We start from the raw sequence: 71597 nt of genomic DNA on the forward strand, positions 1-71597 counted from the left end.
AACCCGATTGTTTTCACTTTCGATTAAAAAAAAAAATTATGACCTCCTTTGTTTCTATTTTAACCTTTAACATATTCTAAAAGATGTTCAAGATTTAAATAACCTTATCACTAGATCTTGAATGTATAACATGTCATATCACCGCCATTAATGAATTTTCTGATCAATCACTTTAATTTCTTTGAAAACAACGTCGCCCTTTTTGACCTTATTACCTTGGTTTATTTCTTCGAAAACATCACTCTTTTTTTAACTATATTACTCTTGGTTTATGAAGTAAACCCACAAATATATAAGAGTATTTTTGTCATTCAAAACTGGGACGTCATCGATCGAACTGATTGACCGATAAACTTGGGACCTGATCAGCTAACCAAGTCATCTCTCGAGTCTAGTTTTAAAACAGTACAACAATGGTGAGACTTGACTGGGTTTTCGACACTTCCATCACATCTTAAATAGATTTTCTAGGAAATGACTTAAAAGGTAATTAGAATTGCATTTGATATGCCGCCGACAACAACCAATCACCAATTTATATTTTAAATATATTTATTAAATTTCAAACCTATAAAGATTTAATCGTAATTTTTAAAGATATATTTGTTAAATTTTAAACTTTTAAACATCCAATTTGATTGGGTGTTCAAACTAGTGAAACTGAAGACTTGACAACTTTATCAAGCTTCACCCTAAGTTGATTATGTTTTACCAATCGATTCCAAAAGCCAAGGCTTCAGCATGAACCTATTTTGCGCATACAGTAGAAATTTTAAAAGAGACGAGGGAATGTGATAAAATTATAAGCCTTTATTTTTAAAGATTGGGCAACCAATTAAAATCCAAAGATCAAAGTTGGTCATCCAAGTTTCTCCCAATATGACTAAAAACCTCGCTTGTGTTTGCGAAAATGTATTTCTACAAGGCAGCTGCCCCCCTAGCCAGCAATTTAAACAATTATAACCATTTTCATCCATCCAGGTCATAACCTCTGTAAATTAACATCACAACAAACAAGAATTTGCACCATGTGTACAGAAAGAATGGTGTCCTAAAGAAATTTTGGATCAGTCCACAAGAATGTTACATTGCCGTCTTCCAACCCTCCTTCGCTTCATGTCATCATCAGATGGTTGCTGCCAACAAAATAACGTAACATAAGATGCTATTGACAATCAACCAAATTACTTTTTATTATGGAATTAGGACTATTTCCCGAAATTCGTATAATTTATATCTTATAATATAGATACTCAAGGAGAAGCTCTTGATGCTGATAAATAAATCATAATATAGATGGTTATTGTCGTTTACAACTTAGAATTTATCTTGTACTACAAGTATTATCTTTCCTACATCCAAATACAGGTTTTGCATTGAGACAATTTTTTTTATTTTACCTGACTAAAAGAATGTGGCAACCGAACTCTCTTTGAACCATCGGCTGAACGTTTGAATGCATATTGATTCTCCAAAGCAGCAGAATCACCATTGACCTGGCTCTGAATGGTCCCAATCATTAACTCTTGACACCCTGAGGCATGCACACTTTCTAACTTGGGGCACTGAAGTAGCAGCGTCTCTGAATATGTTGACACAAGTTAGATTAACTCAATCTACGCCATTGTTCAAATTGATCATCAAATTCAAGAGAAAGAGAGAGCAACTTCAAGTACCATACCTGGACGTAAGTTTCTACAGGAATTCAAATTCAGATCATTGAGTTCCGGACAGTTTAAAAATAGAGCCTGCATTTAAATACACAAGTTAAGAACCACCAGAGCAAAAATATGTAGGTATACACAAATTGAATTTTATATAGATCTTACATCTAATCCAGAGCAACCCCACAAGCTTAGTTTTTTTAAGCGGCAATGTTTAATAATCAGCTTCTGGTACATAATATGTAGTTTGTTATTGAAGGCACTCTGTAACTCAAATTCACTGGCCTCATCAGAGTTTCTGTTTTCAGAATTGGGATCACATATGGACATTCCACAGTCCATGAGTTCGAGAAGAGGTAGTTGTGCTGTAGCAAACTGAATGCCACCTGAGAGGTCCAAGCAGCACGATAGTTAGCATAAGTTAAAATGAAAAAGAATACACACGATACATTATAGAATTCAATTATGCCATCGATTAGAGCGAGGAAATGGAGATTACTTGAAGTAATGTTAGGACAAAGAGCGAGGAGGAGTCTTGACAGAGTATTGGGAAACACATTGCAGATCATTCCAATGCCACTGTCACTGATACTAGACCTGCAATTGAAGTGGTGATATTAAACATACAACAGTAAAGCTTACCTTATGGACACAACTATTATTCTAAAGAAGACGGAATAAACAAAATTACCCGCTCAGATCAAGTAATTCCAACTTTGAATAGGTTGAAGCAATGGCAGCAACAGATGCATCAGTAATTTCAGATCCAAGTACAAGTGAAAGCATTCGCAACCCCCTGAATGACAGAACTCTTTAATCAATAATTATTCTTTCTTCAAATAGCTATATAAGTGTATACATAAAACCACTAGTTAACTGAAAAGGTAAATGAGGTAAGACTGATTGTAATTTCCATATTTTGTCATCGAGTGAATGTGCAACATGACTGACAACAACAATTAACAGATAATTGACAAACCTTAAGCTTGCAGCTGTGATGGCAAGCACAACAGCATGAGAAAGTCGAGTTGATGCAATGTGTATGTTTTGCAACCTTGGACAATTCCTCACCAATCCATCAGCCATGGCAGTAAGATCAGTACTATCATTCTCTTGGCGAGAAAATTCCATAGATATCTCCTTTAGATTGGGACAGTTGAAGACCTGCATAAAGACAGATTGATATGGTAAATAAGAATTTGCCTAATTTGCCATTCGAGAGAGAATAAAAAGACTAGTTACCATCTTAGAGAGGGAGTTAAGATCTGAAAGCCAAAGCGTAGAAAGACTTGAGGAGCAGAGGCCAAACCCTCCTAAATTAGAACACCCTTCCATCTTAAGATTTGTAAGACATCGTTTATCAGCAACAAAACGACCCAATTCATCTCTACATATGAAAAACAATTACCAAACAGATTTAATCAAGTACACACCTTTCAAATAGTATCAGACCAGCGATTTCTTACACAAAGCAAAGGTAAAGCAAGTATTATAAAAAACCTAATGGTCAATACATTATTTGATGTTTTAGAAGAGAACCCAAAATTTAAAAGGTTCCAAATTGTAAGTACTAAACTATTTCAGAGGCTTAACAACTTGAAATGTGTAAGGAATCATCACAGAAGGCATTGTGTGATACTGTCAAATCTGAAATCACATAATGCATTACAACCAAAAATATATATATATATATTGTGTAGGCAATTGTACAAAATCGAAGATCAGGAAGAAAAACATCTTATATCGTTTTGACGTGTTGACATTAAATCTCACCTACTTCATACACACTTCTAATAAAAGATGGATAGTTAAAAGCCTATTAATTCCAAATACCAAGTGATCCCTCATTTTGAAATCTCTTACACCCAAGCCTTATCTTAATAATTTCACTCTTAAACATGCAGATCATTTTCAGCCAAACACTACAATTGGAAGTTGGAACCCATTTGACTATTTCTAAGATCTAGGAACCCAACCTAAACACACTCCATAAGCTTAACATCAAAAGAGAAAATTCAATATACCAAGTTCAAACAACAAATTTAAACATAAAAAAACCTTTATAAAAAAAGATTATAAATTATACCCAGTGATCCGGTTGACTGCAGTATCAGATGTGGAGATCTCCATACACTCCAGATTAGGGCAAGAAAACGCAATGCACGCTAACATTGTTGCATCTACATCACTGCAACACCCAATAAAGAATTAAACTTCAAAAAAAGAAAATATCAGATCAACACTCAATCCTTACACTCTTTTCGATAATATTTATCAACGATCTTTGATTGCTCTGATCTTTTAGGTAATTCTCTAATTTTTCAATAATTAATAAAGATCTTCAAATTTTAAACCAAGTTGTGTTAGGATTGATTTTTAACATAATCCACGGCATTTGATTTTAAATTTCAATCATAAGCCAAACAGTACCCGTACTGTTCCTGTACTAATATCCATAGATCAAACAGTACCATGCACTTTCTCTTCCAATTGTTTCCAGATCATCATCATTTTTATTCATTTTCATCGTCTAATTTAGCAGATCTGGTAATTTGAAACTGTAATGGCCCGGAACCCTAACCTTTCCATTCTAAGTGAGAGTCTAACAAGGGTGGGACACTTCTGCAAAACGGATCCAACAAATCCGACCTGAGCTCTCGCCGGCACCCTAAGCCGGAGCTCCTCCGCCGCCCTCCACAGCCTCCTCGACGTTTCTCTCCATCCTTTACACACCTTAGCCGCCGCCAACAGCCCCACCGGAGGCAACCTACGCAGCACCTCCCACAAACACGCCGCCGGCAAACCGCCGGACACAATCGGATCCGGATCCACCGGCTCCTCGTTCACTAACTCCAGTTCTTCCGGTGAATCACAACTAAGATCGATATTATCAAACGAAAGAGCTCGACGGAGGTGTGAGAAGTGCTGGTGACGCGGCGGGCGGTTGGCGGAGAGTGAAGTGGGAGCGGATACACCGGCGGAAGAATCGGAAGGTGTGGGCGTAGTGGTAACGGAAGGAGTGGACGATGATGTCGGAGTGCCATCAACGTTGCAGTTATGGCCTTTCTTGGGGAGTCCGCAGCGGCCGCAGTTGTAACTGCCGCGTCGCTTGGAGGGACGGAGGTTGAAGTCGAAGGCGGAGAAGTCGGTGGAGGACGGCGAAATGTGAGGCTGGTGACGGTGCATTGTTGAGCTAAAGCTGAGAGAGATTGATTGAGCGAAAGAGGGGGACTAATATAAGTGAGAGAGGCGTGAAAATAAAGGAAGAGGAGTTGGTGACGGAGGCGCGGGAGATTCGACAAGTTTTCGCGCGCTCATTTTCAAGTAAAAAAAATAAAAATAAAAATGGAAAAAGAGAGAGCCAGAGAGGAGCGTCATTTGTTGACGTTAAATTACTGTTTTGGCCTCGGTTTGGCGGGTGCAACACGTGATTGCTTTTTCGTTTTCAAAATTTTTCTTATGACCTGAGAGCACGACTGCCTATCCGGAACCGTGTTTTGCCCGCCAAGTATTTGGTTAATAACTTGAAAGAAATGTGATTTCCTAATGAGAAAAAAAAAAAAAAAGGGTAAAGAATTATCATTTTTGACAATATAAGTAAAAGGATGGCTAAATTGTCAAACGTCACAGGTAAAAACAAAATCAGAACTTAGAAATAAATTTTTATTTTTATTTTTTACCAAAAAAATGGATGGCTATCCACCAAAAATAAAACAATGCCAACAACTCTCTCCCACAACGCTGACGTGACACTCACGACAGCTCCACCATACCCACGATAGGAAATGATTTTAATTAGACCTATGGAATGGTTGATTTTTATAAAGGTATGACCGTTTCTCATGGAAGGAACAGTCGTTTCTTCATTTCTCAAAGAAAGAAGAAGAAGAAGAAGAGGAGAAGAGAGAAGAAGAAGAATTAAGAAGAAGAAAGAAGCAGAGAAGAAAGAAAGGAGAAGAGAAGAGAAGAAACGGTTGTTCCTTAAAGGAACAACCATGTTCCCTCAAGGAACAGTCGTTCCTTCGTAGGAGATGACCGTTCCTTCGTAGGAGATGACCGTTCCTTCTCCAGGAATGACCGTGTGTTTATCGTAGTGTTTGGATGTCTTGGATAGAATGGAAGATAACATAATAACACTAATATATTAACACATTAGGTTTGTAAGAGAGGTTTGTAAGAGGTAATTGTTAACGTAGCATTGCTCATCCACCATCACCAATGGGTACATAATCAAAACGTAAAGACTTAAGTTGTACACACCATCACCAATGGGTACATATTCAAAACGTAAAGACTTAAGTTGTACACACTTTTAATTGATTGGTGCATTCATTTAGCTGAGTTGTTCAATTTAATTCATTGTTGTGTTGTACATCTCATTATTGACCCATAACTACCTCCTTTTATTTTCTATATCATTATTGAGTTATTTTTAAGGTTTCAGAAATTATCAAACAAATACCAATGGAATTCTTTAATTTATTTTTGGTAAAATATGAAATGTATATTATACCTTTATTATAATTTATAATAATCTATTTTTTTCCTTTCCTTTTTCTTTTATTTTTATTTTCTTCCTTTCCCCACTCATTTCTTTCCATTGAACTCTAAATCTGAAAAATATGGTGGCGACCGATACTCGGTTGCTAATGGCAAGGCCATTGCCACAATTATCGATAGCCTTAGCAACAACGCATTCATCACATTTCTTTTTCTTCTTTCATTTTGAAGCTCGACGCTTAAGCCAACCTCAAATCACTATTGTTGATTTTTCACCGTGTTATTTAAGCTTACTTGACTTCGATTTTTTAGACTTTAGAGATTTCGGTTTGGGAATTCATTTTTTATTTTTGATCTGTATTAAAAGAAGATTAATTGATTTTGAATGTGAAATGGATCGTTTAATTTGAATTTTTGGGTTGTTTGTAGAGAAGTGGAATTAATGTTAATTCCAATTTTACCTTTACTTATAATGTGAAATTCCCATTTGAACATTCTTTTAATAATGTTTTTGAACCTTTCGGGATAATTTTAACCTAACCCATATTTATTGAAGTTGACTTTTCATATAAATGCTTTCACTGGCTCACTGCAAAGGTTAAAGCCACCATAAATTCCAAAATCAAATAAACGCGGCTGCCTTGATAACAAATATAATTAACAATAAGAATTTAGTCTCCATATCCATTTCATTATATTTTTACTCTTAGCTCTATCAAGTTGTTTGCATCTATTTAATTTCATGTGTGAAGGCAAAGGAGGAAGTGCCAAGTGGTAAGCAATGGTCCTTTACTTAGATGAATTAAAAAAAAAAAAAAAAAAAAATCATCCTAGATCTTATTTATAAATTATGCATTTATTACTTTAATTTTACATATTTTATGATGTTTTTTATGGCAAGGAATCTTAATACAGTTCTAACTTTGATAAACTAATATTCCTGGTATCATGAAAATTTATAATTAATTGATATATTATCCAATCTTATAAATTACTAAATTTTTAATTTTTAAGCATTCTTTATTTTCTTTTTCCAAAACACCTGAACTTAATGTATGTACATATTATATAAAGTCAATATAGTATAAGGAATGACGGTTGGAAATAACATCATGAATCTAGCTTATAGCCGAAAGTTAATGTGGTATAGAGAATAAGTCATAATTAATGTGGCATATAAATTAGTCTATACTCCATAGGAAATTGTTAGAGATAAGGTTCAAAGAAGACATCGATTTCAAGAAGAAACAAGTAATATTAGAGTCATATTTTACAAAGGTCTCCTAATTGAGTCATACATATATAATTTTGATGTATAAGAAGACAATTAATTTACATATTAAGTGGAACCATTTGTTTTTTTTTTAATATTATTTTATAAATTTAGCGAATTATTAAATTGTCACGTTGATCCCAAGTTGAGACGGGCTAAAAACATTATTTAATCGGGATTATTAATTTATTGAATTTATTAAGGTATAACTGTACTTATATTCTGCTAATAAAAGAGTTCAATAAGAAACCAAACAAATTTAGGATCATTTCATTTATTTATTTTTTAAATGTTGGGATAAAATTTAAGGTTCAATACCCATATAAAGATAGCCTAAAATGAAAAGGAATGTCCAATATTGGTCAAACATATGCTTAGAAACAGTTAGACAACCACCCATTAGGTAAACAAGCTGAAGTTAAGTGATGATTATTGTCCATTTCCGCCACCACATGAGCGATATAAAGCTCTATAAATTTAAAAAGGGAGAGGCGAAAGGCTAGGATAAAGAGATATGTTGAATAATGAACACATTTTACACCAAACTACTACTCTAATTAATAATTTATACACTTTGATTTATTAATCATTTTACACTTTTTTAAATACATACAGGTGACTTAAATATCAAAAAGGTTATAATGGTGTATTTATACTTTATAGTTTCAGATAAGAGACGTGTTTTTATATACAAAACTTCAGTATATATTATATATGACAAATATATCTACAAATTTGTCGGATTAGAGGAGAAGGACTCTAGTTCGAGATAACCATAATAAAATTATCTTAAAACAAGTAAAAATCAAATAATGATAATAATAATTATTATTATCAATAAGACAAGCAAACGGGAATATCGTATCTCGAGAACACAAAAACGTCTTTGGTTTTGGTTAATACAAGTAATTAATGGAGGTGAAGTAAATTAGTAGGCAGCTGTACTTTGTGTTTAAACACAATCAAGCTTTCGTGATTCTCGGGGTGACGTGGCAGTGGTTGACCTGCCTGACCATGAGTTGCACTTTAGCATGCAAACTGGTCTGTTTTCAGCCCCAAATATTTTTCCAACTAGAGAAAAAAAATGAAGCGAACTTGTATCCCTTAACCAGTTCATTAATAGACTTTGGTAGTCCAGTAAACCAAATTTAGACCAAATACTTTGCGAGAAAAACTTATAATTATGTGATGCAATGTGGTAATTATAATGGCAGAAGATGGTGATTTCTATATTTTCACTAACATCATAATAAATATTGAATCGTTTATATTACAAGTCAATATCAATGCTATTTAATTGACGGGAAAAAAAGTGAACGTTATCTTAAAAAATGTTTATTTTTAAGGGTGAAATTACAAAAAGGCTCACGTATAATTTGAATCGTAAACAAAACCTCTTATTTATTTTGGACATCTTATTTATCTTGTGGTCTGTGGAAATTGTGGCCAACTTGGACAAAACACAAAAGGATGCAAACAACCTCCATCTTCTCTAAATAAGAGAAAGAGAAACCAGGTAATTAAATATTCAATACCCTTATATAGTTTGAATAATGGTTCCTTACTTATGCTTGTTTCATATTAAACTTTCTTAATTATTTTTGGTAAGAATTTTGCATGAACAAAATCAGCATACCAGCACAAGCCAGCCATCCAATCAGCATCTACCAGAGCATTACATGAGCCAGCCATCCAATCATATTAAACTTTCTTTTGTGTTGACAATCTGTCTCATAGGATTTGTCATATGACAATAGGTTGTAATTTTATGTTCAGTATTTGATTACACAACAATATTACAATCTCGTCAAAGCTATGAATTCAAATACCGTAGTTTAATAGTTTTTATGTGCAATGACATTTTATAACTACTTTACTAAATGGAATAGTATTGAACTTTATAATGAGTTTGTCTAATCTACTATGAAGTATATAATCTGCTTTATTTCTTTTCGAAGTTCACTAGAACTCATATTTTCTTAACGTACATTGCCGCCAAGAAATCTATCACAAATATAATTGGACTTGCTTTGGAATACATGGGTTTAGCTCAGGCAACATCAATTTTTTTTTCCCCTTATTTTCCAACTTATGCATTGTTTCATTTAGCTTCTTTTCTCTGTCATCAAGCTCAGCCATCCTTTTTTTTTTTTTTTTTTTGTTTCATTTAGCTTCTTTTCTCTGTCATCAAGCTTAGCCATCTTTTTTTTTTATTGCATCAAATTTCTGTAAAACTACTTCTTGCATATCCTTCATTACATTATGTTGATGCCCTCTCTCTCAACCTCCACTTCCTTGTGGCACGCCATTTCATCATCATTTAGGTTCCAAAAATTGAAAAAATCGCAGTGGTTATTTGTGTTCGCACACTAAAATACAGTTTACCTGGATGGCTGGATTCTTGGCTGATTTTGAAATTTTCACATTGCACTTCCAACTACATTTGCATTGCAATATTTGTTCTTCAACTTTAGTGAACCCTCATTAACGTTTCTGTTGCTTGAAGTATTCATTCTATTGTGTTCCGGAGTGCTAGCTGAATATCTGTTGTGTTACTTGTGTACGTGCCCACTAATTTTTTTGTTATGATGTGTGTTATTAGTTGGTTATGGTTTCAAATTGGGCAGCTCCAATGCTGTATGCTGGTGGATGATATAAACTTGTGGTATTTGTGGCTGAATGAATGTCATTTCAAATTGGGCAACACAATGAATGTGGCTTGTGTATTTGTAAAGAATTTTTGCTGGTTTTGTTGTGTATTTTGGTTTATGAATATCGGGTATTTCTTTGGTGTGGATGAAGATAATGATGTTATTGGAAAATTGTCAGTTTCTTCAATGGTTTGGATTTGTTTTTTGTGATGAAAATGCATTAGTTTTTGTACTGTGTTTGTGGAAGAGTTAGTTCTGTAATGGCGTAATAGCTAAGTTTAAAAGGAGAAGCAATAGAGCTATTACGTACGGGAATAGCAACAAGTTATTTCCTAAATCCTTGAATTTTTTTTTTCATAGGTACAGGGCCATTTTTGTCCTTTTACTCGTATTCTGATGTCAACTAACATATTCCTCTAACGTCTGTTAGCTGTAGGGATTAATTTGTTAGTAAAATATAAAGGTTTCTATACTTGGGCTAACGACAAAACGTAAGGAATACACCCAAATTTTTCCTCACCTTTAAATGCAAGTTCCGTTGATAGAACCAAAATGTTACTCTACTGCACCAAAGTTACTCAAAACTTTAGGGACTTTCACTAATGTGGAAGTGTTTTTCTATAAAATAATTTTATTCTAAGCAAAATTTTGGGAAAATTAATTAAAATACTATTTTAAGTTTGGAATGAATTAAATAACTATGAAGTTTAAAACTCTTTACTAAATGATCATTTGCTTAAACGATATAAGCTAATCACTTAAGAGATATACACTTATGTATAAACTTATCTCTTAAACGATATATGTTAAATCGCTTAAGCGATAAAGTTTCTGACTATTTAACTTATAATGTTTTAATAGTCAACCCCCAAAATTTACCAAAGCGTGGTGGGTGATCTGAGTGTTTCACGAAATATTGTCGATGCAGGCATGCAGCTAAGGTTATTCACAAAGTAAAGCATCGTTTCTTGGATTATTCGCAAATACGGTAGGTGACCACTTTGTGAGACTTGAACACAAAATCTCTGAGTAATCCACTCACATAGTTAAAGTCTTACCATCCGGCTACAAGATTAGTGGTTCATATATAGGTTTATATTTAATTTAACTCTATTTCAAGAGGATTGTTTTTTATTATTTTTTTTTTCTCATGATGTAATAACGAAATAGATGAATGTGTCTATTAGAATGAATTTTATTCTTATTTTTTTTTCAACAAAGCTACACCTGGCAGATCGAGGTGAATGTCCAAAACATCATCAAATTAAATTCAATCTGTATTGACAAATATAAAGTACTATTTAAGTACTATTTTAAGAGATATCATAAGTTTACCAACAGACAATAAAGGCTGTATTTCTGAGAAAGATAGGAAAATAAAGTAATTAATTTTGGATTGACTCAAATGTGATATGATAATATTCATACTAATCTAAAGAAATAAAATATTTTGTTTCAATTAAGAAAGACTGCAAGTGCTAACTAGTCAATAATCCAAAGATTTTAATATTATTTATAGGGTGGAAGAATATATTTTATTTTTGCTTTTTTTTTTTTTTTTTTTTTATACATTTGTGCTACTTAAAAAAAAAAAAAAAATTAAAATTGTATCTTAATATACACGTAAGAACTCATTGCTCAAGCGCTTATGGCCCATAGCTAGCGCTACTCATCAACCATAGCCCATAGGTGATAAGAGGGGGAAAACGAGTGCACATCAGTTGTGAAATCTGATTTCGTACTGGTTGTACTCCAATAAGTCGATCACATGTGGTTCTACCTCAATGATTATCACCTTGGAATCACTAATCCTCCACCTTCATAAATAACTAACCTCCATTTTTCAATATTTATTTTCTCGATTAAATATTTTTTAGAACTCTGTAGATTTTTTTTTGGTACAATAGAATCTTGAGCGTCGGAGGGTCTATATCGACAAACCCCCTTGTCAACTCCTCCTGTTCATGACTTGTTTTGTAGAAGAAGAAGAAGAAGACTACTCATAAATTTTATCTTAACTTTGACGGACATAAGACTTGATTGAACTTAAAACCTTTAATTAGAAACCCGAATTCGAACAAAAAAATTGACCAAGGGAATGTCATGACTGATTTGGATCGATCGAACAAATGAAGTCGTCATAAAATAAGATTGATGCCTTAAATTCAGATTCAAATGTCCTAACACCTGAATCTACATCATTAGTCGAAGTTCACCCAAGAACAACCGTCAATAATATATAGAGTTCTTACATATCATACTATTGCTTATAAGAATTGAAAGTATGGGAAGGAATGATTCTGTGGTGTCTCAAACTTGAGCGTACAACCAAAGCGTGGTGGGTATGAGTGTTTCACGAAACATTGTCGATGCAGGCATGCAACTAAGGTTATTCATAAAGTAAAGCATCATTTCCGGGATCATTAAAAAATGTAGTAGACGATCACTTTGTGAGACTTAAACACAAAATCTCTAGGTAATCTACTCACATAGTTAAAGTATTATTGTCTGGCCACAAGCCTAATAGTGTATGCAATAGTTGGAGAAATTGTCCAATTTCTAATTATATTTAATTTAACTCTATTTCAAGAGGATTGTTTTTTATTATTTTTTTTTTCTCATGATGTAATAACAAAATAGATGAATGTGTCTATTAGAATGAATTTTATTCTTATTTTTTTTTCAACAAAGCTACACCTGGCAGATCGAGGTGAATGTCCAAAACATCATCAAATTAAATTCAATCTGTATTGACAAATATAAAGTACTATTTAAGTACTATTTTAAGAGATATAATAAGTTTACCAACAGACAGTAAAGGCTGGATTTCTGAGAAAGATTAATAGGAAATAAAGTAATAATTTTGGATTGACCACATGTGATATGATAATATTCATACTAATCTAAAGAAATAAATATTTTGTTTCAATTAAGAAAGACTGCAAGTGCTAACTAGTCAATATCCAAAGATTTTAATATTATTTATAGGGTGGAAGAAGTCTCCTTTAAGATTATGCACCTACCCTCACCAGGTGTCTTGATATTTATTATTAATATTAGTAATGTTGATCCTATATAAATATAGTATTATTAATATGATTCAATATTTAAGTCAAGAGCTTGGAGTTAGTTTGGTTTTCTTTTCCAACGTTGTTATATAATATTTTGATAAGTTAGGAAATGATATACATAGAGATTACTGAGAAATTGTTGCTTATCTACAATATTCTAACATATGCCATGCATGATTTATAATGAAAATATTTGACAAGACAAAATATATGTGTTTATTCAATTAAGATATGTACAAAATTACTTATTAAATTCCTCAATTATTTTTATCGTCTAAGTCTATTATTTGAATTAAGAATGTTCTTCTGATATATGTCTTTTATAACCAAGATTTAGTTGATTGAGTTTTTCCGAATTAAAAATAAAAAAGTTATAGGTTGTAGTTAGAGGAATCCATATATCTATATTATATATAAACCTTAATTGAAAACAAGAAAGAAGAGATATAAATTACTAGATTAAGGATTTGATTTGTGCAGAAGTCTTATTCTATATGTCAAACAAAATGTGAAAAGTATGTTAATTAATTTCAAAACCACTCATAATTGTTAATGTAAATATTAGATGAATCTAAAACAAAAAGAGAGATAGAACCCAACTAGTCAAATACTTAATTTGACTACAAATAAAATAATTACATCGTGATTCATATGAACCTATTAATATGCATAAAAATATTAATCTGAATGCTTTAACTCCATTAAATTCTAATATTAATATTGGTCTTGATTGTTACACACAAAACAAACACAAAAACATAAAATAACGATCTAGACACATTGATATATATTATAATCTTAAATATATATATATATATATATATAATAATATATATAATATAATATATATATAATATATTATAATATAAAGAAGAAGACATCAAATTAAATTTGACTACTATTACAACAAAAATTAATCACAATTAGTTTTTAATTAGTCAAACTTAAAGAATTAGTTGTCTTTGCTACCCACGAAAAACGAATTAATTATTTTCATGATGATACTCCGAATTTAGCAAACGTAATCATTTATTTTGAAGTTTTTGACATGGTATGGTCTATGGTCAAATTATTTTTATTTCTAGTTCTAATTAAGCCCATGTGATTTAACAGCTAGCGAACTACTTCTCTATTATAAAAAAATACATAAATGAAGCATAAATATTACAAGTCGAAGAAGGTAGAGCTATAATCTTTAATTCTGAGATATGTATACAGTAAACATGACATTATCTATTTAATAATTGTACAGATATTTCAAAGCTGTATAAGATTCCAAACCCTTCAAAATTTTATAGATTAAAATAAAGATTGTATGTTATAATTAATAATTATAACTGACGATATATCTAGAGATAGTTAGATAGCCAAAGGAGCCCTACAAATAATGCCTTTTAGAAGTTATTAATAAAGTTGGGGCTTCTTCTATAGTCTTTTAATACCTCTGAATTAGGTGGAATTCCGTAAGGTATTGGACCCATTCCTTCCTACCAATAAATATTGGCTCAAATTCATGTATAATATAGTAATTCTTTTTTTTTTTTTTTTTTTTTAAGGAGGGATTTGAGTACAATTTGAGAAAAAATCAACTTTGTGAATAGGTTTAGCTTAACCTCACTGTAAAATTGTATGTGAGAGTTTAGTATATTATAGCTGTTATTTAATACAATTTTGAGATCAATTTTGATTGACTAGAAAATTACGAATAATTTTTCTTAGGGATTTGAATAATCAAATTGTGGCAGATGTACAAGTATTCAGGACTTAGGTTAGGGTTACATTTGAGTAATTATTCTTGTATTATACATGGTTTTAATATTTCTACTGGATTAGTTACGTCTTATGGATGTAAATAAATTTAATCGAACCGTGTAAATTATGGTATTTGTGTGCGATAGTTTTCTTTTATTATTATTATTATTTTTGTTAATTTTATCATGTCTGATCAATCCAATAGTTTTACTTCTAACTCTACCAAAATCTTGAAAGAGCAGGAGAAAGTATTGACCATAGAAAAAGCTGATTAAAGAAGGTGGTCAAGTGGGAAATTATAAACGAGTAATAGGTAAATATGTGTTGGCAATATCCTACGTTATACTAGTTTAATTTTGACAAAATGGGAGGAATAGGAAATGTGGTGAAGCCTGTATGGGAAGAGAAACAAATGCTTTTTGTTATTCAAAGAAGCATTTAAACGTGCTTAGGTATCAGATCATGTAATCTTTCATCCATGGAAAAAGACTTTTGAAGTGAAATTTTAAATTCTAAAAAATTTGTATTTTAGGTTGGGGTTTTTGGCATTATGTATATTTGGTAGCTAGCAGACAACACAGAGCGAACTTTCGTGAAGTTAAAACTTAAAAGCGAAAACCTAGAATAATAGTAGGATATCTCGATTGACCAAGGGGAACGAAACCACATGATCCACATGCATTTTAAATATTCATACTCATGTTTTATATATTTACAAGATAACGTTGAGAACATCAATTCATCCTCCATTTTTATTAATTTATTTATCATTTCTCCCTCTTTCTGCTCTCACTACCACTTCAATGGCCGCCTTTTCTCCCTCCAACATTCCTCTTCAACACCAGTCACACCACATTCTCCGCCCGGAAAAATGCTTTCTTTCACCACTTTCATCTCAGTCCAGTCCCTCCAATTCCATAAACTTTGCAAAAAAAAACCCTTTCGTGTCTCGAGTCATGTCAGAGACTAACGAGTCTTTGATCGCCGCCATCACCGAACTGGGAAAGAGAAGACAAACGAAAGACGAACAAACAGTTGAAGAAAACTCTGGAAACGACAGTGAAGAGAGAAAACTAGCTGAAGTATGGCGAGAAATCCACGGTCAAGACGACTGGGTGGGCATGCTCGATCCGATGGACCCGCTTCTGAGATCCGAACTCATCCGGTACGGTGAGATGGCGCAAGCTTGCTACGACGGTTTCGACTTCGACCCGTTTTCGAAGTACTGTGGAAGCTGTCGATTCATGCATCGTAATTTCTTCTCCTCTCTGGGCATGGAACATCACGGCTACGATGTGTTTCGTTATCTCTACGCGACCTCCAACATAAACCTCCCGAATTTCTTCAAAAAATCTCGGTGGCCGAAAGTCTGGAGCAAGAACGCCAACTGGATTGGATACGTCGCCGTTTCGAACGACGAAACCACCAAGAGGTTAGGCCGCCGTGACATAACCATTGCATGGAGGGGCACCGTGACTCGCCTCGAGTGGATTGCCGATTTAATGGACTTCCTCAAGCCCATTTCCAACAACAAAATCCCGTGTCCGGATCACACCGTGAAAGTCGAATCCGGGTTCTTGGATCTATATACTGATAAAGATGTCAACTGCCGGTTCTGTAAATTCTCCGCCCGGGAACAAATTCTAACCACAGTTAAGAAATTATTAGAAATGTACTGCGACGAAGAAATTAGTATTACGATTACAGGCCACAGTCTTGGGAGCGCTTTGGCGATATTAAGTGCTTATGATATAGCTGAAGCTGGTTTGAATGTGATGGAAGACAGTCGGGCGGTGCCGGTTTCGGTGTTTTCGTTCTCAGGGCCGCGGGTGGGGAATGTGAGGTTCAAGGAGAGGATGGAGACGCTGGGGGTGAAGGTGTTGAGGGTGGTGAATGTGAATGATATCGTGCCAAAATCTCCGGGGTTTTTCTTGAACGAGAATGTGTGGCCGGTGTTGATGAAGGTGGCGGGGGGATCGCCATGGAGTTACTCGCATGTGGGAGTTGAGTTGGCGTTGGATCATAAGAACTCTCCGTTCTTGAAACAGACTAATGATCCCGTTTGTGCTCATGATTTGGAGGCTCTCCTGCATTTGCTTGACGGGTTAGTATTCACCATTTGCACCGCTCCATTGTTCAGTTCATATGTTTTACTGATTTTGGCTATAAGGCACCTTACATTCACACTTTGATAATTGAATTTCATTTTTTATTTTCACCAATCCAAATGCATCAGTTTATATTGAAACGCAGATCAGCATGTGGGATGCATAGGGAACTATACAGATGGGTTCTGATAAAAAAAATCAAACTAATTACTAGTACCCTCATGCCATTGAAAGATTGGTTGATGATACTATGGCATTATTAGTTTGTATAGGATGTTGGGATGGCTAGCTGGAAAATCATTTAATAATATGAAACTCTATCGTGTCCCCATGCCATGATCACCAATTGCTTATAGCCAGACCAAACATTCACTGTTAATAATACTAAATAATTGCACCAGTTTCCATTTCACTTCAGGTTACAGCTTATGTCCCCACTCCCCAGCAATTAGCAACTGTTTGATTTTCAGTTTTCTTAATCCAAACAGTTAATAAACTAGTTTTAAAACCAACAAACCAACCAATAGCTGAATCAATACAGCTACTAAATTGGTCTGATTCATTATATGTAGGTGAGCTATCACTATAAGTTAACAGAAACAAGTGAATAAAGAAAAACTTTCTTGGTTGTTTTGAAGTGCTGAAACTGTGGGTGCTGAGTATTAACTGTTTGCTAATGCAATGCAGATACCATGGAAAAGGGCATAGATTTGTGCTGGCAACTGGGAGAGATCCGGCGCTGGTGAACAAGGCGACTGATTTTTTGAAAGATCATTACTTGGTTCCACCGTGTTGGAGGCAAGATGCGAACAAGGGAATGGTGAGGAACTACGAAGGGCGTTGGGTGCAGCCAGAAAGGCCTAAATTAATAGACGATCACCTTCCGGATATTCACACACACCTTAGCAAATTAGGCCTTGGCGCTTCTGATGAGACTCGTGATGACCATGTTTAATTCAAACTTAGTACATTTTGAGTTCTAATTACCTAAATCATTAGTGTAAAATCATCGGATATGTAAATTAATTGCAGTGTTGGCTAGGCCCTCTCCTCTTGGTGAACTTACAAAATCGCTACAACTTATATATTTGACGAAAAAAATATTTAGAATACCGCCGTGATATCACATCATCTATACCATTGTCCAATGAATTTTTGTCATTCAACTCTAAGTTTTTTTTTTTTTTTTTTCCTCATCTATGTTTAAATCTATAATGACATGATAATTATTAAATTCAATAATTATTTGACATGCATTGTTAGGAGATTGGACAACAGATAACATACATTCTAAATTAATAATATATGAATAAAATCACACCTTACAAAATGACACGATATTTATGTGGTTCGACATAATTCGTCTATATCCACAGATGAGAAAAATTTGTTATAACTTCATAAACACGATATATAAGAGTACAAAACACTATAAACTTGGTACATAATTAACAGAGCGAAAACAATCATAGTTTCCAAGACACTCCACTCATGGTATTTAATAACCCTTACACTAAATACTTTGTATTCTTATATTCTTTTATAACTTTGAATTGGTTATCACCCATATATTTATAGGTAGGATATGAGATGTTTTATCTTTAATAGGATTCATATTTCAATTCTTAATAGGACTCCCACAATTCTATTCCTAATTATAATTGTAGGCTCTGTTTGGTTCACAATTTTGTGTTTTTGAGAAAAGTTTTTTGAAAAAAGTTGAATTTGACGGGTATTACGATGTAGGATTTACAAATTAATAAAATACATTCTATGTTTTTTTTTTACAAACCACCCCCTATAATAAAACATTAAAAATTAACAAAAACACTCTCAATCCACCCTCAAATACGGACAGTCGGCCACCACCGTCAGAGGGTGATCGGAGTCGCCGTAACAAAAACATTAAAAATATTTAGGGGTATTTAATTAAATTAACAAATTTAGAGGATTTAAAAAAAATTGAATAAAGTTAAATAATATTGTGAGTTTTTTGGTATTTTACTGTTTAACTTTTTTGGGAATACTAAAAGTAGTATTCCCAAAATCCAACCAAACGAAGCCGTACTTTTTATTAAATAATTTTTCTAAAGACATACAATTTTATATGGGAACAAATAGGAAAACAAGTCACTATATCCCAACATGCATATATTAACTTGTGGTATAATATAAATAAATACCAGAGTAGTATTATAAACTTCCTCTATTTTTACATGAAATATTAAATTTTTTTAATTTTTGTTTACTTTTATTATTAAAATGATTGATAATTATTGAATTAAATATTTAATTATAGTAACATTAATATCATATCATGATACTACCATTATTTAAAACCCAAAATGGAATACATACAACTTTCAATATATAGCTAGCTATGCACAACAAGATGATTTCTCATGGAATTATTAAAGAAAAAAATGTATTGATTAGAGTTAGCTAAACATATTTAACTAATAAAAATTAAAAGTATTTTTATTGGAGATAGCTCCGTAAAATTACACCATTGTTTTACATCAACTGTTGCTTTTTACATATTATAAGAATGAATGGTGTAGATCAGTAGCAGAGATTAATGGGTTTTAAAAAATAGGTATAAGTAGTGCATATAGATGAAAAAAAAAAAAAAAACCAATGATACATATATATTTTTTTCATATCTCTTTCCTCTGTCTTCCCTCTTAATTCAATTCAAAATATTAAATTAAAAAAAATAATTTTGAGATTACATTATTAGATATTCATTTGTATTCTTTTTTCAATTTAGTAACTTATGGTAACGCATACTCAATAATTATTAATTTTTACACATTAAAATAATATGCTAATTGTTGATGCAAGATTTTACAGAAACCAGAGTGATTCGATTGACCTTGATGGAATCAGAACCGTTGTATGCGTGATTAATTAAAACTAGCAAAGATAATGAATATAAATGCTTAAGAGTAAGAGCAACAAACAATTTTTAAAGTGATTCAGTAAGTTAGAACTTAAGCCTACATCTACTGTTTTTATTATTGCTTCGAGAGCTTACAAGAAATATTATAATATGTCTAGAACAAATTGCTAACCCCTCTCTTATTGTTGGAGGGGTTTATATGCAAGTTTTTTTACAAATAAAAGAGAGAAATTATCAAGATTACAATCAAACTCAAAGTGTAACTCCAATATTCTCGTGATTAAGCGCTAAGATCATGCTATCATTGTTGTTAATCTCATCCATTTCAAAATATCCGGGATATGAGCTTATCTGTGATTTGTTCGAACAATTGTAAGGGTTGGTCGCGATTAGTTTATGTTGCGTCGAGCTATATCTCAACGAATTTATACTGGGTCGGACAAGTGTTGAGTTAAACTGATTCTGGGGCGAACTATATTGTCGTGGGCTTCTAACATTTCTGAACTTAATGGAAAAATCATACACAACACTAGTTTTATTATTCTTATTTCCAAAACATTTGTATTTATAATGCTTAAAAAAATGTACTATTATTATTTTGTAACTTTGTTAAGTTGAGTGATGTAAATTTTGGAATTAAAAGGGAAGAGAGAGGAGAAAGAAATGAAAAAAAAAATATATTAAATATATATCATCGTTTTTAGTCCCTTCATTGGTTATACATACTTTTTAAAACCCGTTAATCTCTACTACTAAATCTATACCATTCATTCTTATAATATCTAAAGACTAATATTCAGTGTAAAAAATTGTTTAATTTTAAGGAGTCATTGATCTGTTATCTGTCCCATTTTTATATCGTCTTTCTATGGACCATTTTTACATATTAGAATTTCAATTAAAATATTTGAAAGGATATAATTTTCTTTTTATTAAATATAAATTTAAAGTTACAATTTATCAACAATCAATGGTAATAATGATAAAAATTAATACATTGCATAAATGTATTATCTCATCTTGTAATATTATATCAGGTCCGAAAACCCGGTTGAATTTCAAACGGGTGAAGGCCGCGGGAGGATCGGGTCTCTTAAAAATAAAGAACTAATTTACTACTTTACCCCTAATAGTTGTCAAAAATAACTTTCGTTGGTTCTTTCTATAAACCCTCCAAGTTTAGTTAGGGTTTTACTGAGTGAAGCCCTCTTTTAGTTTGCCGTCGGACAACATCAGGTATTGACATTTCCTCTTCTCTATTTGCAAAGATTTTTTAACAGTATGTGTTGATTTAATTTTTTTAATTCATAAACATTTGCATATTGAAACGTAATTTTACGAATTGCGCTCTGTCATCTTCTTACTCTTCATCTCGATGGAATTTTTTTTTATCTTTTTTGTTCTAAAGGATTACAAGCAGTCTAATTCTCTAACAGTTGATATGGTGTTTTTATTGTTACTCTGTGTTCTGTCTGTGTCATATTTTTATTTATGTAGATTTGATTTTCTTTTGTTGAGAATGTATTGTTGTGTGTAAAAATCGTTTTCTTTTTTGGGAAAGGTGTTTCAATGTCCTTGGTAACCCCAGTTTATTTTGCAGTGTATTTTTGGATATTATGGATTTTCTTAATTGGTAATATTGTGCATACTTATTTACGTGTTTTTGTTAATTTGGCAGAAAACGTGGTCTTATTTCACGGAAAATGAGTTTGATATCTCAGAATGTTGTCTCTAGAAAGAAAGTCAATTCAAAATCGGAAGATGGTGATGAGCCTCTGCTCCTGGAAGAGTCAAAAGGTGTTGAGGTTGGAGGAGAATCTGGTTTGGAGATATCACGGGTGAAGAAGAGAAAGATAGAGAAGGAAAAGCAAGTGGGAATGGAGCAAGAAAAGGAAATGAAAAAGCTAGAAAACTTTTTGTTTGGATCCCTTTATGCCCCTGTTGAATTTGGGAAGGAAGATGAGGAAGAATTCCAAGGGGAAGGTCAAAATGGTTCTGCTGCATACTTTGTGGATTGCTCTGCAGATAGAATGCTGTCTGTTTATGAAGAGGAGTCACAATTGTCAGAGGAAAGTGATGATGAAGAGGGAACACAGCAAAAGAAACCTGTCTGGGTGGATGAGGAGGAGCTGCAGACCAAGATAGATATTGCTAAAGTTAATAGGTTGAGGAAGCTAAGGAAGGAAGAGGATGAAAAATTGATTTCTGGTTCAGATTATGTTTCAAGACTGAGGGCTCAGCATGTTAAGCTGAACCCAGGTACAGAATGGGCCCAACTTGATTCACGGTCAAAGATGGGTGGCTCTTATGATGATGAATCATCAGATGAAGAAAATCAGGCAATGGTGGCTCGAGGTTATGAGGATGTTGAAGCTGTTGATGATATTCTTAGGACAAATGAAGATCTTGTTGTTAAGAGCCGTGAAAAGCTGCTGCCTGGACTTCTAGAATACTCGAGACTTGTAGATGCTAATGCTGAGGAACCCTCTAATGGTCCAATAAATTCAGTTCAGTTCCATCGCAATGCTCAGTTGCTTCTTGTTGCTGGATTGGATCGAAGGTTGAGATTTTTTCAGATTGATGGTAAACGGAATACTAAAATTCAAAGCATTTTCCTTGAGGACTGCCCGGTTCGAAAGGCATCTTTCTTACCTGATGGGTCTCAGGTTATAATAGCTGGAAGAAGAAAGTTCTTTTACAGCCTCGATTTAGTGAAAGCGAAAGTTGATAAAATAGGCCCCCTGGTTGGTAGGGAGGAGAAAAGCTTGGAAGTTTTTGAAGTTTCCCCTGATTCTAGTACGATTGCATTTGTGGGCAATGAAGGTTACATCTTGTTAGTTTCATCTAAGACAAAGGAATTGATTGGAACTCTGAAGATGAATGGAAGTGTTCGTTCCTTAGCTTTTGCCAATGACGGGCAGCAATTGTTGAGCACTGGGGGTGATGGACAGGTCTACCATTGGGATTTGAGAACAAGAACTTGCATCCATAAGGCAGTTGACGAAGGTTGCATAAATGGTACAGCTCTTTGCACTTCATCTAATGGAACTTTCTTTGCAGCGGGTTCTGACAGTGGGATAGTAAATATATACAACAGAGAGGAGTTCTTAGGGGGTAAGAGAAAACCAATCAAGACCATCGAGAATCTAACCACCAAGGTGGATTTTATGAAATTTAATAACAATGCTCAAATATTGGCAATTTGTTCAACCATGAAGAAGAACAGTTTGAAGTTGGTACACATTCCTTCATTTACCGTTTTCTCAAACTGGCCTCCAGCAAATAGGACTCTACAATATCCTCGGTGTTTGGATTTCAGTCCTGGTGGTGGTTTTGTGGCTATGGGAAATGCTGCTGGAAAAGTGTTGTTATACAAGTTGCATAATTACCCCTATGCATAGAGTGAATGTAGAATTCCAGATTTCCAATCACTGCTGACGGAGTTCTTATTTGCATATCTAAAGATTGAAGCATTTTACTTATTTCCAAATATACAAGTGTATCAATTCCCTTGCTTGCCGATTGTCATGCTGGTGAACTTCCATGACAGTCTCCTAAGAGAACAGTGCAATAAATTTTGACTTATTTTTCAGTTTCGGTCAATTCACTGAGAGGTGCATCACATTATATATTCTAGTCAATTTAGAGTTTGTCCTTGTGAGTCACCCCATAGCTATAGGGTTTTCAATGTTCTGTACCTTTGTTGCAGATTGAATTTTCTGCAATGGTTTTGGTTATTGGTTTTTCTTCTTGATCATGTTGAGGCATTAAATTTTTGGATAAAAAAATTTTGTTAAGTACTTGCTTCTATGGTTACAACTTACAGTTCCAGCTTGATAGTAGTCTCGGTTTTTGCTTATGTATTTTGCGAAGAGTGCCTTGTTGCAAATACCCAATTGAATTTCATTTTGATATTTTCAATTAAGCATTTTCTTTGATTTGGATTTTGGCCGTTCGTCTTGAACTGAGCCAAACCAAACGTAGAATTAAGAAGGTTCAGATTTATCCATATTAGAAATGTTATGGTTCTGTTAAATTGATTTGACCATAGTTTATAATTTGCTATTTACTTTCTCTACCATGTTACGGCTTTGTTGTTGTAACCATTCTGATTAACTTCGAAAATCTGTTCACGCAATTAAGAAGCAACTAACAGTTCAATACAGGCATATTATACACTTGAAAATTGATCGCACAACTAGAAGCAAGGAAAACTTACATTCTGTACTTATTTAAATTAACATTACATTTCTGTGAAAACGAACAAGTATGAAGGTATAAAAAAAAGAAAATAAATACTAACAAATTTATTAAAACAATCCCATTTTAAAACGCTATTCTGCTCATTCCCATGTTGGACAGTGCAAAATCACGCTACAAAATTATAGAACCACAGGTTCTTTTGCCTGCGCTTCTCAACGGCCAAAACAAGAAATCTGTGTTAATGAATCCAACTGAAGTTCGATCAGGTGTACGGTCCCAGTTCTTTATCAATCCTTCACAAACTGTTCACTGGCAACCCAACCTGCCCAATCAGATACAATGACAAACAATATCATACTATTAATGTGTATAAGATAGTTTTACGGGATCTAGAATATTATAATGGCCCATAAAACAATTAGATTATACCTAGGTCAGAAAAAAACCTCATGAAACCACTCAAATTTCAGAAGACAGCAAGTTTTGAAGAAAATAGAAATGTCATTTGAAGGTTTCACATGTCGGCAAGTTACTATACTAAACCCCCAGAAATATGCTTTATTGAACAAAAGGAGTAGTATGGTGGGCAATGAGGGCTTTCCTATTTAATCACAATGATTTAAAGCTTCTCCCTTTGTTAATAGATTTATATCATGTAATGATCTTCAGTGTCATTCTCAAAATATTAGTTTTTATCTAAATCTTTGGAATGATAGAAATAATAAATCAAACAAACATGTTTTTGGAAGGAAATCACAACTCTGAACAGTTCACACCTTAAACGGGCCCATGCACTGTGCAGTCGATTAATCAAACTCGATTCTTGCTAAACCCCTGCGGCAGCTTTCACCTCAGGACCAGTCATTCCCTAAAACAAATATAAGGATGGCATTTGGTACATTCAATCATGAGAGAAGTTTATAAGACTGCAGATTAGAAACTCTGTAAATTTTTTTCTCTTTCTAGGAGCAAAACATACAAATTAGTACATATACACAAAAAAAGGTCATCTCTGACTTAAGTAATAAAACAAACTAGGCTTGCCAATTATATAAATCCAGAATACAAATTCCTCCAATGAACACTTGGTAATAAATTATATTAATTCTATAGGACAATTTGCCAGGCCAGCAGCAGCAAAAGAAGAAAGGATATAATTTTCTTTTTATTAAATATAAATTTAAAGTTACAATTTATCAACAATCAATGGTAATAATGATAAAAATTAATACATTGCATAAATGTATTATCTCATCTTGTAATATTATATCAGGTCCGAAAACCCGGTTGAATTTCAAACGGGTGAAGGCCGCGGGAGGATCGGGTCTCTTAAAAATAAAGAACTAATTTACTACTTTACCCCTAATAGTTGTCAAAAATAACTTTCGTTGGTTCTTTCTATAAACCCTCCAAGTTTAGTTAGGGTTTTACTGAGTGAAGCCCTCTTTTAGTTTGCCGTCGGACAACATCAGGTATTGACATTTCCTCTTCTCTATTTGCAAAGATTTTTTAACAGTATGTGTTGATTTAATTTTTTTAATTCATAAACATTTGCATATTGAAACGTAATTTTACGAATTGCGCTCTGTCATCTTCTTACTCTTCATCTCGATGGAATTTTTTTTTATCTTTTTTGTTCTAAAGGATTACAAGCAGTCTAATTCTCTAACAGTTGATATGGTGTTTTTATTGTTACTCTGTGTTCTGTCTGTGTCATATTTTTATTTATGTAGATTTGATTTTCTTTTGTTGAGAATGTATTGTTGTGTGTAAAAATCGTTTTCTTTTTTGGGAAAGGTGTTTCAATGTCCTTGGTAACCCCAGTTTATTTTGCAGTGTATTTTTGGATATTATGGATTTTCTTAATTGGTAATATTGTGCATACTTATTTACGTGTTTTTGTTAATTTGGCAGAAAACGTGGTCTTATTTCACGGAAAATGAGTTTGATATCTCAGAATGTTGTCTCTAGAAAGAAAGTCAATTCAAAATCGGAAGATGGTGATGAGCCTCTGCTCCTGGAAGAGTCAAAAGGTGTTGAGGTTGGAGGAGAATCTGGTTTGGAGATATCACGGGTGAAGAAGAGAAAGATAGAGAAGGAAAAGCAAGTGGGAATGGAGCAAGAAAAGGAAATGAAAAAGCTAGAAAACTTTTTGTTTGGATCCCTTTATGCCCCTGTTGAATTTGGGAAGGAAGATGAGGAAGAATTCCAAGGGGAAGGTCAAAATGGTTCTGCTGCATACTTTGTGGATTGCTCTGCAGATAGAATGCTGTCTGTTTATGAAGAGGAGTCACAATTGTCAGAGGAAAGTGATGATGAAGAGGGAACACAGCAAAAGAAACCTGTCTGGGTGGATGAGGAGGAGCTGCAGACCAAGATAGATATTGCTAAAGTTAATAGGTTGAGGAAGCTAAGGAAGGAAGAGGATGAAAAATTGATTTCTGGTTCAGATTATGTTTCAAGACTGAGGGCTCAGCATGTTAAGCTGAACCCAGGTACAGAATGGGCCCAACTTGATTCACGGTCAAAGATGGGTGGCTCTTATGATGATGAATCATCAGATGAAGAAAATCAGGCAATGGTGGCTCGAGGTTATGAGGATGTTGAAGCTGTTGATGATATTCTTAGGACAAATGAAGATCTTGTTGTTAAGAGCCGTGAAAAGCTGCTGCCTGGACTTCTAGAATACTCGAGACTTGTAGATGCTAATGCTGAGGAACCCTCTAATGGTCCAATAAATTCAGTTCAGTTCCATCGCAATGCTCAGTTGCTTCTTGTTGCTGGATTGGATCGAAGGTTGAGATTTTTTCAGATTGATGGTAAACGGAATACTAAAATTCAAAGCATTTTCCTTGAGGACTGCCCGGTTCGAAAGGCATCTTTCTTACCTGATGGGTCTCAGGTTATAATAGCTGGAAGAAGAAAGTTCTTTTACAGCCTCGATTTAGTGAAAGCGAAGGTTGATAAAATAGGCCCCCTGGTTGGGAGGGAGGAGAAAAGCTTGGAAGTTTTTGAAGTTTCCCCTGATTCTAGTACGATTGCATTTGTGGGCAATGAAGGTTACATCTTGTTAGTTTCATCTAAGACAAAGGAATTGATTGGAACTCTGAAGATGAATGGAAGTGTTCGTTCCTTAGCTTTTGCCAATGACGGGCAGCAATTGTTGAGCACTGGGGGTGATGGACAGGTCTACCATTGGGATTTGAGAACAAGAACTTGCATCCATAAGGCAGTTGACGAAGGTTGCATAAATGGTACAGCTCTTTGCACTTCATCTAATGGAACTTTCTTTGCAGCGGGTTCTGACAGTGGGATAGTAAATATATACAACAGAGAGGAGTTCTTAGGGGGTAAGAGAAAACCAATCAAGACCATCGAGAATCTAACCACCAAGGTGGATTTTATGAAATTTAATAACAATGCTCAAATATTGGCAATTTGTTCAACCATGAAGAAGAACAGTTTGAAGTTGGTACACATTCCTTCATTTACCGTTTTCTCAAACTGGCCTCCAGCAAATAGGACTCTACAATATCCTCGGTGTTTGGATTTCAGTCCTGGTGGTGGTTTTGTGGCTATGGGAAATGCTGCTGGAAAAGTGTTGTTATACAAGTTGCATAATTAACCCTATGCATAGAGTGAATGTAGAATTCCAGATTTCCAATCACTGCTGACGGAGTTCTTATTTGCATATCTAAAGATTGAAGCATTTTACTTATTTCCAAATATACAAGTGTATCAATTCCCTTGCTTGCCGATTGTCATGCTGGTGAACTTCCATGACAGTCTCCTAAGAGAACAGTGCAATAAATTTTGACTTATTTTTCAGTTTCGGTCAATTCACTGAGAGGTGCATCACATTATAATTCTAGTCAATTTAGAGATTGTCCTTGTGAGTCACCCCATAGCTATAGGGTTTTCAATGTTCTGTACCTTTGTTGCAGATTGAATTTTCTGCAATGGTTTTGGTTATTGGTTTTTCTTCTTGATCATGTTGAGGCATTAAATTTTTGGATAAAAAAATTTTGTTAAGTACTTGCTTCTATGGTTACAACTTACAGTTCCAGCTTGATAGTAGTCTCGGTTTTTGCTTATGTATTTTGCGAAGAGTGCCTTGTTGCAAATACCCAATTGAATTTCATTTTGATATTTTCAATTAAGCATTTTCTTTGATTTGGATTTTGGCCGTTCGTCTTGAACTGAGCCAAACCAAACGTAGAATTAAGAAGGTTCAGATTTATCCATATTAGAAATGTTATGGTTCTGTTAAATTGATTTGACCATAGTTTATAATTTGCTATTTACTTTCTCTACCATGTTACGGCTTTGTTGTTGTAACCATTCTGATTAACTTCGAAAATCTGTTCACGCAATTAAGAAGCAACTAACAGTTCAATACAGGCATATTATACACTTGAAAATTGATCGCACAATTAGAAGCAAGGAGAACTTACATTCTATACTTATTTAAATTAACATAACATTTCTGTGAAAACGAACAAGTATGAAGGTATACTAAAAAGAAAATAAATACTAACAAATTTATTAAAACAATCCCATTTTAAAACGCTATTCTGCTCATTCCCATGTTGGACAGTGCAAAATCACGCTACAAAATTATAGAACCACTGAACCACAGGTTCTTTTGCTTGTGCTTCTCAATGGCCAAAACAAGAAATCTGTGTTAATGCATCCAACTGAAGTTCAATCAGGTGTACGGTCCCAGTTCTTTATCAATCCTTCACAAACTGTTCACTGGCAACCCAACCTGCCCAATCAGATACAATGACAAACAATATCATACTATTAATGTGTATAAAATAGTTTTACGGGATCTAGAATATTATAATGGCCCATAAAGCAACTAGATTATACCTAGGTCAGAAAAAAACCTCATGAAACCACTCAAATTTCAGAAGACAGCAAGTTTTGAAGAAAATAGAAATGTCATTTGAAGGATTCACATGTCAGCAAGCTACTATGCTAAACCCCCAGAAATATGCTTATTGAACAAAAGGAGTCGTATGGTGGGCAATGAGCGGCTTTCCTATTTAATCACAATGATTTAAAGCTTCTTCCTTTGTTAATAGATTTATATCATGTAATGATCTTCAGTGTCATTCTCAAAATATTAGTTTTTATCTAAATCTTTGGAATGATAGAAATAATAAATCAAACAAACATGTTTTTGGAAGGAAATCACAACTCTGAACAGTTCACACCTTAAACGGGCCCATGCACTGTGCAGTCGATTAATCAAACTCGATTCTTGCTAAACCCCTGCGGCAGCTTTCACCTCAGGACCAGTCATTCCCTAAAACAAATATAAGGATGGCATTTGGTACATTCAATCATGAGAGAAGTTTATAAGACTGCAGATTAGAAACTCTGTAAATTTTTTTCTCTTTCTAGGAGCAAAACATACAAATTAGTACATGTACACAAAAAAAGGTCATCTCTGACTTAAGTAATAAAACAGATCTAGGCTTGCCAATTATATAAATCCAGAATACAAATTCCTCCAATGAACACTTGGTAATAAATTATATTAATTCTATAGGACAATTTGCCAGGCCAGCAGCAGCAAAAGAATTCAATAACCATTATAATTTTTTTTCCTTTTTTTGGAACTTCTTAATAAAGATGCGCGAAAAGTGCTACTATCCTGCCATTCTTTACTTACTAAAAGATCTTTTGGTACAATGGATCAGAAGTGACTACACAACATTTATACAAACCTCTGATGGAGTGCTCTTTCTAATCTTCCGAGTAGGTGTCCTCATTGTGACGAACTCCTCTGCTGCTGTTGGGTGAATACCAACTGTTGTGTCAAAGTCTGCCTTGGTCAAGCCAGCTTTCACAGCAACCGCAAATCCCTGGAAATTCAACAATTATAAAACCACAAGACCTTAGATCTTACTAGCAGCTCACAAATTTACTAAATGAATATTGGTCATGCTGAAGCTGCAAAATACTACTTAACATGCTTATTTTAAAAGCATTTAGGGTCATCACGTAGCAGCCTTACTAAACCAAACAAAAAAGATTGACATGAATGAACATGTCTAAATTTGGTCTGCCTACATAAATTCTTCAATCACTTGCAGAAGACCATGCATTCATACCATCCATCATAAAACATCTCCTACGGGAGCTCAGACATGGTGGCCCTTGATCCTTTCTGTCCTATGGCATGTTAAGTTTCATACCTCATAACCATTATAATTATTGAGGTTCAAGATTGAGCTAGGGCTCTGGTTTGAAAAGCAAAATGAGCCTTTCAGATTGACCATTGAAATTCATGAACTTACTGAAAAACCTTAAAGAGTATTCTGGATCTTAAGAACTATCTTGAGAGCTTCGTCCATAAAAAAATCAGTTACAGCATTTTAATTGAGGTAGAAACCTGCACAATTTCAGGCGCATCTTCTCCACACATGTGCAAACCCAGAACCTTGTTTGTCTTTGCACATACTATAAGTTTCATGAACACGCGGTCTGGAAGCCCTGAGAGAGTAGCTTTTAATGGTCTGAAGTTTGCTGTGAAGACATCAATATCACCATATTCTTGTATAGCCTGTGCAGTTCTAGAAACATTAATAACAAGAGACTAATTGCAACTGTTGCAGACATGCAAACAAAATAATTAGTCACCTGTTCTTCAGAAAGACCAACTTGTCCAATTGGTGGTTGGCAAAACACAGCAGACGGAACAGCTCTACTCTCAAGGAAGAAAAATTGTTTAGAAGTTATTAGTTAGCAAGCAATTCACATCACAGAATCTTGAAACACACATATTCTTGAGAAGTTAACTGAGAGTTAAATCACTTGAAAGAAAGGGGGAATCAATTTGTCAAAGAAGAGGACAATCTAGTTATTACAATTGGTTATAAAGTTCTAACATGAAAGAGCTAAATCCATATTTCAACTATTACATGTCTGTAGAGAAGCAAACATTAATCCAACAAATAAAAAATCATTATATGGCTCTAAATTAGCATTATCCAACTTCTCTGGATGTTGTAATAATCTTCTCCAGAAAATAAAAATAAAAATAAAAAAATGAAGAAAAGAATAATAATTAAATAAAAAAAATCCCCAATTTATTTTTTAATGAAGGCACACATAGATTTACTGACAAATACAATGTTTCAACAATATCTCTCTCTTCAATCACTTGTTAACAAAAAAATTTATATTACCTATAATCAGGTTTTGTTGGTTCATCCTGAAACAGAGTTTTTGCTAGAGCCCCACCCTCCATTAAAGCAACTGGAGTCAAATTTATTCTATCTGTAACATCTCCAACTGCCCAAATGGAAGGAACAGAGGTACGAGAGTATTCATCAACCTGAGGAAACAATGAACAGAAAAACTAGATAAGATAAACCACCACAGAAAAAGCAGAAAATAAAATAAAATAAACAAGAGATGCACCAAAGCAGTGGGAACAGTACCTGTATTGCTCCATTCTTGCTCATTTTAACACCCACCTTTTCCAATCCTAAGTTCTGCAATGAAGCAGAAACTCATATAATATCTAACTCATATGCTTCAACATTCTTCTCTCAAATATAAAACTTAGAAACAAAACATAAAAACATAAAAGTATCAGTGTGGTACAGATTAGGCATCTTAATGTTCGCATTGTCACCTTTGACAAAGATTTGAATCAAAGTATGATGCATGATTGCAAACCTTGAAGATAAAGAATCTAAGGTCCTTGTTATATTTTTTGAGGTGGGAAATACAGAGTTTATATGACATAATTAATAGCCCAATGGACCCAAGGAGGCCTACACCAAATTATAACCACTAACGAAAAAGATATTCCAAACCTTTGTATTAGGCCTGCGTCCAGTTGCAAACATAATATGAGAGAAGCCTTCAACTGTTCCTTTGTTAGTCTTGAGAGATAGTGAACCATCTGCTGACTTTAGGATAGCCTCCGGTGACTCCTCTGTGTGAAACTCAATTCCTCTCACAGACATCTGTTCTGCAACAAAGTCTCTTATCTGCAGAAACATATCGAAACAAGTTCATTTGTATAAGAAAACTTCTGTTAGACTTAACTTAATTAAGCATCTAGCATGGTTCAACACCTCTTCATCAAAACCCCTTAAAACTTTTTTCTGCCGTATAAAAACATGGACATCACTTGTCAGACCATTGAAGATGCCAGCAAACTCCAAGGCAATGTATCCACCACCAATTATTGCAATTTTCTTAGGCTTTGATGGCAAATCAAGTGCAGCATCTGAATCTATTGCATGCTCACTACCAGGAATGTCAGGAATGAATGGACGTCCTCCAACTGAGATTAGTATGTGCCTAGCTGTATAAAGTTTTCCATCTACATCGACCGTGTGCGGGTCCACAATCTGCACAGATTTCATTGATTGATTGATTCAAAACAAAAATGGATATTACATACAGCTCATGAAGCAAAGAGAAGGTACACAAAATTCTGCAGAAGAATAGACTAAATTATAAATGACCTAGACTAATCCCACCTTTCCACGACCTTCAAGTAATGTGACATTAGCATTTTTCAGAACGTTTTTGTAGATACCAGTAAGGCGCTGCAGCTCAGCATTTTTGTTAGCAATCAAAGTGCTCCAATCATGCTGCGGTTCTACCTCATATTTCCAACCAAACCCATTACTCTCATCAAATTCATGAGAAAATTTTGATGCATACACCATTAGTTTCTTTGGTACGCATCCTCGAAGGACACACCTGCATTAGAAGGAAAAAAAAAAAAACATGGAAAACCATTCACAAGCTCATAGAAAAACAGAAAATCAATACTATCTTCTACTTGGATATCTCAATACAATAGATTCAACAAAGCCAACTCCTCCTAGCTGAATTCAAAGCCACTCTCAAGTTAAGTTTGGGTTTTCCAAAAGACTGGGACAGTACAAATTGACATCACGATTATAACTCTTTCAAAGTAGGTAAAAATTATTATCATCGGAAAAATGTATGAAAATAAACAAAGTTACCACAATTATGGCAGACAACACATAATAACAGGGAAAGATTAAAAGTGAAAAGATAAGATTCTTCTAATAATAATTCAGTAATTACAACTCAGTTTCATCAAAACGTTCAGAACATACGTGCCACCAACGCCACCGGTGGTCTCAGAAGAAATTGTTGAAAACGGAAGCTCACAGACAGCAACAGAAGCGCCGAAATTAGAGGCAAAACGTGATGCACGGACGCCGCCACTACCGGCGCCAATAGTGAAAAGGTCGAAGTCGTACTGACGAGCGGTCTCAGCTCCATTCTCGGACTCGGCTCGAACGGAGAAATGACGACGTTGATGATGTTGACCGTGGTGGTGGTGGCTCTGAACGTAAGAAAGAGAAGGAGAAGCTAGGGTTTTAGGAAGAGAGAGAAAGTGAGAAGAAATTGGAAGTGAAATCGGCAGCCTTTTGTAGAAGAAGGTGGTAGTGAGCTTTGGAGTAGTAACGGATGTCGCCATTTTTTTTTTTTAAATTTTAATTTTTGATTTCTCCCTTCTTATGTTTGTGTTGTGTTGTATTATCTTAGTGGATTGATGATGATGAGAAATGTAAGTGTGTAGACGTATACAGTTAACGGTTCCCAGTCAAACCAGGCTTCCTATTTTCTAGACCGTTCGTGGCGTGGGGTCCAATTGGTATTAGCATCAACCAGTTAAGAGGCTTTTTGATGAAATATAAGCAAAAGACAAAGGACATGTTCCCGCCCAAAGATTAGCGGGATGGTAAGTTTCCAGTATGGTTTCATATATTTCAGATTCTCACTCTTAAATTAATAAAAAATTGTTTTATGTAACAATTAAAGTATAAAGTGATCATTTGTAAGCCTAAGTAAACCCAAATTCAAAACACAAAAACTCTCTCACAATCACCGACCACTATGGCCTAGTTGGCTCCCGTAACTCCTAAATTGCGTGGTGAGTCACAACTACACAAGTTGCAATCGATCGTGATCAACCAATATCACAACACTTCATACAAACAACACCAAAACAATCGAAACTTCCAAAAATCAGCTTCCAGAAAACCGTCTCCAAGCCACTCAAAATACAACTATTTGTGAAACAGCCAAATAAGCACCAGATGGCGAGCGGTGAGCGATCAAGAGCTAGAAGGTTAGGGGTTTTGTTAAGGGGTTGATGGTGAGTCTTGGGGTGGTGTCAATTTTGATTTTGGTAGCCGGAAATTGCTAGAAACCAGCAAGAGAGAATCACACGAACCCTGGTGGTGGCTGGCGAATGGTGAACGATCAGGGGCTAAAAGGTTAGGTGTTTTGTTAAGGGGTTGATGGTGAGTCTAGGGGTGGTGTCAATTTTGATTTTGGTCATTGGAAATCGCCAAAATCCGACAAGAGAAATCGAGCGAACCCTAGCGACGACTGGCGTAAAATTGGGTGGAATCAGGTGGGAAAAGTGGGGGTTTTGGAGATGGAAGGATGATGGTGCTTGTGGTAGTGACGGGAAAGGCCAACAAAGTCGGAATCAAGCTAGATCGGGCCTGAACCAAGAGATGTGTGGCCAGAGAAAGGTTAGGGTAATGGCCAAAATCAACGAAAATGGAAAATTGTTTTAGATTTTGGATCTGGGGTGTTTTGATTTCACGGTATGAAATTTGGATCTAGGTTTGATGTTGGTCATGGCAACATCAGCAATAGTTGATGGAGTTTCTGGCGACAGAGACTAGGTGGTGGTGACAATGATAGTGGTTGGATGGTTAGAGATGGGGATGATATGAAGGTTGAAAATGTAACACCCACATCGAGGTACGTAATTTTATTTATACCCCAATACCCTGTTGAATTTCTTTGGGGTTTATCTTAGACAAATGTGAAGAAAATTCTTTAAAACTTTATTAGGGGTAAAATAGTATTTTCACTCATAATTAGATGAAAAAGTGGAGAGTGAAATGAAGTAAAATAATGTGAAGAAGATAATAGAAATGAGGGTATTAGGTAATTGACTAAAAGACATCAATGAAATTTCTTAGAAAGTGCAAGGGCAAAATGGGAATGTAAATGTGTGTGTGTATATATATATTATTATTAGTTTTAAGGCTTCAATAGACAAAACCCTAGCCATTCTCATCCCTTGTACATGCCACCCCTTATCCATTTTCTCTTAAACTTCTTCATCAAATTTTAAAGAGAATTCATAGGGTTTAGCTTAAATTTTTGTAGATTTTCAATCTTAAAGCATCCAAAGATAAGATTCTAGCACAAAGGTGTGTGATTAAGTTTTAAAGTTCTAAATTCTTATCGTTATATATGATTTAGGTCTAAGAGGAAGAGAATTTTAGCAAAAGGATGTTATATCACTAGTGTTGTATAAATTCAAGGTAAGTAAATACAATTTTAGCTTTGATTTGAGCAATAATTGTGTAAATTGATTCTTGTGTGTTTGTATGTGATGTATCGTGGGAATTATTGGCTGTTTTAATGTTGAATGATGTGTAAAATTCCAGCCATGAAGAGTAGTTCATGTTCATGTGTATGTGGTAATTTGATGGAATTATGGAAGAATTGTTGATGGAATTTTGAAGTGTTGAATCTAGCCGGATTTGAAGTTAAGTTTAGTGAGTTTTTGCTTCAATTTTGGTGGATTTAGAGAGATGTGGAAGTGTGGCCAACTAAGTATTTGTATGTATATGTAAATTGTTTGATGAAAATTTAAAGAGAAATGCATGCATAAGTGTTAAATCTTATTGAAGAAATTGTTAGAGAAATAAAAGAATTGAGGTTGAAAGGTTATGTTAGACTTGACCAAGTGTAAGTTTTAGTATTCAAGAGTGCCTTTTGTTATACCAAAATTTATAATATCGCTTGGTCATGTTAGTTCAATGAGATAAATGATTTTTAGTGTATGGCTCAAGTTACTTGAACCTTTAGTATTTTTTGAATAACACATTGTATTTAGTTATTGAATTATAAATTGTGAAACTTATGACTTTGGAAAAGTGTTAGAAGAGAATTGTATGTTAAATTGTTACTTTGATATAACATTGTTGATAGTAGAGAACGGTAGATTATGTCATAGACATATCAATATGCCATAATAAATTCTCAAGTTTGTGTACTTGAATTTGAAAAGAACATCAAAGAATGGGTTTGACCATACATATATTGTGCATATCATCCATATATACTTGATTTTGGTAAGTGAGAATATTAAGGAAAATGTTAGCAAAAAGTGAGAGAAGGAAAGAAAAGAAAATTGCTTTGTAGATTCATTTTAAGCTAACATGTAAATATATATATTTTCCTACTTATTAAAGAATATAATTGTAGAATTTCCATAACTTGGAAATTTATATATATATCTATATATATATAATAATCTTTTTCAGAGATATAGAATGTTATGTTAGAAGATTGTTGCGATGGGGAACCCATGAGTGACAGAAATGTAGAAAATACCTACATGCACACCACCATCAGTGAGTGACCTCAAAATAGAAAAACAGAATTTATACAGTCCGTTAGAAGTGCATGTGGGTGAGAATTGTACTCATAAAGAATTTTAAAATACACTCACACGGCTAGGTTCCAAATCCATGTCTCAGCCTAGTCCGATCGGTAGTGGCGGATCTAGGAATTTCCTTCGATGGGGGCAAAATATAAATAAATAAATAAAAAAATTAAAACCAATCATAACTACACTTTTTTTTTTTTCATTATAATGAGCTTCAATAAAAAGTTATAAAATACAAATAAATATCTTCAAAAAACACAATTTTTGTAAAAGTAGAACAATTTTTCTAAAATTGTCCTTGACTAGTTTTCCTATTCTGAAAACGTTGGATAATCATCTCATTGTCAATTGTATCAAATACATTTTTCTCAATATAGATGATCAAGCAATCATTCATCCATTGATCTCCCATTCGATTGCATAACCGATTTTTCACAAGATTCATTGTAGAAAAAACCCTTTCAACAGTCGCAATCACAACTAATAAAACCAATGCAACTTTCACAAGCTTATACACCAACGTATGCAAAATTTCTTTTTTAAACCGAACTAAATTCTTAACCAAATCACCAATTCTTTGTAACTCAGCAAATTTATCACAAGAATGTATGTCAATAACATAAATCTCAATCTAGTTCTCAAGTACTATCAACTCAAGTACAGAAAAATCAAATAGATAAAACTGACCAAACCCATTTCCTTTTCCTTTGCTTCTTCTTTTCTTCTTTTTTATGGGTTTTTCTCTCTTTTTCTTCATTTTTGACAAACAACCCAATTTATATATAAAACAACTTCTTTGAATTATGAAACTGCCCCAAGATTCTCTTATTCTCACAATGACCTCACCACATTAGCTTTCTGATGTAAAAATGCCCAGATTTCTCCCCTCAGTTAAATGCAAACCCAACAGTTCTTATTTCTTTCATTTTCACTCCTAATAAAACTTTTAAAAACTAACAGATCCTCTTGCATAAAAATAAAAATCACAAAAAATATGAAATATATATACTCGGATTAAAAATAGGGTTTTACAAAAATAAAATCTAAAAAAACAGTGAGGACTGTTCCCAAAATCTCATAATTCTATAAGTGTAAAATTTAAATAAATATAAGATATGGACTTTTTTCAAAAGTTGAGTGGGGACTCTAGTCCCCACAAGTCATTAATTGGATCCGCCACTGCCGATCGGCAAACTAGAATAGAATAAAGAAAAAGAAAGAGAAATAGAATAAGAGACAGAAAACAGAAAAGAAAATTTGATATGTATTATGCTACTTGCATTGATTAGAATTTTATATTTGCTCGAATATATTCATTTATATTAATTCTTCTTGCATGTCGGTAAGTAGCAAATTAGAATAATAGAAAAGAATAAAGAATAATAGAAAAGAATGAAGTGAGAAAGGAAAGCCAGAATATGAGTAACGGAGAAAAAACAGTAGTGTAATTTGGTTTACTCACTGAGCGATTAGTGTTCATTTCGTTATTTTACTGTTTTGCATAAATGAAATACGGTCCGGTGAAACGTCAACAAGCGGAGGAGTTTGACAGTACTGTCCAAGAATATTTTGTACCTATTAATGTAAAATTAGTTGTTTTATGTAGAGAAATATAAATTAAAGTTAGTGTTTTTTTTTTGTTTTTAATTCATATATATATTCTAAGAATATTTAGTGGATTGTATCATTTATCTCTCAAATAATTACTAGCTAGAGAATTTATTACAGAAAAGAAGAATGTTATTGAAATAAATTTGAAAGTAAGATGATTATTTTTCTAATTCTACTAATTTGGGAGTTAAAAAATAATTTATTAATTTATTTGTTAAGGGTATCTATGTCTGAAACTAAAAATTACTAATGATATTACTTTACAGGTAAAAATTTAAAATATATGAAACCAGAGGTGAAAACTTACAATTTCGCTAATTTTTGGGTGAGAATAATACATTAATTTTTTAAGGGATTTTTTATATTTAATAGTAAGATTTTAGTAATTTTAGGGTTATTGAATAAATACTTCTTAGAAATCGTTGGAATCACATGAGATTTTATTATTCCTAAAAAATGAATGAAATTAACCCTTTAATATGCATTATAATTACACAATTAAAGAGAAGCATAAAATTTTGATGATATCATAACATTAACATCAATTCATAATTTCATCGAGAAAGTATGTTTATATAAGTAAAATTTTATTTTGTGCATGTATAATTGGGTATGAAGAATTGCACAATTATAGATTAAAATAAAGAAATGGGTTTCATATTAAAAGTATAAAAATGTAAAGATACCTTCAAATTAGCTATTTGTGGCGAGTCAGAGACTTTTAAAATCAAGCCAGGTAGCCAACAAAGGGAGACATTATGAATCACAAGGTCCGAGCTCCACTCAAACTTCAGCTTTCTTAGACGATAATATGAAACTGTAATTAGCGGCTCATTAATTCCTTGTTGACAACCTGGGAGTAGAAATTTTGCGACTACATATAATAACAAATTAAAACTAGCTATCATCAAAATTTCCTATTCAAGTGATTTAGAATATTGAACTGAAACCAAGTCGAGAGTGGTTTAATTTCCGCATTTTCAAGCAGAAATAATGTACCAAGCATAACAGAAATACTACCGCTGCTTCGGTTCCGCTTCATAAAATTATGTCACAAGCATCCTACCACCATGAAACGGGGCCCAAACCATCATAATCAATCGATCCCTGCAAAACGAAGTGTCAACTAATAATTAGACCAATGTATATAGCCAGATAACACACTGACTCAATAAAACCAATAATATCAGGTAACATTTGAATTTATTTATGCATTGAGACACATCTTAAATGTGTTTCAAATTCAGAAAAAGGGGTGATTTTCATAAAACTCACTAGCATAGACATGTCATGAATTCAAAATCTAATTAAACCTGTTAGAATAAAAGTTATGAAATTTGATTAGACCCTTCTTAGTGAATTCTTTTACCCATTGTATGTTGACGACGAGTTTTCAATTAACATTGCAGTGACATACAAACTCTTATTATAAGTCTCAAAGCAACCTGCCAAGATTTTAGATCACACTATCTCTAGAAAGTAGCAATCTTAACGACAAGATACATATAAACCTAGTAGAGACAGATATTAAGCCAACAAACAAAACGATAATATAGATAGATTACAGTTCAGTTCCAGTTGAAGCATCATGACAACTTTCTAGAAGAAGGAAAAAGAAGAAAGAAAGAATACATTCTAGTTAGCTGGCCATTACGCTCACTAGAAAACATTCTATAAAACCTTCAAAGAAAAATAAGGACCAAAAAAATGAGAAACCCAGAGGCAATCACCAGTCAATAACAAGTTTGAAAGATGTACTTACAGTCACTACCATAGGGGCAAATGGCTTTGATCCTTCAGGTTGCTCAATAGGAATTGGCGGATACTTAACACTGAGAACTCGAAACTTAATCTGACATTCAATAAATCTAATGTCAGCAAATATATGCAAACTAGAAGTTTGAGTGTGTATATATATATATATATATATTATAGCAATTGCACAACAATATAAACCTCGTCTATCCCATCGATCAGGTATTTTGTATCTCCAAATTCCCATATCCATCGGACATCGTACCTGCAGTAATAATCATAGCAAAGTTTTACTGAACAAACAAATGTAAACAGAAGGCAGACAAAAATATAACCAGAAATGAATATGAAAGTTTTTCAAAATGTACAATTTAACGGCAATTCTAGAGTATAACAAGCCAGAGAAGGACTCAGTCACACCTTTTATCAGGGTCAGGCTCGGATCGAGATGGACTTGGCAAAAGATGAGAAGGAATGTAAATATCATCAAAAAATCCAAGAGATACTGCCAAATATAGCAGGGAGATTTCACAACAAAATTCAATTAGTTGCTTCACTAAAGGTACCAATATAGTTAATGTTCAAAAGCAAACTTGCAGTATAATAAAGAAAAGACAAACAAAAAGGCATAACAATTCTGTAAGGAAAACTACACTCAAGGTTTAAATTTATCCACAATCCATCCGTCCGAAGTGAAATTTCACTATTATGAAATCTATGATAAAGTTAATATATTAGTTCAAGAAAATGTCCTGTAGATCAGTTTTACTTGACAGATCTGGGAGGATTCTTCAAGCCATATACAGCCAAAGTTTCCTCTACTGAGTAAAGATGACTAGATTTCTATTCTCGTTAGAAGTGTGCAAGTTTTTAGGGTAGAACCAGAGTCGACAAGTACCTAGGGTGTCAGTTGTTTGGTGGAACCGGCACTGTGCAGTTCCTGTTCCGGTTCTGGTTCCACCACTTTAGGAACCGTAATCGGAACCAAGGTTTGGCTACCCAGCATGGAGCCGATGGGGTATCTGGGGTGTATTTGTAATTCCTGTAAACAGTTGGGGGTGTACTTGTAATATTTACAGGGTATATTTGTCATTTTTGTGAACAATAGGGGTGTATTGTAATTTTATGTGAACAGTGTCGGGTACCCGGAGCTGGAACCTGTGGTTCAGATTCCAGTTCCAGGCATTTAGGAACCGGAACCCACTGCGGTTCCAATGCTTGGGACGGGTAGCTGGACCCGCCCACCCCTAAATTATTTTATCATGGCTCAATTTCATCATCCCAGTCAGGGAAGTCAATTCCCAACTAATACTTGCCACCATCAACGTGTTCCATGCAATCCCAAGTTTTATTTAAGGGAAAACAACAAACAGAGACATTCTGACAAAAATGAGCATATATGTAAGGACAAAATATTGTAGTAAGGCAACAGAAAATGTGTACTGTCCTGTACTTTGGCAAAGAAGAACGCTAGAGAGATAGAAGAGAATTAATACAGCTGCATCAGAAGATGGAAACACGTTGAGTTGCCTGGCACTGATAGAAAGACTCAATCTTATCGGGAAAAAAAAAAGCTGCTACTGAATTCAGCAACACCACAAGGCTTCAATTTCGACCATTAATCATTCAAGAATACCACAAGGACGCTTCAATTGCAGCCACAAATATCAGTCAAGAATGTATGTACAAAAAGTAGGAGATCAGGGAATTCTCTCTTCAAAAATAGGTTACTTCGATGAACCAAGGCTAAAACCCTTATTAAACAAATAAGGTTTTTTTTTTTTTTTTTCCCCAACAGGCAAGCAAAGATCAACCCCTCAAATTACGAGCACAAGATGATAAAGATTGCAATCAAACACAATCTTTAACCGAGGAAATGGATTGAACCCTAAGCCTTGCAATCAGTGACAACCAGCATATCCATGAGATGATGATGGGAACTCAACCAAAACAATCAAAATACAGTTCAATAACACTCAGGACAACCAATAAGTAACAAGCAATCTGTATATATTGATATGATAATAGTAACAAGATGGTAAGAAAGAAACAGAGCAAAATGATAAACAGCAAAATAAGGGAGTACTTAGCACTTCGAGAAGCTAGCGGCCTCCCAACAAAGATCCAAAATATTCAATATCCTCCACACGCTTTTTCCCTCTCTTATATACAATAATGAAGTCATGCCCAAATTACCCTTTTCTAAATCCACGTGGAATATTCCACACTAACTAACTCTCTTCTCAATTACCCTTTCTGCCCCTTCCTCTCTTCTTCTTGTAAATCTTAGTTATAGGAGGTTTATCAGATGACCAGCAGAGCACTGTGCTCAACAGGACCTAAGACTCAAAAACTCATTTTGAGTTATAATTTACCATTCATAGATAAGAGAGTTGTCCTCCTAAACCATCCTTGTGTAGAAATCTTGGCATAGGTTTGAAGGAGAGATAACAACAGAAGACAATCAGTTGAAAGAATAAAGCCTGAATTTTATGGACAATCAAAGATGTCTTCCCAACTGAACAAGACCATCAAGTCCTATGGAATCACAACCCAAAGACTATCCAATCTACAGTCCTTATTGGAACTCCTTAGCAAAAAACCATGAAACTAGAAGGTTAAACTCCCCCTCCAGCCCTCGAGAAAATTAAAGGAGCAAATCCATCCATATGATACATACTTCTTAAAAAGGTATATAAAAAAATAAGGAAAATATTACAAGTGGATGCATATCTAGAGTAGATCACAACAAAATAAGGTACTGAGATCGTAATTATTTTATCCATATTTTGAGTTGTATTTGGGAAAAGTGTTTGTTTTATTATCTACATAATAGAATCCTGAAAAATCTTTTCCGACATTTTGCTGACAGCTTTTTGACCTTTTTGAATTTTTTCGCAGACGCATCTCTTTCTTCTTTCACACCTTCACCTGTTTTTTCAGTCCTTTTTCACGGTTCGTCATTTCTTCTTTCACGCTTCTTCATTCTTCTTACTACGGGTAATGAATAAGTATATTGTGATCGTTAAAACGGGATAGAATATGGACGAAATGGAGAGGAGAGTCAACACAATAAGGTATTATAGACAACATAACAAACTGTACGTGATAACATAACGAATACACTGTGAGCCGCACAGTAGACCATGTCGTAGTTGTTTATGAAGTTACGTGTAATAATGATTATAGGGTTGAAATTGTACTTTTGTTATATAGTATTAATGTGATTTAAACAGTGGATTAGTACTTGAAATTAATATGGGTTTTGTTTTTTAATATATACGAGTGACAAAATTACCAAACAAATATTTAGTATAATTAAAATGTAACTGATAAGATTATATATTATAATACATTATTTTAACAAAACACAATAAAATATTATATTAATAAACATTTATAAAAAAATATATAATCAAATATTCAACACAAATATCAAGGTCAAAATACTCTACCAACACATATTTTACAAATCATATTCTTGTAATCATAACCTATCCAACTATCCAATACTATCTCCAAAATCCATCCAAAATTATAAATCAAACGTACCTTATATGTCATAATAAATTTTCAAGTTTGTTTACTTGAATTTGGAAAGAACATCAACAAATGGGCTTGGCCATACATATATTGTGCATCATCTATATATACTTGATTTTGGTAAGTGAGAATATTAAGGAAAATGTTAGCAAAAAGTGAGAGAAATAAAGAAAAGAAAATTGCTTTGAGATTCATTTAAGCTAACATGTAAATATGTATATTTCCTACTTATTAAATCATATAATTGTAGAATTTCCATAACTTGGAAATTTATTTAGAAATATATATAGAATCTTCTTCAGAGATATGAATATTAGTTAGAAAGTTGTTGCAATGGGAAACCTGTGAGTGATAGAGATGCAAAAAATTCCTACATGACACCGTCATCAGTGAGTGGCCCCAGATAGAAAAACAAAATTTGTACAATCTATTCGAAGTGCATGTGGATGAGGATACCCAGAAAGAATTTCAGAATACACTAACATGACCAAGGTTTCAATCCATGCCTTAGCCTAGTCCGATCGGAAAACCAGAATAGAATAAAGAACAGAAACAGAAACATAATAAGAGACAGAAACAGAAAAGAAAATTTGTTTTAGAGAAAGTTTATTTATTTTGCATATGTATTATGCTACTTGCATTGAATTAGATTATATTGTGCCCGACTATATTCATTATTTAATTGTTTTTACATATCGGTAAGGAGCAAATAGAATAATAGAAAAGAATGAAGGGAGAAAGGAAAGCCAGAATATGAGTATCAAAGGAAAACAGTAGTGTAGTTTGGTTACTTACAAAGCGATTAGTACTCACTTCGTTATTTTACTATTTTGAAAGTACTAGATGAAATATGGTCGGGTGGGTGGGACGTCAACAAGCAGACGAGTTTAGCAACACTGTCCAAGAATATTTTATACTTATTAATGTAATTAGTTGTTTTATGTAGAGATAATAAATTAAAGTTAGTGTTTTTTGGGTTTTTTACTTCATATATATTTCTAAGAATATTTGTGGGTTTATTCATTTATCTCTCAAAGATACTAGTTAAAGAATTTATACAAAAAAGAAGAATGTTATTGAAATAAATTTGAAAGTAAGATGATTATTTTCTAATTCTACTAATTTGGGGTTAAAAAATAATTTATTAATTTATTTGTTAAGGGTATCTATGTCTAAAACTAAAAAACTAACGATGTTACTTTAAAGGTGAAAATCTAAAATATAGAGACCAGAGGTGAAAACTTACAGTTTCGCTAATGTTTGGGTGAGAATTACATTAATTTTTTTAAGGGATTTTTATATTTAATAGTAAGATTTTAGTAATTTTAGGGTTATTGATAAAAACTTCTTAGAAATCGTTGGAATTGTATGAGATTTTATTATTCCTAAAAATAATGAAATTAACCCTTTAATATGCATTAATTACACAATTAAAGAGAAGCATAAAATTTTGATGATATCATAACATTAACAGCAATTCATAATTTATCAGAAAGTATGTTTATGTAAGTAAAATTTTATTTTGTGCATGTATAATTGGGTATGAGAATTGCACAATTATGCTTAAATAAAGAAATGGGTTTCATATTAAAATAAAAATGTAAAGATACCTTTAAATTAGCTATTTGTGGCGAGTCAGAGACTTTTAAAATCAAGCCAAGTAGCCAACAATGGGGACATTAGAACACAAGTCGAGCTCCACTCAAACTTCAGCCTTTTAGACGATAATATGAAACTGTAATTAGCGGCTCATTAATTCCTTGTTGACAACCTGGGAGTAGAAATTTTGCGACTACATATAACAAATTAAAACTAGCTATCATCATTTCCTATTCAAGTGATTTAGAATATTGAACTGAGTCTGAAACCAACGTGAGTGGTTAATTTCCACATTTTCAAGCAGAAATAATGTACCAAGATAACAGAAATACTACCGCTGCTTCGGTTCCGCTTCATAAAATTATGTCACAAGCATCCTACCACCATGAAACGGGGCCCAAACCATCATAATCAATCGATCCCTGCAAAACGAGTGTCAACTAATAATTAGACACTGTATATACCCAGATAACACACTGACTCAATAAAACCAATAATATCAGATAACATTTGAATTTATTTATGTAATGAGACACATCTTAAATGGTATTTCAAATTCAGAAAAAGGGGTGATTTTCATAAAACTCACTAGCATAGACATGTCATGAATTCAAAATCTAATTAAACCTGTTAGAATAAAAGTTATGAAATTTGATTAGACCTTCTTAGTGAATTCTTTTACCATGTAGTTGACGACGAGTTTCATAACATTGCAGTGACATACAAACTCTTATTATAGTCTCAAAGCAACCTGCCAAGATTTAGATCACACTATCTCTAGAAGTAGCAATCTTAACGACAAGATACATATAAACCTAGTAGGACAGATATTAAGCCAACAAACAAACGATAATATAGATAGATTACAGTTCAGTTCCAGTTGAAGATCATGACACTTTCAGAAGAAGGAAAAAGAAGAAAGAAAGAAAATTAGTTAGCTGGCCATTACGCTCACTAGAAAAAATTCTATAGAGCCTTCAAAGAAAATAAGGACCAAAAAAATGAGACACAGAGGCAATCACCAGTCAATAACAAGTTTGAAAATGTTTACAGTCACTACCATAGGGGCAAAGGCTTTGATCCTTCAGGTTGCTCATAGGAATGGCGGTACTAACACTGAGAACTCGAAACTTAATCTGACATTTAATAAATCTAATGTCAGCAAATTATGCAAACTAGAAGTTGAGAATATATATATATAGCAATTGCACAACAATTAAACCTCGTCTATCCCATCGATCAGGTATTTGTATCTCCAAATTCCCATATCATCGGACATCGTACCGCAGTGGGGTGTTTTGATTTCACGGTATGAAATTTGGATCTAGGTTTGATGTTGGTCATGGCAACATCAGCAATAGTTGATAGAGTTTTTGGCGACAGAGACTAGGTGGTGGTGACAATGACAGTGGTTGGATGGTTGGAGATGGGGATGATATGAAGGTTGAAAATGTAACACCCACATCAAGGTATGTAATTTTATTTATGCCCCAATACCCTTAGTCGAATTTCTTTGGAGTTTGTCTCAGACAAATGTGAAGAAAATTCTTTAAACTTCATTAGGGGTAAAATTGTCCTTTCACTCATAATTAGATGAAAAAGTGGGGAGTGAAAGGAAGTAAAATAATGTGAAGAAGATAATAGAAATGAGGGCAATTAGGTAATTAACTAAAGAATATAGATGAAATTTCTTAGAAAATGCAAGGGCAAAATACCCTAGCCATTCTCATCCCTTGTACACGTCACCCCTCATCCATTTTCTCTCAAACTTCTTCATTAAATTTTAAAGAGAATTCATAGGGTTTAGCTTAAATTTTGGTAGATTTTCAATCCTAAAGCATCCAAAGGTAAGATTCTAGCATAAAGGTATGTGATTAAACTTTAAAGTTCTAAATTCTTATCGAGCATTTGGTTGAGGGTTATGTGGGATTACTGGAGTTAAGTCATCTTATATTACTTGATTATCATGTTTGGTTGTCAAGTAATATAAGATACCGGTAATCTTCAACTACTAATAGTGGTTACTATTGGTAATATTTGAGGTAATCTGATTACTTCTATTTTCTTAGATATTCTAAGATTACCAGGATTATCTTTTTTTGTTACAATTTTATTCCTTATTAATAAAAGTTTTGGACAATAATGTCTCTATTTAAAAATAAATTTACATTAATATCCTATTTCAATTTTACCCTTGTTTAATTAAAATTTTGGACAATAAAGCCCTTATATTTAAAACAATTTACAGACCACCGCTGCCACCCAGCCACCACCCCCGATAGTGGGCCAACCACCACGGACTGCTGCCGAAAAGTCGTCGGAGTCCCTAAAAAAGAACAAAATTTGGTGGGAGGCTTCAGGAGACTTTGATATGGCCGTTTCTAGCCATATTGATGGTTGAAAACGGCCAGATCTGGCCATTAACGGTCACGGACATGGCCGTTAATGGCCAGATCTATTATGGCTGGAATAGATCTAGCTGGAAATTGCCAGAATAGATCTAGCCGGAAATAGCCAAAATAGATCTAGTCATTTTCGGTCAGATCTGGCTTGATATGGCCGTTTTGGGCCATCAATATGGCTAGAAACGGCCATATCGGAGCCTCTTGGTCACAGTGAGCTACTCACGGGGACTTTCGGAGACTTCCGACAGTGGTTTACGGTGGTGGCAGGAGGTGGGGGTGATTTCATCATAAATTAAAGTTTTATATAAGCGGGAGTGTTTTAGCTAAATCTGAAATATTGGGGGTTAAAAAATATATTCAAAAATTAATATTATATTAATATTTAAAAAGGGAACAATTTAATAATTTAAATAACATACCCACCAATTTATTCCTCATAACCAAACATATTAATATAACATACCCACCAACTAACCAAACACATTTTCCTAAAGATTCTTAGTAATCTTCAAGGTAATCTATCTTTTCAGTAATTCAACATCCCTAGTAATCTAACATTCCCTGAACCAAACGCCCCCTTATGGTTATATATGATTTAGGTCCAAAAGGAAGAGAATTTTAGCAAATGGAGGTTATATCACTAGTGTTGTACAAATTCAAGGTAAGTAAATACAATTTTAGCTTTGATTTGAGCAGTAAGTGTGTAGATTGATTCTTGTGTGTTTGTTTGTGATGTGGGAATTATTGGCTGTTTTAATGTTGAATGATGTGTAAAATTCCATCCATGAAGAGTAGTTCATGTGTATATGGTAATTTGATAGAATTATGGATGAAATATGAAAGAATTGTTGATGGAATTTTGAAGTGTTAAATCCGGCCAGATTTGAAGTTAAGCTTAGTGAGTTTTTGCTCTAATTTTGGTGGATTTGGAGAGATGTAGAAGTGTGGCCAACTAAGTATTTGCATGTGCATGTAGATTGTTTGATGAATATTCAAAGAGAAATGCATGCATAAGTTTGATAAATCTTATTGAAGAAATTGTTAGAGAAAGGAAATAATTGGAGTTGAAAGGTTATGTTAGGCTTAACCAAGTGTAAGTTTTAGTATTCAAGAATGCCTTTTGTTATATCAAAACTTAGAATATCTTTTGGTTATGTTAGTTCAATGAGATAAATGACTTTTATTGTATAATTCAACTTACTTGAACCTTTAGTATTTCTTGAATATCACATTGTATTTAGTTATTGAATTAGAAATTGTGAAACTTATGACTTTGGGAAAGTGTTAGAAGGGAATTGCATGTTAAATTGTTACTTTGATATGACATTATTGATAGTAGAGAATGGTAGATTATGTCATGACATATCAATGGCTGCATTTGGATAATTATTTTTATCCATATTTTGAGTCTGATTTTGGGAAAAGTGTTTGTTTTATTATCTACATAATAGAATCCTGAAAACTCTTTTCCGACATTTTGCTGACAGCTTTTTGACCTTTTTGAATTTTTTCTGCAGACGCATTCTCTTTTCTTCTTTCACACCTTCACCTGTTTTTTTCAGTCCTTTTTCACGGTTCGTCATTTCTTCTTTCACGCTTCTTCATTTCTTCTTACTACGGGTAATGAATAAGTATATTGTGATCGTTAAAACGGGATAGAATATGGACGAAATGGAGAAGGACCGAGTCAACCACAATAAGGTATTATAGACAACATAACAACTGTACGTGATAACATAACGAATACACTGTGAGCAGCACAGTAGACCATGTCGTAGTTGTTAATGAAGTATACGTGTAATAATGATTATAAGGGTTGATAATTAGTACTTTTGTTATATATGTATTAATGTGATGTTTTTAAACAGTTGGATTAGTACTTGAAATTAATATGGGTTTCTGTTTTTTAATATATACGAGTGACAAAATTACCAATAAAATATTTAGTATAATTAAAATGTAACTTGATAAGTTATATATATAATAATACATTATTTTAACAAAACACAATAAAATATTATATTAATAAATCATTTATAAAAAAATATATTAATCAAATATTCAACACAAATATCAAGGTCAAAATACTCTACCAAACACATATTTTACAAATCATATTCTTGTAATCATAACCCTATCCAACTATCCAATACTATCTCCAAAATCCTATCCAAAATTATAAATCAAACGTACCTTATATGTCATAATAAATTTTCAAGTTTGTTTACTTGAATTTGGAAAGAACATCAACAAATGGGCTTGGCCATACATATATTGTGCATATCATCTATATATACTTGATTTTGGTAAGTGAGAATATTAAGGAAAATGTTAGCAAAAAGTGAGAGAAATAAAGAAAAGAAAATTGCTTTGTAGATTCATTTTAAGCTAACATGTAAATATGTATATTTTCCTACTTATTAAATCATATAATTGTAGAATTTCCATAACTTGGAAATTTATTTAGAAATATATATAGAATCTTCTTCAGAGATATAGAATATTATGTTAGAAAGTTGTTGCAATGGGAAACCTGTGAGTGATAGAGATGCAAAAAATTCCTACATGCACACCGTCATCAGTGAGTGGCCCCAGAATAGAAAAACAACATTTGTACAATCTATTCGAAGTGCATGTGGATGAGGATTGTACCCAGAAAGAATTTCAGAATACACTAACATGACCAAGGTTTCAAATCCATGCCTTAGCCTAGTCCGATCGGAAAACCAGAATAGAATAAAGAAACAGAAACAGAAACATAATAAGAGACAGAAAACAGAAAAGAAAATTTGTTTCTTAGAGAAAGTTTATTTATTTTGCATATGTATTATGCTACTTGCATTAATTAGAATTTTATATGTGCCCGACTATATTCATTTATATTAATTGTTTTTACATATCGGTAAGGAGCAAATTAGAATAATAGAAAAGAATGAAGTGAGAAAGGAAAGCCAGAATATGAGTATCAAAGGAAAAACAGTAGTGTAGTTTGGTTTACTTACAAAGCGATTAGTACTCACTCCGTTATTTTACTATTTTGAAAGTACTAGATGAAATATGGTCGGGTGGGTGGGACGTCAACAAGCAGACGAGTTTAGCAACACTGTCCAAGAATATTTTATACTTATTAATGTAAAATTAGTTGTTTTATGTAGAGATATATAAATTAAAGTTAGTGTTTTTTTGGGTTTTTACTTCATATATATTTTCTAAGAATATTTTGTGGGTTTTATCATTTATCTCTCAAAGAATTACTAGTTAAAGAATTTATTACAAAAAAGAAGAATGTTATTGAAATAAATTTGAAAGTAAGATGATTATTTTTCTAATTCTACTAATTTGGGGGTTAAAAAATAATTTATTAATTTATTTGTTAAGGGTATCTATGTCTAAAACTAAAAATCACTAACGATGTTACTTTAAAGGTGAAAATCTAAAATATATGAGACCAGAGGTGAAAACTTACAGTTTCGCTAATGTTTGGGTGAGAATAATACGATTAATTTTTTTAAGGGATTTTTTATATTTAATAGTAAGATTTTAGTAATTTTAGGGTTATTGAATAAATACTTCTTAGAAATCGTTGGAATTGTATGAGATTTTATTATTCCTAAAAAATTAATGAAATTAACCCTTTAATATGCATTATAATTACACAATTAAAGAGAAGCATAAAATTTTGATGATATCATAACATTAACAGCAATTCATAATTTTATCAAGAAAGTATGTTTATGTAAGTAAAATTTTATTTTGTGCATGTATAATTGGGTATGAAGAATTGCACAATTATAGCTTAAAATAAAGAAATGGGTTTCATATTAAAAGTATAAAAATGTAAAGATACCTTTAAATTAGCTATTTGTGGCGAGTCAGAGACTTTTAAAATCAAGCCAAGTAGCCAACAATGGGAGACATTATGAATCACAAGTTCCGAGCTCCACTCAAACTTCAGCCTTCTTAGACGATAATATGAAACTGTAATTGGCGGCTCATTAATTCCTTGTTGACAACCTGGGAGTAGAAATTTTGCGACTACATATAATAACAAATTAAAACTAGCTATCATCAAAATTTCCTATTCAAGTGATTTAGAATATTGAACTGAGTCTGAAACCAAGTCGAGAGTGGTCTAATTTCCACATTTTCAAGCAGAAATAATGTACCAAGCGTAACAGAAATACTACCGCTGCTTCGGTTCCGCTTCATAAAATTATGTCACAAGCATCCTACCACCATGAAACGGGGCCCAAACCATCATAATCAATCGATCCCTGCAAAACGAAGTGTCAACTAATAATTAGACCACTGTATATACCCAGATAACACACTGACTCAATAAAACCAATAATATCAGGTAACATTTGAATTTATTTATGCATTGAGACACATCTTAAATGTGTTTCAAATTCAGAAAAAGGGGTGATTTTCATAAAACTCACTAGCATAGACATGTCATGAATTCAAAATCTAATTAAACCTGTTAGAATAAAAGTTATGAAATTTGATTAGACCCTTCTTAGTGAATTCTTTTACCCATTGTATGTTGACGACGAGTTTTCAATTAACATTGCAGTGACATACAAACTCTTATTATAAGTCTCAAAGCAACCTGCCAAGATTTTAGATCACACTATCTCTAGAAAGTAGCAATCTTAACGACAAGATACATATAAACCTAGTAGAGACAGATATTAAGCCAACAAACAAAACGATAATATAGATAGATTACAGTTCAGTTCCAGTTGAAGCATCATGACAACTTTCTAGAAGAAGGAAAAAGAAGAAAGAAAGAATACATTCTAGTTAGCTGGCCATTACGCTCACTAGAAAACATTCTATAAAACCTTCAAAGAAAAATAAGGACCAAAAAAATGAGAAACCCAGAGGCAATCACCAGTCAATAACAAGTTTGAAAGATGTACTTACAGTCACTACCATAGGGGCAAATGGCTTTGATCCTTCAGGTTGCTCAATAGGAATTGGCGGATACTTAACACTGAGAACTCGAAACTTAATCTGACATTCAATAAATCTAATGTCAGCAAATATATGCAAACTAGAAGTTTGAGTGTGTATATATATATATATATATATTATAGCAATTGCACAACAATATAAACCTCGTCTATCCCATCGATCAGGTATTTTGTATCTCCAAATTCCCATATCCATCGGACATCGTACCTGCAGTAATAATCATAGCAAAGTTTTACTGAACAAACAAATGTAAACAGAAGGCAGACAAAAATATAACCAGAAATGAATATGAAAGTTTTTCAAAATGTACAATTTAACGGCAATTCTAGAGTATAACAAGCCAGAGAAGGACTCAGTCACACCTTTTATCAGGGTCAGGCTCGGATCGAGATGGACTTGGCAAAAGATGAGAAGGAATGTAAATATCATCAAAAAATCCAAGAGATACTGCCAAATATAGCAGGGAGATTTCACAACAAAATTCAATTAGTTGCTTCACTAAAGGTACCAATATAGTTAATGTTCAAAAGCAAACTTGCAGTATAATAAAGAAAAGACAAACAAAAAGGCATAACAATTCTGTAAGGAAAACTACACTCAAGGTTTAAATTTATCCACAATCCATCCGTCCGAAGTGAAATTTCACTATTATGAAATCTATGATAAAGTTAATATATTAGTTCAAGAAAATGTCCCGTAGATCAGTTTTACTTGACAGATCGGGAGGATTCTTCAAGCCATATACAGCCAAAGTTTCCTCTACTGAGTAAAGATGACTAGATTGCTATTTTCGTTAGATGTGCAAGTTTTTAGGGTAGAACCAAAGTCGACAGGTACCTAGGGTGTTAGTTGTTTGGTGGAACCAGCACTGTGCGGTTCTTGTTCCGGTTTTGGTTCCACCACCTTAGGAACTGTAATCGGAACCAAGGTTCAGGTACCCAGGGTGGAACCGACCGGTATCCGGGGTGTATTTGTAATTTCTGTAAACAGTTGGGGGCGTACATAATATTTACAGGGTATATTTATCATTTTTTTGAACAATAGGGGTGTGTAATTTTATGTGAACAGTGTCGGGTACCCGGAACTGGAACCTATGGTTCAGATTCCAGTTCCAGGCATTTAGGAACCGGAACCCACCGCGGTTCCAATGTTTGGGCCGGGTAGCTGGGCTCGCCCACCCCTAATTATCATGGCTCAATTTCATCATCCCAGTCAGGGAAGTCAATTCCCAACTAATACTTGCCACCATCAACGTGTTCCATGCAATCCCAAGTTTTATTTAAGGGAAAACAACAAACAGAGACATTCTGACAAAAATGAGCATATATGTAAGGACAAAATATTGTAGTAAGGCAACAGAAAATGTGTACTGTCCTGTACTTTGGCAAAGAAGAACGCTAGAGAGATAGAAGAGAATTAATACAGCTGCATCAGAAGATGGAAACACGTTGAGTTGCCTGGCACTGATAGAAAGACTCAATCTTATCGGGAAAAAAAAAAGCTGCTACTGAATTCAGCAACACCACAAGGCTTCAATTTCGACCATTAATCATTCAAGAATACCACAAGGACGCTTCAATTGCAGCCACAAATATCAGTCAAGAATGTATGTACAAAAAGTAGGAGATCAGGGAATTCTCTCTTCAAAAATAGGTTACTTCGATGAACCAAGGCTAAAACCCTTATTAAACAAATAAGGTTTTTTTTTTTTTTTTTCCCCAACAGGCAAGCAAAGATCAACCCCTCAAATTACGAGCACAAGATGATAAAGATTGCAATCAAACACAATCTTTAACCGAGGAAATGGATTGAACCCTAAGCCTTGCAATCAGTGACAACCAGCATATCCATGAGATGATGATGGGAACTCAACCAAAACAATCAAAATACAGTTCAATAACACTCAGGACAACCAATAAGTAACAAGCAATCTGTATATATTGATATGATAATAGTAACAAGATGGTAAGAAAGAAACAGAGCAAAATGATAAACAGCAAAATAAGGGAGTACTTAGCACTTCGAGAAGCTAGCAGCCTCCCAACAAAGATCCAAAATATTCAATATCCTCCACACGCTTTTTCCCTCTCTTATATACAATAATGAAGTCATGCCCAAATTACCCTTTTCTAAATCCACGTGGAATATTCCACACTAACTAACTCTCTTCTCAATTACCCTTTCTGCCCCTTCCTCTCTTCTTCTTGTAAATCTTTGTTATAGGAGGTTTATCAGATGACCAGCAGAGCACTGTGCTCAACAGGGACCCAAGACTCAAAAACTCATTTTTGAGTTATAATGTACCATTCATAGATAAGAGAGTTGTCCTCCTAAACCATCCTTGTGTAGGAATCTTGGCATAGGTTTGAAGGAGAGATAACAACAGAAGACAATCAGTTGAAAGAATAAAGCCTGAATTTTATGGACAATCAAAGATGACTTCCCAACTGAACCAGACCATCAAGTCCTATGGAATCACAACCCAAAGACTATCCAATCTACAGTCCTTATTGGAACTCCTTAGCAAAAAACCATGAAACTAGAAGGTTAAACTCCCCCTCCAGCCCTCGAGAAAATTAAAGGAGCAAATCCATCCATATGATACATACTTCTTAAAAAGGTATATAAAAAAATAAGGAAAATATTACAAGTGGATGCATATCTAGAGTAGATCACAACAAAATAAGGTACTGAGATCGTTGTTAGACATACAGCGCAAACCATTGGCATCAGATTCTTTAAGTTTAGCAGCAATGATCTCTCCCACAAAGGGGCGAAACACAACCAATCTAAACTCGACCTGCCAGATGTACAAAACAAGATTGTCAACAAATTTGAAATTCACTGAGTCGGTACTGTATTTTATACAGAAAATTCATGGCACATGACAAAAATATCCTATGATCATGTATCAGAAGAAGCTGATCAATTATAAAATCAAGATCCCAAATTGCTTTTAAAAGAATTGTTAAAGAACCAAACAAGTTCACTATAAAGGTATGTCTTCCCCCCCCCCCCCCCCCCCCCCCCAAGAAAAAAAAAAAGTGTATACACAAACTAATCATAACTGTGAGAGGCTTCGCCCAAAAATAATTATTCCAAGCAATATAAAATCTAAAAATACATTCCCATTGAGGACAACTTGAAAGTTACGCGACATCGCACTTTTTCTTTTTTTCCCTTTGGAGTGAGACAATGGTTACATGCTAGTGAGTATTAAGCTTTGAATTAAAGCCTCTAATACCACGACAAAGAAGCTTTTCCACATAGTCTCAAGGGCATCTTCACTCCTCACCTTATTCATGACAAGCAAATAAATAAAACTAAACTAAACTAAAAAATCTAGGAAATATTACAAAGCACAAACTTGGAACCCAATATCTTGCACATCCCCTTAACCTAGCACTGACAAATCCAATCCAAAGTAAACAAAATTACAATACAACAAATGAAGCGAATACAACTAGCACATTAATAGCTCGTGAAAAAACCTGAAAATGATTTGATGACGTTGAGAATACATACACCTGAGATAAAAACATATTAAAGTTCATATATATACCGTATATGTGGAAGCACCTTCTCCTGGAAAAATAAATCCACCTTCAATTTTGAAGATATCATACACAGAAATGCAGAGTCCCAAGTTTGCAACAACCTTCAAAACAAAAATAATTACCTTCTTCTACATACTATCCAGCACAGTTCATAAATATCCAACAAACTTAAATTAGAAAAAAAGTGTAGAGTCAAAGTAAAGAAAAGTTCCACATACCTTATCTAAGAAAATATTTTCTAACTCTAATTTAATAGCTTCATCAAGAGGACGGCTAAGGAGATGAGGAGGCAAACGCAATGTGTGCTCAATTTTGCTAAGATAAAACATTTTCACCGTCTCCTACATTTCCAAAAAACCCAATCAATCAAAGCACATCCAATACACACCCAAATTGAAAGAGTACCCAACAAATACACACCGAAAGCGACCGTGCGCCCACCAACATCCATGAAATTCGGCGCAACTGCCACCAATTGCATCATTTTAAACAACAACAGGATCAAATTAGAAGAAAAAAATACAAACCTTTAACTACCGGTTGAGATTATTCAGGTAGGACGCGTTGAGTCGAGTAAAGGAGAGGTGGTGGAGATAGGGGTAGGGCGAGGCGGCTGTCGCCGGGGGAGGGGTGGCGGGTATCGAATTGAGGGAGAGGCGGGGCGCGAGTTGAACGAGCGTGTGCCTGCCCCGGCGGGAATGTGGAGACGGGTGGCTTTTTTTTTTTTTTCCCAATTGTAACTGCTTTTTAATTTTTAATGTTATATTGGAAATTAAAATTTTAAATTTTATATAAAAATAGGTTTGTTATATAAAAAGACAATAGTGCCCTAACGCCACATATGTCATGTGTCACAGGCTAGGAGTTTTACACCTAAAAAGCTAACTCATAAGGAACTCTCCCATTATAGGTCAAGACCTCCCCAATACACCTCCGATGTGAGATATATGATATAAGTTCTCCTCCAATCCAGAGACGAGGGTTTCGTTGTGGGATTCGTGACATTCACCCTCATCCAATCTTGTGACACCCTTATCACAAATGCTTGTCAATCTCACTCTCGAGTGAACCCGCTATCACACTTAAACGTCTCTCTACGTGGGTGTTTGGCGGTACACTGAAAGACGGATCAAATTTGCTATGATATCATTGTCACGGATTGAGAGTTTCACACCCAAAAAGCTAATCTATTAGACTAAGAGACTCCCCTCTTATAAGTTTAAGACCTCTTCAATGCGCTTTCAATGTAAAATTCGTGACATATGTCATATTAAGATAGATCATAGTGTTGACTAAAACCTTTACTAAATTCAAGTGTATTTGATCATAATTTTAGGGACTAAAGTAATCTTCTCACTTGTATGGTAAATAAGACTTAAAAAAAATTATAAATGAAATTGTAAAAGAAAAACAAAAAACCTAGACAAATATAAACCAAATGAAATAACCATTTTTTGTTTAAATAAGATAATAGCTGAAAAAACTAGAAAAATTAATTTATGTTTTGTTACTTAGTATAATATTTTTTATGAGTAATCCTCTAGACGTCTTTATAATAATTCACCCCTCGAGGCTCGAGCCCTCGTTTTTCACATGAAATTGCAAGGCTCAGTACGCATGTTTATCAATCATTTGAATTTGCTGGGTGGAGTTTATTTGAATAATAAAGGGTGCGTTTGGTTTAATATTTTGGATAGGATTTTAGGGGTAGTATTGGGTTATTGGATATGGGAGTATTACGAGGTAAATTTTAAAAATTTATAAAAAAGCCCTTAGGTTTACTAATTTAACTAAAGACCCTAACATGTAAAATGACAAAAACACCCCCACCACTGCAGTGTCAGATTCCGGCCACCACCGCCGGAATCTGACCGGAAAATTTCGTTACGGCACAGACTTGTCGGATCTGTGCCGTAACACATCGTTATGGCCTTTTCCGGCTAGATCCATGGTAGATCTGGCCGGAAAAGGCCAGATCTATGGTTTGTTTTGGCCGTCGACGGCCGGAAAAGGCCAAACGACGGCCATCTTTGGCCGTCAGCGACGGCCAAAGATGTGGCCGTCGTTTTCGGTCGACGACGGCCAAGATTTGGCCGTCGTTGACCGTCAACGACGGCCATTTCTTTGGCCGTCGCTGACGGCCAGATCTGGCCTTTTCCGGCCAGATCCGTGGTGGATCTGGCCGGAAAAGGCCACAGCGGTGAACTTCCGGCCATTTCTGGTCGGAAGTTTGGCCGTTGTACAGATTCCGGCTATCACCGACGGTGGTTGCCGGAATCTGACAAGTTGGGTTGATGGGGGTGTTTTTGTTAATTGTAAACTTTTTTTTCAGGGGGTATTTAGTGAAATTAATAACCTTATGGGGTTAAAATGTAATTAAAAAAAATAGGGTAATATTTTGAGAATATTGTACCAAACGCGATTTGAAAAATAGGATCCAGAATAGGGATAAAAATATTAAACCAAACGCATACAAAAATATTTAGTTGTATATTTATTATAACTGAAATACTGAATTATTAAAAAAAAAAAAAAAGACAAGAATGAAATAACAATTCATTTATTGTTAGTGCTTGATTTTGACACCAATGTTTTATACGTGCAAAATGTTAAAAAGTTACACATGAGCATATTATGATAAATAGGTGAGGTACCGTTTGCACAGTAACATGAAAAGACGTAAAAAATAAAGCAGTCAGTAAGATTTTTTTAATGGTTCAGATGCTTAAAGTGAATCTTATATCTACTATGTTATTTTTATATAAATATGTTTCTGGTCGTTAGACAAGATTATAAGAGGTTGCAAACTACGATCTAGTATTACAAGTGCTTAGTGTTCTAAGTGTTCTTAAAGAATGTCAAGCCAGTCTCTTTCTAGTAGTGTGTCTTTGCTATTTTATTTGTTGAATTCAAGGGTGTTTGATCCCGATTTTGTGAGAGAAAACTGCCTATTTATACCCGTTGTACTCAAAGTAATGATTACACTTTTGCAAGTGGCTTGATGTTGTACAGATCTCTCCTATCTTTCGGTTACTAAAAAAATATTCTTAAATTAAATGAGGCTTAAACAGGTGTATGAAACAAATCATTCATACACAAATTTTTGAGTCAGTTGCGTTTTGACAGTTATATTCCTTTTGCCTATGGAGATGTGACAAGTTCTAAATAGTGGAAAGCTTTATTGAACTCTAATTGGTGCTTAATGATGTCAGCATAGGTCAGCTCTTATTTTTGGCATAACATTTATTAATCCCCAATCTTTATCAATCTATAATTTTGTGTTACATTCTTCAAATATTGTATACATTTATTAAAAAAAATATCAATTTTCAATTTGAAATCAAGTATTAATCTAAATTTCTTTAAAAAACGAAATAGGGGTTTATATTAGAAATATTGTCAATTAGGGTACAATCTTTTCAAAAATATTTAAAGGAAACAAAGATGTTGCAAATCCTTCGGACAATAAACAGTAATTTAGAGTTAAATTTAACTTTATATAGAGTCAAAACAAGAATTATGTGAGTTTGATTATTTATTTAAAAAATTACCAAAAAATTTAAAGAAAAATTAGGGCACGTTTGGTTTAATATTCCTATTCATATTCTCAATTTTATTCCCAAAATATTTGTTTGTTTAATTATTTAGGAAACATTAGTATATTTTTTTAATTATTTTTAGATCCTTTAAGTTTATTAATTTCATAAATACCCCCAGAAAAAAGTTTAAAAATTAACAAAAACACCCTCACCCACCCATAGTTGCTAGATTCCATCAACCACCGTCAGTGGTAGCTGGAATTTGTCACAACGGCTCACAAACGACTGAAACTGGCCGGTAATTCACTGATCTAGCTTTTTTCGACCAGATCTACAGTGGATTTGGCCAGAAAAGCCCAAATTTGGCCGTCGCAAAGAAATGGCCGTCGTTGACAGTCAACGATGGCCATATTTGGACTTTTGCAGCCGTAGATCTGGCATTTTTTGGCCAGATCCGTGGTGGATATGGTTGGAAAAGGCCATATCGACGCCCTACCCACCAGATTCCACCGGTCAGCTTCATAACACCATTTTCTGGCTAGATTCCGATGGTGGTGGCCAGAATCTGGCACTGTGGGTGGGTGGAGGTGTTTTTGTTATTTTACAAAATTTTTATATATTGGGTTGTTTAGTTAAATTAGCAAATCTATGAGGTTTTTTTGTTAATTTTTAAATTTTACCTTATAATACTTACCCTATTCAACTACCCAATATTATTTCTAAAATCTTATCCAAAATAACAAAACAAACTACCCTAAAATTTTAAATTAAAACACAACAAAAATTAAAAAAACTGGAAAAAGAAAACAAAAACGAAAACAAGCAGCCTAGTAGTGCTGGGCCTGCTGGCAGCTCTAGCCTCAATTTGGCCAGTCAGGTCAAATCAAGGCAATCTACCCATGCGTAGCTGAANAACTTTTTTTTCAGGGGGTATTTAGTGAAATTAATAACCTTATGGGGTTAAAATGTAATTAAAAAAAATAGGGTAATATTTTGAGAATATTGTACCAAACGCGATTTGAAAAATAGGATCCAGAATAGGGATAAAAATATTAAACCAAACGCATACAAAAATATTTAGTTGTATATTTATTATAACTGAAATACTGAATTATTAAAAAAAAAAAAAAAGACAAGAATGAAATAACAATTCATTTATTGTTAGTGCTTGATTTTGACACCAATGTTTTATACGTGCAAAATGTTAAAAAGTTACACATGAGCATATTATGATAAATAGGTGAGGTACCGTTTGCACAGTAACATGAAAAGACGTAAAAAATAAAGCAGTCAGTAAGATTTTTTTAATGGTTCAGATGCTTAAAGTGAATCTTATATCTACTATGTTATTTTTATATAAATATGTTTCTGGTCGTTAGACAAGATTATAAGAGGTTGCAAACTACGATCTAGTATTACAAGTGCTTAGTGTTCTAAGTGTTCTTAAAGAATGTCAAGCCAGTCTCTTTCTAGTAGTGTGTCTTTGCTATTTTATTTGTTGAATTCAAGGGTGTTTGATCCCGATTTTGTGAGAGAAAACTGCCTATTTATACCCGTTGTACTCAAAGTAATGATTACACTTTTGCAAGTGGCTTGATGTTGTACAGATCTCTCCTATCTTTCGGTTACTAAAAAAATATTCTTAAATTAAATGAGGCTTAAACAGGTGTATGAAACAAATCATTCATACACAAATTTTTGAGTCAGTTGCGTTTTGACAGTTATATTCCTTTTGCCTATGGAGATGTGACAAGTTCTAAATAGTGGAAAGCTTTATTGAACTCTAATTGGTGCTTAATGATGTCAGCATAGGTCAGCTCTTATTTTTGGCATAACATTTATTAATCCCCAATCTTTATCAATCTATAATTTTGTGTTACATTCTTCAAATATTGTATACATTTATTAAAAAAAATATCAATTTTCAATTTGAAATCAAGTATTAATCTAAATTTCTTTAAAAAACGAAATAGGGGTTTATATTAGAAATATTGTCAATTAGGGTACAATCTTTTCAAAAATATTTAAAGGAAACAAAGATGTTGCAAATCCTTCGGACAATAAACAGTAATTTAGAGTTAAATTTAACTTTATATAGAGTCAAAACAAGAATTATGTGAGTTTGATTATTTATTTAAAAAATTACCAAAAAATTTAAAGAAAAATTAGGGCACGTTTGGTTTAATATTCCTATTCATATTCTCAATTTTATTCCCAAAATATTTGTTTGTTTAATTATTTAGGAAACATTAGTATATTTTTTTAATTATTTTTAGATCCTTTAAGTTTATTAATTTCATAAATACCCCCAGAAAAAAGTTTAAAAATTAACAAAAACACCCTCACCCACCCATAGTTGCTAGATTCCATCAACCACCGTCAGTGGTAGCTGGAATTTGTCACAACGGCTCACAAACGACTGAAACTGGCCGGTAATTCACTGATCTAGCTTTTTTCGACCAGATCTACAGTGGATTTGGCCAGAAAAGCCCAAATTTGGCCGTCGCAAAGAAATGGCCGTCGTTGACAGTCAACGATGGCCATATTTGGACTTTTGCAGCCGTAGATCTGGCATTTTTTGGCCAGATCCGTGGTGGATATGGTTGGAAAAGGCCATATCGACGCCCTACCCACCAGATTCCACCGGTCAGCTTCATAACACCATTTTCTGGCTAGATTCCGATGGTGGTGGCCAGAATCTGGCACTGTGGGTGGGTGGAGGTGTTTTTGTTATTTTACAAAATTTTTATATATTGGNGTGAAGTTATTTTATGTGAATTGTGATGAATAATTGTTTGTGTTTTGGTTTTGATTGACGAATTTTATGTGAATTGTGATGAATTGATTGAATTCAAGCGTTGCTTAGAGATTACAGGTTATGAGTTACATTGGACACAAATGAATGAATAACGAAAATTTGTTAGGGGTGTATTTGTAAACTTATAAGGTGTTTTTGTTATTTTTTAAACTAATAGGGGGGTAATTGATTTTTTACAGGATACCCTGGAAAGGAACCGGAACCTGCATTTTAGGTTCCGGTTCCTTGAATTGAAGAACCTGTACTGTACGGTTCCGGTTTCGGTTCCTTTTTTTGGGAACTTGTACTGTGCGGTTCCGGTTCCGGTTCCCCGGAAAAGTGCAGGGTACCCGGAACCGCTCACCCCTACTTAACCATATGCATGTTACATGTAATTATTAGTTATTAAATAAGTGAGCTTTCTAAGAACTTCTTAGGCTCCGTTTGTTTTATTATTTTAGATAGGATTTTAGAAATAATATTGGGTAGTTAAATATAGGAGTATTACAAGATAAAATTTAAAAATTTATAAAAAAAACTCCATAAGTTTGCTAATTTAACTAAACACCCCAATATATAAAAATTTTATAAAATAACAAAAACACCCCCCACCACCCGTCGTGCTAGATTCTGGCTACCACTGTCAAAATCTGACCAAAAAATGGCGTTACGACACAGATCGGTCGGATCTGGTAGGTAGGGCATCAATATGGCCTTTTCCGGCCAAATCCACTACAGATCTAGTTGTCAACAACCGCAAAAGTCTAGATCTGGCCATCAGCGATAGCCAAAGATATGGCTGTCGTTGATTGTCAACAACGGCTATTTCTTTGGCCGTCACTGACAGCCAGATCTGGCCTTTTTCAGCCAAATCCACTGTAGATCTGATCGGAAAAAGTCAGATCAGTGAATTACCAGCCAGTTTTGATTGTCGTGTAGGCTGTTGTGACAGATTCCGGCTACCACCGACGGTGGTTGCTGGAATCTGGCAAGTATGGGTGGGTGGGGCTGTTTTTGTTAATTTTTAAACTTTTTTCTGGGGGTATTTAATGAAATTAATAAACTTAAGGGGTCTAAAAATAATTAAAAAAATACTAATATTTCTCAAATAATTTACCAAAAATATTTTGGGAATATGGGTAGAAATAATGTGTCAAACACACCCTTAGTTTTGTCAAGCTGTTTATCCAGTGAAGGCAGTTCCTACGTTTGTGGCCATGAAACTGGTGGAAATTGAACATCCAATTTAATTTTTGTGAAGATCTTTACCCAATAAAGGTGTTAGTGTAATGTTTTAAGAAGAAATTGTATGTTGCCATAATGAAATGTGTGAGATACATGCACTAATATCACCAAATTAAAAGAGAAACTATATAGGCAAAAAATCGTGTTGGGCCTGATGAGGCCAATAGACAAAATAACAGATAATGACCCAAGGCCTTAGCCTAATTTTGATTGGGCTTACGCTTAAATTTACCTTCTGAACTTCTCTTTCTATGAGTTGGGCTTAGAGATGGCAATGAGCTTGGTATTTCCGAGTACTCAGCTTGTTTCGTCCTAGAAAGGTCGGGCTTTACTTGATGTTAGCGGGCTTGGGCTTGGGCTTGGGCCTGGGATTGATTTTAAAGCCCGCCCTTGGGTATAGGTCGGGCATGGGTATGTCTTCAGTCCCGACCCGACCCAACAATTTTACTATTAATCTTACTAAATTACCATTTTAACCCCCATTTAACTTCATGTTGACCCTACGAAATGAATTATTAATTACCACTTTTTAAACTTTTCTCTCTTCTCATTTCTTCTCATTTTCTCATATTATATTTTTACTGGTAATTATTCTATAACATTTTAACAATGTTATGAAAAACTTATCTACAACATTTTAAAAATGTTATAGATTACAAATCTATGACATTTTAAGAATGTTACAAAAAAGTAAGCTATAGCAGTTTCAGAATGTTATGAAAAACTAATTTATTGCATTTGCGAAAGGTTAGCTACAATCATCTGTAACTACAAACAAGCGCTATAATATACTCAACAATAAAATTTAAATAATTATTAATAATATGCAAAAAGTGTTACCAAAACCTCATTTTTTAGAAACACAGCTGTAATAACGTGTTTAAAAATGCTACATTTTATTTACGATAGCACTTTTCGCATGTTAACATAGAACAATTTTATTGTAGTGGTTGGATACTTATATTCTTGATATGCACTCTAATAATGATTTTTTGACATTAAATGGAATTGCTGCTCTTGCTGAAAAGTTGGTTCAAATATAGAAGAACGTGGTATATCACTTCGTTTATTTACTTGTGAAATTAGCATTGATATTATTTGTTGCAACTACAAGGGTTAAAATAACATTTTTTGCGATGAAAATTGTGAAAAGTTGACAATAGAATCGAATGAGAGATCAATTGTTAAATTATTGTCTTATTACATATATTAAGAAAGATATATTCGACGAAATTATCAATGAAACAATTATGCAACGTTTTCAGAATATGAAAAATCGTTAAGGACAGTTGTAAAATTGATAATTTGTTATATATAATTTTTAAAATTACATTTTTTTATGCTTATTACTTCAATATATATTTTATTGTAAATTTATCAACTTTGATGTTTTGAACCTAGTGACTTAGAATCCTGGCTATGTTATATATATATATATGAAATTTATTAATATTTAAAAATGGGCAAGCTTGGGCTGGGACTGAGATTACAAAAAGCCTGTCGGGCTAGGCTTGGGCTTTACTAGTCATCCCTATGACTGGCCCAAGCCGGGACTAGGCCTTTGTCATGGGGTTGCGTTTGGGCCCGGGCCAAAGGGTACCTGGTCCCGGCCCGGCCCATTTCCATCTCTAGTTGGGCTATCCTACAAGATAATCTAAGCTAAGTCTAGCCCATCAGCCACATCAGTCCATAAATATGAGTCCAAATCATATTCTGTTTCCACTTTTGGCAAGATCTCGAATCTTATTCAAAGTGTTAAGCTTAATCTAATAAAGGCAAGAGATCATATATTCTTCCTAATTAGAATTTCTCTAATAAGTAGGACTCAGAGTCCTACTAGGACTCCAACCCCTTGGGTTTAATATATAAGCAGGGCAAGCCCTCTCATTATTCATTCAAAAATCACCCACAGCAGCTAGCTCTCAAAGTTCTTGCTTCCAAGAACCATTGCGTTATTTCGGTAATCTTTCCCATCCTTAGCCCTCACTAAATACCCTTAGTCTCACTGACTTGAGAGTTGGAGTGCCTATGGCAGACACCACACTGGTGTTTATCCAGCTTTCACGTTCTGTATTTTTCTCTGTGCAGGTCTAACAGGTTGTTAGTAACTCTATTCTTACAGGATCTGTCCTTTCCGAATTGACAGTAGATTTTATCGTCTACAGAAACATTTATTGGAACTCGTCAATTAGGTGATATTGTAATGTTTTAAGAAGAAATTGAATAAAAATTTTAAATAATTAAGCCAAAATTTTCCTCAAAACAATATAACATATACATAAAAGTTCTTGTAATGTCTAATTGTACATGTGATAATTTAAAATCATCTCCAATAATCACGGAGTGAATTGAACGCCCAAAATTTTTTCTATGTTTAATTTGTCATGATATATATTTATATAAGAGAGATATTCTTCTTTTTTTTGGTCTTTAATAAGAGACTTGACTACTATTATTTTTACAAATTCAATGATGAATTTTGCTCACATTTCAATTACATCAGTGGGATGTTTCTTTGTCTAGTTTGTCAAGATATATATCCACATTTCAACATTTAGAAACCCTTCAATTACGTCAATTAGAAAAAGATGCATTATAATATTTATTGCCAATATATGTTTTGACATACCATTTTCTTTATTTGTCTTCAAATACAAGACTTGACTACCAATAGTTTCACAAATTAAACAATTGGTGACCCGTCAAATTTACTCCATTATTTAGTTAATTGAGATTGATTTGATGAAAATTGTGGAAATCATTAACCGAGCTTTCAAATTTCAACTAAACTAATTGAACATAAATAGTTGGCATCAACTGATTGAGATTGTCAATACTAAAAATATTAAATTTATTTGATGTGCCTGATAATTTATTCTACAAAAGACTTTTAAAATTATCAAGACCTGTTAATAATATATTGAAGGAGTTCAAAAGAGCTCAAGATCACTATAATTATAGAGAATGACATTTTATATATAAATTTAACACAAACTTCAAATTTTAAATATCAAATTTTCTTTGTTATCTTAATGAATTGATTCAATTAATGGCATTGGTTAAATCTGTCTCAAATCTTTCGTCTATGTATTGTCATTGAAAAAGCCCTTCAATTTACGGAGATTAGAAACGTCAATTTCACGATATAATCAATTGCTCTGTTATGAAACACAGATGTCGAAGACTATACATTAGAAGCTTCGACGAAGTCATTGACCCCTCCCTCCCGCTAAGCTGTTTTGCACTGGCTTACAAAATAGGAGTTTTTCTGAATCTGACTCTATGCATGTGTCGCTTGATGAGTGTCCATATTTTTTGTATTATTTATAAATTAAATTTGGAGTGGCTGAATGGCTCAAATTATTTATAAATTAAATTTACTAAAGTTATTTATAATATTTTTCGTCCAGATGTTTATCCAGTGAAGTCAGTTCCTACATTTGTGGCCATGAAACTGGAGGAAATTGAACATCTAATTTAATTTTTGTGAAGATGTTTACCCAATAAAGGCGTCAACAGTAAAGTCGTTTATCAAAACATATGAAAAATGAAAATTAATACTCAAAAATTGCTTTCAATCAATTAATGAAAAAATGAAATAATTGACAGCTGACTTAAAATGAGCAAATTGGTTGATTTAGATGTGATACGGTGATGACTTTAATCCAATAATTGACTGAGATTTTTAATTTTTATAACAAAAAACTGAATGAGTTTGCTTTTCAATTAGCTTCATCAACTGATTGAGATTTCATCTAACTACTTTACGCAGCCACAATGAAATATGTAACAAACATGCACTAATACCACCAAATTAAGTGAAACATGTTGTGTATGATTTTTCCATCAAGCTCGGTGAGTTGCGAGGTATTAGATCGACCCAGAATCAGTCCGACTCTACCAGTTGTTCGACCCAGCGTAAGCTTGTCGAAATACAGCTCGACCTAGCACAAGCTAGTTGCGAACAACCCGAATGATCATTCAATCGATTCCGAGATAACTTCAGATCCCAGATATTACGGGAACGATCAGATTAACAACAATTTATGCTCAATCATAGTGCCCAATCACGAGAATATCAGATTTTCAATTCAAATCAATTGTAATCCCTTTATTTTCACTATTTCCTTTGTACAAATATTGTATATAAACCCCCTCAAATGACAAAAAAAGGGTGAGAGATTTTCCATAGAACACTTATTGTAAGCTCTCACAGTAAATACAAGAACAGTGGACGTAGGCATAAGAGGTTACCTTGACAAACCACTTTAAAAATCTTATTATCTTTTACGTTATTGCATTTACCATTCATCCATTGCTGATTATCCGTGATCACGCCCACATTCGTTCCGATTCCACCCAGGTCCTGGTTGGTGCAAATTTTCGTATCAACATTTTGGCGCTAGAAGGAGGGCCTCTGCCAATATCTCAGGAATTCTAGCAAACAGTCACAGCAACCTACCCAATCCAGGCCCACAATGGTGCACACCAGATTGAAGACCACTACCAGAAACCTTGAAAATGTGGAAACCACCGACCAGGAGGTGTAACAGGACACCGCTGGATGCCGACCACCTGTGCCACCAACTCAACACGTCACAAATAACCAGGGGGCAAGGACGTCAAACCCCAAAAATGGCCAGCTGGTGGAAATGATCAGAACAATGGTTGCACAGGCATTGCAACAAAACGTGGCTGAACTGAGGAATCAGCAACCAACTGCCTAGAACCTCAACCAACCACGCTTCACCAATGCCACCCCAACAGGTATGAATTCTACAAGTGGCTAGTCGGAAACTAACCCCGAGAGGCATCCAAGAAAGCAACCACTGGGGGAAAGCGAACGCAACGGTCACCCCTAAGACACTTAGCGGTATCCCCAACGTTAGCGTGTCGGTATTAACCCACGCCCAAGACAAGATCGATCCTCGCGAGGTGAGCCATGTGCGCCAATCTGGCAATGATCGACGTTCTGGTTATAACCAACGTCACGAGCAACGCACTAATGAGCATGATAACACTTATAAGCCTAGCCATCATGACTCAACTTCGCGTATCAACGCGCATACTGGAGGGGCTTCGCAAGCGACGAACTTGCGAACTCATTTGCTCAAAGTAAGGCTGAACAAAGCCAGTCAGGGCAACCATAATGAAGACTTAGATCACGTGTAGAAAATGCTTGATAATCTAAAAGCCCGCCAGAACGACATGATGGAAGAAATAGTAAGTTCCCCCTTCACAGAAGAAGTTTGCCAGGCCCCACTTCCACAAGGATTTAGGGTGCCAGAGAGTAAGTTCGACGAGAGAGGGGACCCTAGAGACCAACTTGACAATTTCGATAACCTGATGGAGCTACACCAAGTCTATGACTTAGCAAAGTGTCGATGCTTTGTAGTGACACTTGTAGGGGATGCCAAGAGATGGTATAAGAGGCTCAAGGTGAACACCATTAACTCTTGACAACAATTCTCCTCACTGTATTTACAACAATTCAAAGCGAGGAGACAATTCGTGATACCGCTTGGCTACTTGAGCAATATTCGTCAAGAGAGAGACAAGATACTGACTTGTACCTAACAAGGTTCCAGAATGAGCAAACAAAGGTTGCGGATGCACCCGAAGAGTCCATCCAAACTTTGCTGATTGCAAGGATCAGGCTAAACACAGAGCTGTGGAAAGAGCTCCAAAGTGAAGATCACATGAGCCTGGCCAGATTTTACCAAATGACTGTAAAACACCAGCTGGTAAAAAACTCGTTGGCAGCACTGGCTAGAAGTTCGACGCAAGGGGTCTCGGACAGGTGACAAGATCGCCCATCGAACTAGCGCAGGAGCCAAGACCGCAATGATAGGGATCACAACAGGTTTAAAAAAAGACAAGAATAGATAACTTTGGGGATATGAAGCCTTTCCCGCGGTATGCAGAATATATGCCACTCACTCAAGACATCGCCGACATCTATGAAATCTCCCGAGAGTAAAAAAGAGTGCTCGCTCTAGAAAGAATGAGGGGGGCTTCAGGCAAAAGAGATCGGTAAAAATATTGTCAATACCACCAGGACGTCGGGCACAACACAAATGAGTGTCGGGCTTTAAAGGATGCCATTGAAGACCTGATAAGAAAGGGCCACCTAAAGGAATTCGTTAAGGTGGCACTAGGTCGCAAAAATCCTGGCGAGCAAAATAACCAAGTCCAGCAAGCTCCACTAAACCCCAACGACGTTCTAATGGGCATGATTTATGAGGGGCCCGACATAGCAGAGAGCTCAAGGCGTGCTCACGAGCAATATGCTGGAGAGGCCAGAACAAACTCGGTCCCTCAGATAATGAGTTGTGAATAGAAGCCACCCAAGCGACTTAGACAAGAGAGCGAGGTAGTGGGATTCACAGTCGAGGAATGCAAAGAGTCTTTCGCCACAATCATGACACAATTGTAATCCTGGCCAAAATCAGCAATGCCAGAGTGTTAAGGGTAATGGTCGATAATGGGAGTGCAGCGAACATCATTTTCTTGGGAGCTGTTTGAGGAATGAGGTTCACAGAGAGAAACCTGAGGGCGTGCCCTTCGCCACTCTATGGGTTTACTGGGGACAGCCTGGTTCCCAAAGGGACGATCTACCTTCCCGTGACTCTGGGGGCCGAGCCCAAGATCAGGATGATGATGGCCAAATTCCTAGTGGTAGAATGCCCAACCACATACAATGTCATCCTCGAAAAGCTAATCTTAGATGACTTGAGCGCAGTCACATCAGTGTGCTACCAAGCAATGAGGTTTTCGACTCCCGAAGGAGTCACGACAATTAGGAGCTGCATAAAGGAATCTTAGGAATGTTACAACTGGGCTATAAATGTTGCACAGAAATGGCCGCTCCCAAGAACGATGGTTATTGCAGAATCTAAGCTGAACCTCAGACCACTTGGGATACCATAGATCCTTGCATCCATAAAGAAGAGCCTACAGTAGGGCCAACAGAAGAATTGCAAGAAATAAGTGTCAGCGAGGAAGACCCGACTCACATATTGAAAGTCGGTAGCAGCTTAAGCAGCGAAATGGCCGATAATCTGGTGGGGTTCCTAAAGAAAAAGCTCTACATGTTCGCATGGGTGCATGCGGATTAGTGGAGATCAGCCCAGAGGTAATGTGCCACAAGTTGAATCTCAACCCTAAAACTTGGCCAGTAAGACAGAAAAGAAGTTCTATGGATGTAGAGTGCTCCAAAACGCTCGAGCATGAAGTGACAAACTCCTGATCATCAACTTCATCAGGGAAGTCAATTACCCAAATTGGCTCGCCAACCTAGTCTTGGTCAAAAAATCGAATGGCAAGTGGCAGACTTGCTCTGACTTCATGGATATGAATAAAGTATGTCTTAAAGACAGCTGGAAACATGTTACTTAGGTTCATGGATGCGTACTTGGGATACAATCAAATCCCGATGTACCAGCTCGATGAAGAGCATATCTCCTTTATTACTGATCGTGAAATTTATTTTTACAGGGTTATGCCATTTGGCCTCAAGAATGTTGGGGCGACCTACCAGAGTCTACTAAACAAAATGTTTGCTGACCAAATTGGCAAGACCATGGAGGTTTACATCGACGACATGCTTGTCAAGTCAAAGGTCATCGAAAACCACATTGAGCATTTGGGGGAAATGTTTGACATCTTCAGAAAATACCAAATGAAGCTCAATCCCTTAAAATGTGCTTTCGGAGTGAGCTCAGGGAAATTTATGGGCTTCCTCGTGAACCAATGGGGTGTCGAGGCCAACCTAGAGAAGATTCAAGCTTTGCTCGATATAAAGAGCTCAGCCAGCATAAAATAGGTACAAAGCTTGATGGGACGTGCGACCGCACTCAACAGGTTTGTTTCCCGAGCCATGGACAAATGTTTACCATTCTTTGAGACCTTGAAGGGGAGGAAAAGTTTCAAGTAGACAGAGG

The 71597-nt window shown here is 34.4% G+C and overlaps 7 protein-coding genes and 2 long non-coding RNA genes across 15 annotated transcripts; 3 read left to right on the plus strand and 6 right to left on the minus strand.

Annotated features, from left to right (window-relative positions):
- Positions 1 to 792: 792 nt before the first annotated feature.
- LOC116116937 (F-box/LRR-repeat protein 17-like) lies at positions 793 to 4952 on the minus strand. The gene is made up of 10 exons (XM_031402974.1): positions 4246 to 4952; positions 3751 to 3852; positions 2907 to 3051; positions 2644 to 2828; positions 2356 to 2460; positions 2164 to 2261; positions 1830 to 2050; positions 1682 to 1748; positions 1401 to 1582; positions 793 to 1136 (listed from the first exon to the last, which is right to left on the minus strand). Exons 1-10 carry the CDS (start codon positions 4848 to 4850, stop codon positions 1068 to 1070), a joined length of 1779 nt encoding a protein of 592 aa, XP_031258834.1. The 5' UTR covers positions 4851 to 4952; the 3' UTR covers positions 793 to 1067.
- Positions 4953 to 15662: 10710 nt separating this feature from the next.
- Positions 15663 to 18145, plus strand: LOC116116934 (phospholipase A1-Igamma1, chloroplastic-like). The gene is made up of 2 exons (XM_031402971.1): positions 15663 to 17015; positions 17707 to 18145. Exons 1-2 carry the CDS (start codon positions 15715 to 15717, stop codon positions 17972 to 17974), a joined length of 1569 nt encoding a protein of 522 aa, XP_031258831.1. The 5' UTR covers positions 15663 to 15714; the 3' UTR covers positions 17975 to 18145.
- Positions 18146 to 21105: 2960 nt separating this feature from the next.
- LOC116116918 (U3 small nucleolar RNA-associated protein 18 homolog) lies at positions 21106 to 23721 on the plus strand. Its single transcript, XM_031402953.1, has 2 exons — positions 21106 to 21157; positions 21600 to 23721. The coding sequence occupies exon 2, from the start codon at positions 21625 to 21627 to the stop codon at positions 23320 to 23322; it is 1698 nt and encodes a 565-aa protein (XP_031258813.1). The 5' UTR covers positions 21106 to 21157; positions 21600 to 21624; the 3' UTR covers positions 23323 to 23721.
- A 386-nt stretch (positions 23722 to 24107) lies between these two features.
- LOC116116929 lies at positions 24108 to 25211 on the minus strand. Its single transcript, XR_004125894.1, has 2 exons — positions 24901 to 25211; positions 24108 to 24446 (listed from the first exon to the last, which is right to left on the minus strand). It is a non-coding gene; the product is annotated as an uncharacterized LOC116116929 (long non-coding RNA).
- A 333-nt stretch (positions 25212 to 25544) lies between these two features.
- LOC116116927 (U3 small nucleolar RNA-associated protein 18 homolog) lies at positions 25545 to 27749 on the plus strand. The gene is made up of 2 exons (XM_031402960.1): positions 25545 to 25596; positions 26039 to 27749. The coding sequence occupies exon 2, from the start codon at positions 26064 to 26066 to the stop codon at positions 27747 to 27749; it is 1686 nt and encodes a 561-aa protein (XP_031258820.1). The 5' UTR covers positions 25545 to 25596; positions 26039 to 26063.
- Positions 27750 to 28774: 1025 nt separating this feature from the next.
- On the minus strand, positions 28775 to 33676 carry LOC116116928 (glutathione reductase, chloroplastic). The gene is made up of 11 exons (XM_031402962.1): positions 33250 to 33676; positions 32638 to 32863; positions 32227 to 32505; positions 31963 to 32139; positions 31582 to 31635; positions 31327 to 31475; positions 30779 to 30842; positions 30531 to 30701; positions 29863 to 30000; positions 29347 to 29438; positions 28775 to 28892 (listed from the first exon to the last, which is right to left on the minus strand). Exons 1-10 carry the CDS (start codon positions 33615 to 33617, stop codon positions 29397 to 29399), a joined length of 1668 nt encoding a protein of 555 aa, XP_031258822.1. The 5' UTR covers positions 33618 to 33676; the 3' UTR covers positions 28775 to 28892; positions 29347 to 29396.
- A 5390-nt stretch (positions 33677 to 39066) lies between these two features.
- Positions 39067 to 40567, minus strand: LOC116116921 (DNA-directed RNA polymerase III subunit RPC8-like; the record flags this gene model as incomplete). Its single annotated transcript, XM_031402957.1, has 4 exons — positions 39067 to 39341; positions 39997 to 40086; positions 40191 to 40254; positions 40410 to 40567. Coding segments are annotated over 4 exons (357 nt in total), but the record flags the coding sequence as incomplete, so codon positions are not given.
- A 4711-nt stretch (positions 40568 to 45278) lies between these two features.
- LOC116116940 lies at positions 45279 to 46225 on the minus strand. The gene is made up of 3 exons (XR_004125899.1): positions 46183 to 46225; positions 45467 to 45553; positions 45279 to 45324 (listed from the first exon to the last, which is right to left on the minus strand). It is a non-coding gene; the product is annotated as an uncharacterized LOC116116940 (long non-coding RNA).
- Positions 46226 to 51364: 5139 nt separating this feature from the next.
- On the minus strand, positions 51365 to 56808 carry LOC116116939 (DNA-directed RNA polymerase III subunit RPC8-like). 7 transcript variants are annotated; one of them, XR_004125898.1, is made up of 10 exons: positions 56611 to 56808; positions 56494 to 56538; positions 56292 to 56414; positions 56079 to 56174; positions 55229 to 55316; positions 52879 to 52963; positions 52660 to 52723; positions 52466 to 52555; positions 51703 to 51810; positions 51365 to 51550 (listed from the first exon to the last, which is right to left on the minus strand). XR_004125898.1 is itself a non-coding variant. In XM_031402978.1 (10 exons), the coding sequence occupies exons 2-9, from the start codon at positions 56518 to 56520 to the stop codon at positions 51766 to 51768; spliced, it is 618 nt and encodes a 205-aa protein (XP_031258838.1). In that variant the 5' UTR covers positions 56521 to 56538; positions 56611 to 56808; the 3' UTR covers positions 51365 to 51514; positions 51724 to 51765. The 7 variants fall into 7 exon arrangements, 5 of the variants coding, with proteins under 5 accessions (XP_031258838.1, XP_031258837.1, XP_031258836.1 ...); XR_004125897.1 differs by having other exon boundaries at positions 51365 to 51571; XM_031402978.1 differs by having other exon boundaries at positions 51365 to 51514; positions 51724 to 51810.
- Between the last annotated feature and the right edge of the window lie 14789 nt (positions 56809 to 71597).

This window comes from Pistacia vera, unplaced genomic scaffold (assembly GCF_008641045.1).
Source record: "Pistacia vera cultivar Batoury unplaced genomic scaffold, PisVer_v2 Contig79, whole genome shotgun sequence".
Classification (NCBI taxonomy): Eukaryota; Viridiplantae; Streptophyta; class Magnoliopsida; order Sapindales; family Anacardiaceae; genus Pistacia; species Pistacia vera.

Coding starts and splice junctions, on each gene's coding strand:
- LOC116116928 (XM_031402962.1), bottom strand. CDS start 33,617: ATGGCGACATCCGTTACTACTCCAAAGCTCACTACCACCTTCTTCTAC. Junction 32,864..33,249: donor ACCGGTGGCGTTGGTGGCAC/GTATGTTCTGAA, acceptor CTTCTAATGCAG/GTGTGTCCTTCGAGGATGCG. Junction 30,001..30,530: donor ATGCGCCTGAAATTGTGCAG/GTTTCTACCTCA, acceptor TTGAATTTCCAG/GGATTTGCGGTTGCTGTGAA.
- LOC116116927 (XM_031402960.1), top strand. CDS start 26,064: ATGAGTTTGATATCTCAGAATGTTGTCTCTAGAAAGAAAGTCAATTCA.
- LOC116116918 (XM_031402953.1), top strand. CDS start 21,625: ATGAGTTTGATATCTCAGAATGTTGTCTCTAGAAAGAAAGTCAATTCA.
- LOC116116937 (XM_031402974.1), bottom strand. CDS start 4,850: ATGCACCGTCACCAGCCTCACATTTCGCCGTCCTCCACCGACTTCTCC. Junction 3,853..4,245: donor CTCTCACTTAGAATGGAAAG/GTTAGGGTTCCG, acceptor TGGGTGTTGCAG/TGATGTAGATGCAACAATGT. Junction 1,137..1,400: donor TGCCACATTCTTTTAGTCAG/GTAAAATAAAAA, acceptor TTTTGTTGGCAG/CAACCATCTGATGATGACAT.
- LOC116116934 (XM_031402971.1), top strand. CDS start 15,715: ATGGCCGCCTTTTCTCCCTCCAACATTCCTCTTCAACACCAGTCACAC. Junction 17,016..17,706: donor CTCCTGCATTTGCTTGACGG/GTTAGTATTCAC, acceptor AATGCAATGCAG/ATACCATGGAAAAGGGCATA.
- LOC116116939 (XM_031402978.1), bottom strand. CDS start 56,520: ATGTTGGTGGGCGCACGGTCGCTTTCG. Junction 56,175..56,291: donor AAAATATTTTCTTAGATAAG/GTATGTGGAACT, acceptor TTTGTTTTGAAG/GTTGTTGCAAACTTGGGACT. Junction 55,317..56,078: donor AAGGTGCTTCCACATATACG/GTATATATATGA, acceptor TACATCTGGCAG/GTCGAGTTTAGATTGGTTGT.